The sequence below is a fragment of the Camellia sinensis genome, chromosome 2 (assembly GCF_055761805.1).
Source record: "Camellia sinensis isolate YWXY chromosome 2, ASM5576180v1, whole genome shotgun sequence".
NCBI lineage: Eukaryota > Viridiplantae > Streptophyta > Magnoliopsida > Ericales > Theaceae > Camellia > Camellia sinensis.
Genome location: NC_138962.1, coordinates 73,155,618 through 73,227,706, shown reverse-complemented (window position 1 = coordinate 73,227,706; position 72,089 = coordinate 73,155,618). Strand labels below are relative to the sequence as shown.

General features: G+C 36.8%; 3 protein-coding genes across 8 annotated transcripts; 2 read left to right on the top strand and 1 right to left on the bottom strand.

Annotated features, from left to right (window-relative positions):
* Positions 1-11,442: 11,442 nt before the first annotated feature.
* LOC114300156 (rhodanese-like domain protein) lies at positions 11,443-19,814 on the top strand. The gene is made up of 9 exons (XM_028245041.2): positions 11,443-11,724; positions 11,806-11,967; positions 13,135-13,240; positions 13,432-13,630; positions 14,742-14,823; positions 16,788-16,870; positions 17,404-17,536; positions 18,430-18,601; positions 18,804-19,814. Exons 1-9 carry the CDS (start codon positions 11,554-11,556, stop codon positions 19,550-19,552), a joined length of 1,857 nt encoding a protein of 618 aa, XP_028100842.2. The 5' UTR covers positions 11,443-11,553; the 3' UTR covers positions 19,553-19,814.
* A 12,917-nt stretch (positions 19,815-32,731) lies between these two features.
* LOC114300158 (Metallopeptidase M24 family protein) lies at positions 32,732-67,210 on the top strand. 6 transcript variants are annotated; one of them, XR_014351001.1, is made up of 15 exons: positions 32,732-33,018; positions 33,589-33,663; positions 33,765-34,028; positions 34,747-34,839; positions 43,634-43,840; positions 45,011-45,114; positions 45,344-45,410; positions 45,496-45,603; positions 54,106-54,198; positions 64,854-64,944; positions 65,138-65,203; positions 66,350-66,405; positions 66,670-66,730; positions 66,866-67,022; positions 67,135-67,210. XR_014351001.1 is itself a non-coding variant. In XM_082906337.1 (15 exons), exons 1-14 carry the CDS (start codon positions 32,971-32,973, stop codon positions 66,977-66,979), a joined length of 1,452 nt encoding a protein of 483 aa, XP_082762463.1. In that variant the 5' UTR covers positions 32,732-32,970; the 3' UTR covers positions 66,980-67,022; positions 67,135-67,210. The 6 variants fall into 6 exon arrangements, 3 of the variants coding, with proteins under 3 accessions (XP_082762463.1, XP_028100845.2, XP_028100846.2); XM_082906337.1 differs by having other exon boundaries at positions 65,138-65,208; XR_003642574.2 differs by lacking the exon at positions 67,135-67,210 and having other exon boundaries at positions 66,866-67,133.
* A 3,612-nt stretch (positions 67,211-70,822) lies between these two features.
* LOC114300160 (plant/protein (Protein of unknown function, DUF538)) lies at positions 70,823-71,808 on the bottom strand. Its single transcript, XM_028245046.2, has one exon. The coding sequence runs from the start codon at positions 71,567-71,569 to the stop codon at positions 71,066-71,068; it is 504 nt and encodes a 167-aa protein (XP_028100847.1). The 5' UTR covers positions 71,570-71,808; the 3' UTR covers positions 70,823-71,065.
* Positions 71,809-72,089: the final 281 nt, after the last annotated feature.

Below are 72,089 nucleotides of genomic sequence, written 5' to 3'. Positions count from 1 at the left end.
CCCTGCAGCATTTACATCGGCGACTCATTCCGGCTGTTTGTCGATGGGAGTTCAAACCAACAAGGAGCGGGGGAAGGAGTAGTACTAGTATCTCTAGATGGGCAGAAACTAGAACAGTCCATTCGTTTGGGGTTTAAGGCCTCAAACAATGAAGCAGAGTATGAAGCACTAATCGCAGGATTAAAGCTGGCAACAGCAATGGAAGTTGACGAGGTAATAGTCTTCTATGACTCCCAACTTATCGTCAACCAGACAGCAGACGAGTACGCAGCCCGAGATGAAAGGATGTCGGCCTATGTAAAGGAAGTGGACAGACTGATGGCATTGTTCCAAAATTGCCAACTACAATAAGTTGGCCGAGATGACAATAGCCATGCCGATGCCCTGGCCAACCTGGCCAGTGCAATGAAACCAGGAGAGGCAAGAACAATAATGGTTTATTACTTGCCAGGACCAAGTATAGAACCACTGAACACACAACATGAAGCAATGTGTGTAGAGATAGGACCAAGCTGGATGGATGCAATAAAAGTATTTCTTAAAGAAGGAAAACTGCCAGATGATTGAAAAGAGGTGCACAAGATCAGACTGAAATCGGCAAGATTCTGTTTGACAGCACAAGGACATCTCTACAGAAGATCTTTTACTGGACCCCTTCTGAAGTGTGTGCATCCTGCACAAGTTGAAGACTTTCTGTATGAGATACACGAAGGAGTATGTGGAAGCCATGCTGGGGGCAGGTCACTTGCTCATAGGGCCATTACTCAGGGGTACTGGTGGCTCTACATGTAGAAAGATACTGAAACCTATGTCAAGAAGTGTGAGAAGTGCCAAAGGTTTGCACCTTTGATACATCAACCAGCAGCAGACCTGAACCCGGTGTCCAGCCCTTGGCCATTTGCCCAATGGGGCATGGATATTGTTGGAAAACTGCCTCAAGCAACTGGACAAAGGAAGTACCTGCTGGTGGCAACAGATTACTTCACCAGGGGTAGAAGCTGAACCCCTTACCAAAATTCGGGACGTTGATGTGAAAAACCTCATATGGAGGAACATCATCACCAGGTTTGGGATTCCAAGGGAAATAATAGAAGACAATGGTACACAATTTGACAATAAGCTAATCAAGAACTTCTGTGCAAAATACAATATCAAGAATTACTATTCCACCCCAAGTTTTCCTTAAAGCAATAGGCAAGCAGAAGCATCCAACAAAGTTATCTTGGATGGGATTAAGAAGAGGCTGCAGGCAGCAAAAGAAAAGTAGGTTGATGAGTTGCCCAGTGTACTCTGGGCATATCAGACTACGCCAAGAAGATCAACTGGAGAATCCTCATTTGCCATTGCTTTTGGTGCAAAGGCAGTAATTCCACTGGAGATCGGCATCCCAGGGATCAGATCCCAGGGAGTAAATGGGACCAATGAGGCATTTATAACCCGAGATCTGGATCTTCTAGAGGAACGAAGGGAGAAAGCAACAATTCAGCTGGGGACATACCAGCAGCAGCTTGCCAGGGCCTATAATAAAAATGTCAACCCACGAGAGTTCCAAGTTGGTGACCCCGTCTTGAGAAAGGTCGTCGGCAATAAGAAGGATCCTAGAGAGGGCAAGCTTGGCCCGAATTGGGAAGGACCCTATAAAATCATCTCGGTCTTGGGCAACAGGGCATATCGGCTTGAGAATTGTGAAGGCACAGAACTGCCAAGACCCTGGAATACTTGCAATCTGAAGTTTTTATATCACTAGATTTCTTGTCTTTTAAAAGTTTTCTTTTGTTTTGTTATTAGCCGAAGTATTAATAAAGTTTTAGCTTGATTTTTAAACTTGTGTATTGTGACTAATCAGGTACTTGACGATGTTTCTAAATTGAAACATGACAAATAACTTAGACTTATTATATGACAGAGTTCCTACTTGCATATAATAGAGTTGAACTAAGTTTGCGATGTTTCTAATTGAAACATGATGAATAACTTAGACTTATTATATGGCAGAGTTCGTATGTGCATATAATAGATTTGAACTAAGTTTGCGATGTTTCTGATTGAAACATGACGAATAACTTAGACTTATTATATGGCAGAGTTCCTACTTGCATATAATAGAGTTAAACTAAGTTGAAACAACTCAAACTTGCCATGTCGGCAGAGTCAAACACAGATTGGAGCCAAGTGCATGTTAGTTAGATTAACAAAGAGACCGAGGTTGTTAACCTCGACCAGTCTTTGTTTGAATTTGACCTCGGCGACAAGGTCAAAGCCACATGCTTAATGAGAACCCAAGTGGAACTTAAGTTCACATTAGGGGGCAGAGAGCTGGAGAATGATGCTTGGGAATTGGAATTTACAAGCAAAAGATAGGTTAACACTTGTTAAAATTTTGAGAAAAATTTACAAGTTGAAGTTAAGCCGAGGTTATGTTAAAGGAAGATGGTTTAACACTTGTTGAAATTTTGAGAAAAATTTACAAGTTGAAATTAATCCAAGATTATGTTGCAATAATAGAAGACAGAGGTCTCGAGTGAAGTAGCAAGTTGTAAATAACACTTGTGAAAATAGTTTGAATATTTTCAAATGTTAGGACAGAGTCGAAATAAGCTGTTAGTAGGAATAGCCGAGGTATTCCACACCGAAAAGATTATATAGTTAAGATATATATTGAAAACATGGAAATTATTCTAAGTATAGAATCTTACAAGACAGTAAAAGAAAGACAAACATACAATCACATTGAAAGAAGAAAGTTATACTTGCATTCAGATAAGGAAGTTCAAATACAAAAAGGCACTTCGGCCTGATATTGGAGATTACTTGTTTAGAATAGACAAAGGCACATCAGCCAAATAAAAGCTTACATTTGTTCCAAAAGTGAAAGAAAATACAAGGTACAGAAAAAAGATAAAGACATCAAACTAGACTATTCGGCGTCTTTGGCTGGTTGGGACTGAAGTTCAGAAGACAGTTGGGAAGACATTTCGGCGGCCTTCTCAGCCGCGAGCTCAGCATCAATCTCTTGAAGACTCTAGTCGATGCTTTTCTTGGCGATAGGCACGCCCGATGTTATCTTCTCAGGAATGGCATCTTTGGAGACTTCACCATCCTCATCCTGAGACAAGTCCACGACTTGCTCATTCAGAGTAAGGGACTTGGCCCCAACAACTTCCTTCTTCTTCCTGACCAAAGCTTCCTCCTCGGACTCGAAATCGTCTTCGGATTGGCTTGGTGTAGGGGGGATGGCAGGATGAGGTTGCGGGCATCTTTGAGGGAGGAGTCGTCGGTGACATCTAGCTTTTTGAGGACAGCCTTCTAACCAAGGGTGAAACCCTTGTTGCATGCCTGCTTCACTTATTTTTTGTAGTCCTCCTTGACGTCGGCCGCCCCCTCGGCGTACGCCTTTTCATCGGCAGCCTTGATCTCGGCCACTTTTGTGGCCAAGGCATCTTGAAGCTCTTTTTGGGCCTCAATCATCTTTCCCTTGGCCTCTTTCTTTTTAGCTGCAAGGACCTTGGTAATGGCCTCTGCAGCGTCAGCCTTTTCCTCGGCCTCGTCCTGAGCTTTCTTGGCTGCCTCGGCCTGATCTGTCAAGCCTTTCCGTTTACCCTTAGCCTTGTTAAGGGCCCTCTGCAAGCTTGCAGCCTCCTTGGTTTTATTTGCTAACTCCTTCTTGATGGCAAAGGCCTATATCGCAAAGGAGTGACCATGCTGGATCGCCTAGAAGAAATGGAAAAAACAAGTTAGTAAAACTTCCTAAGTATGAAATAGCAGAAAATGAAAAGGTTCCAAGTGTTAGGAGCTTACTTGGACGGAGCGTTGCAACATCAGAGCAAAGTTCTCGTACTCGCTCATCTCGGCATTGCGATTGAGATCTGGGGAGAGGAGCAGTGGGGTAGAGAGGGCAACGCTGACTTCAATATCATTGGCGCTGTCACTAGCTCTAATCGGCTTGTCCTCAATTGTAATGGGAGGAGCCCAGGGGGCATTAGATTTCATAGAGCCTGAGGTTGTAGCCGATTCAGACCTCGGTCTCTTCGACCGAGTTGATTGGGATGGTTCTGCCTCGGCGGGTCTCTTCTCGGCAGCTAAAATGGTCTTCTCGCTCTCGGCCAATTTTGAAATTGGCAAGGTGTCCTCAGTATCAATCTGAGTCACCGTTGCCTTAGGCTGGGCCTTCTTCAGTCTTTTGAGCTTTGGCTTTGGCTGTGTTGGTTGAGCGTTGACAGTGTTGGGGATGTCGACCAGAAGGTCTTCTGCAACTGCTTTCTTGCAACCCATCTCAGCAGCGATTGCAGTTCGGCGTCGGCTTTTGCATTGAGATGAAGGGATCAGATATGGAGCCGAGGTTGATGGTTGCTCAGCTAGATCGTAAGTTGATCCCTGATCTGGCCAAGATAATGAAGTTACTGGTAGAGTTGTGGCGGAAGGAGGAGACTTGCTCTTCTTCTTCGGGATGTCGGGAAGAACCGACTTGTAAGTCGGGATGTAGTTGAGCAACAAAGGAGCTCTTCGCCTCTGAACTGGCAGATCCAACAGCTTCTTCAAGTCCTTGCTAGGGAAGAAGGACTTATGGAAGTCTTTTGCCGGCTGTGGAAGAGCTGCAAGACAAACAGACGTTAGAACATGTAGAAAGAACAAAGTATTAAAGACTTGAAGAATAATAAGTAAGTGTAACATTTGGCTCTTACCATTACCCTCTATGAAAATTGTTCGGCTAATAGGGTAAAGGTGAAGGTCCTCATCTGGAGCGAACTCCCAGTTACTCGAGACAATAAAGTAATCGTCCCCGGCTCCCTTGTTGGAGTTTGGGAGGTTGGCAACAAGTTTGTATTCGGTTTGAGGTAGTAGATGTAGCCTTTTTCTAATTTGAGGCCACACATGGTGTAGCAGTATTGGATGTCGGCTAAAGTTACCCTAGCGTTCTGTTTTTTGGCTAAGGCTATTATGCCGTTGATAACTCGGTAGGAGTTGATAGCGAGTTGCATTGGGTTCAATTTGTAGTAATGGAGGATTTCTCGGAAAAGGATGTCATATAGGAGCCTAAGTCCACACTCAATGAAAGCTACGACTGTGGGCATGATGGAATCATCCTCCCCAACCAACCTCAGATGGACGTTGGTCGGGATGGAAAACTCCTGTCTAAAGTATTCTAACTTAGTCGGGGTGTCTACCCTATACCTTCATATGCCCATGACGTCAGCTTGGGGGATGTCGCGACCCAAACCCGCCCTTATAAGTTTAACGTCGTAATCGGCCAGTAATCCTTAGATTACCGAAGGCCTCTTAACAGAATAACATATAATTAGGGGCTACGGAAGCAAATAGCAATTATACAACATCCATTGAGCTGTGCAGACTTATATGAGACAGAAAATTTTTAAACTTTATATACATACATATACACATCATCATATATATACATATATAAGCTAGACAAAAAGGAACTTAGCCCTATTTACAAAATACACAAAGACTTGTCTAGCTGAACAGGAAAATAGAACTTCAACTTATGCACTTAGCCATAATCACTAGACATGTATGGAACCTCCACGGGAGGCACAGTGGGTTGACTTGACGAAACTGAATTAGGCTGACGCCGCTAACTTTAATCCGGTGCCTGACCTCCTACATATATATAATAAATTGTGAGCTAAAGCCCAGTGAATAACATTAATGTAAAAGGGTTAGTGAACGAATTCCAAATACGATATCCATAAAACAAATCATATCACAATCAATCATATCGGTCTCATATCGGAACATAATGTAATGGTACATCTCACAGAACATATCACTTAACGTCTTCCGACTAGAGTAATCGGTTCCGGATACCGATTAAACACATATCACCACAATGAAGTGGCTAACGAGATCTCGAAAGCAATCATGTGTCATGGCCCCGTATTTACATGCCGTCCCTCATGACTTAGGACTATCTGTGGATGCAATAATATATTTGCAAATAGGACATTCGTTCACATGATCAAAATAACATTTAAGAACTTATCACTTAACGGTAACAGTTAAAACATAATTCATATCAACATATCTTTACAGAAATGTTACTCACAATGGGTTAAGTGGATATAAGGCCTCGGATGCCCACCTATATAAATCACATAACAAAAACACAATAGAAGCACCATTCAATATTCATTTCATTTTAATTCAATTCTCTTTATGTGTTTCTAGTTTATTCCATGACTATGAGAGTCCAATTGGTGCCTAAGAATACTTAGAATGTCATGAGGATGTAATTATGCATTTAAAAGAGTTAGTCAAAAATTGCTAAAAATAGGGTCCTCGCTCGAGCGCCACTTTGGTTGCTCGAGCGGACTGTAAAATTTTGAAACACTTCTGGGAGCTCAATTTTCACACTCGAGTGAAACTCTCCTCGCTCGAGCAGACAGTGTGAATTTCCATAATTGTAGTTGAAGTACAGATTTGATATTCAAAGCCTCAAAACATATATTTTTGATACACAAATATGGAGAACCAATATATAATTAGTAAATACTCTCAATTAGAAATCATTTATTCAAAATCATGCTCCAATTGTCCAAATTTAGATTTAATTTATTTTCTCCATATCAAACCCAAAGTAATTAATTTCCATAGATTTGAACCTAACTCCTTCGCATGGATTAAGTCTTCAATAAATCCTTGTTTGCATGTAATTTATGGAGCTTAATTTAACAATAACTTTCCAAATTAAACCCAAAATAATTAATTTCTAAGGTAACTTCATAAATTTGATCTTAACTCCAATTCTTCCTTTTTTGGCCAATTTCTTAGCAAACATTGAATATATGTAATTCAAATGAAACTAACTAATTCATTATATACCCAAATTTGTTTAGATTAAATAAAATCTTAAATTACATTACATGCATGGATTAAAGAAAATATCTAATTATAAACCAAAACTTTATCTAACTTTAGGATTAATTGCAAATTTTCATAATCTTGATTTTTATAAAACATTTCATTTTCTCTTCAAAATATGAATTTGAATGGTTCAATTTCTTCAAAATCCAAGATGCATGTAAATATGGACTCAAATACTCATAGAATTCCCTCATGCATGTAATGATAGAATTTAATTTCATGTAAGATTATAAAAATTAAACTCAAAATAATTAATCCCATAAATATGAACTTACCTTAATTTTGTTGGTAATTTCTTTCTAATTATATGAAGTTGAAGTATCAAACCTTTAGAAAATAATGATGCATGTAAAATTAGAGCTCAAATTCATCAAAGGTGACCAAAATCATACTCAAAAGATAAGCTTCTAAATCAATTCCTTAATTCTTGAACTTAATTTTCTTCATTCTTTTCCTTGATTCCATCATATCATATGTATTTAAACTTAATTACCTCATGAATTTAGGTGTAGAAAAGATTGTCTATAAATAAAAATTAGGTTAGAATTTCTTACCTATTAGTCTTCAAGATCTTCCTTTATCTTTAATTCTAAGCTTCCCATCAAATGCCTCCCAGCAAAGAAAATTGAATGGGCTTCATCTCTCTCTCTCTCTCTCACCCTCTCTCACGGTTTCTCTCTCATTTTCTCTAAGGCCAAGTTTGGCATAATTGAAAAAAGACAAAAAGTCAAAAAGTTACTATCCTATTTAAGTCACATCATCTTATTTAAGTCACATCACCTCTCTAACACATCACTTCAAACCCAATCCAAACCCAATCCATATTTCATAAAAAGTCAAAAAGTGCACTTATTTAGTCTTCCCAAACTAGGCCTAACTCTCTGTTTTCCATTTGAGAACTCATATATTAATACATTATATATATCATTTGTTGCCTTCCTCCTTACACGTACACATACACTTACAAATCATAACCAGATTTCTTAGTACACCCACTTAAATTTCTCAGTGCACCCACACCCACAATTCTAGTTTGTTCCATAAGGCAATTTATGCTTAAGATTAATTTTAATTAAGCAACACTTAGTCATAATAAATCTTGGTTAACACGTAAATAATTAATCATAACAAATCACAAATCCCACATAATTTAATTAGTCTAATTTGACTTCCATTAAAATTCAATTAATTTTTACTTAATTTTATTAATCTGAATCAGATTTTTAATCAAACTTTTAAAAGGCTCCAAATGTTAAATTAAACTTATTTTCATCTTCAATTCTGGTTCCTTAAATCATTTAAACCTTCAATTTCTGACCAGATTCAAAATTTTGTCAATAAATTACATATTCAAATTACGCACTTCAGAAATGAATTTAATCTGTAATCATCTTAATTCCCAATCTTCATAACTTATTCACTCCAATTCAAACCCAATTAATAAAATCACAATTTTACTGCACCAAATCGAATATTTAATTAAACTCTCAAATGGTCCGATATTCAAAATTAAAACAATTTAATTCACCATTTGTACTCTCTTGAGCCATTTAGGTTTTCAATTTTTAATTCCAAAATAAATTCTCAATAGAATCATATACAATTCAGTCTCCATAATTTTCATAAATCTCGGGTTAAATCAGAGTAATGGGCAATTAAATTCAAATCTCTTTGATTAATTAAATGCTAATTATTATACGTGGTGGGGTCGTTACAGGGGAAGATATTGGAACTCGGAAGAAAGTGTCCTGTGAAGGTTTTAAGGACCTTGGCCAAAACCTAAATGTGTGCAGGGTTAAGAATTTGTGAGGATCTAAGGGAAATTCGTTTCAGTTTTTCCTAAGGTTCGTGAATTCTATGACAAATCCCAAACCTAAATCTAGGCAAACAAAGATTGAAAGCCAGAATCTGGAAAAGACACAGAAAACAGAAACAAGCACAATGATTCAGAATCAAGAATAGCAATGAACTACCAAGAATACTGTGACAGAGTGTATAAAGGGTATGAGGACAAAAATAGTGGCAAAATGAGCAAGTGGGCAATCAGTGAGTGTTTATTCAAGAAATGTATTGGGCAACAGCAGAATCATAGGATAAACATGCCCTAATACATGATTGAAATCATGTGCACAGATTTGTAATCATGAAAACATGAATAAAGTCACAGTGACAGAGTATGAATGTAACAGAGTTCGAAGTGAACCAAGAACTGAAATAAGGGGGAACAGTGGCTTACCAGAGAATGTGAAGCCGGTGTGGGGTTCGCTAAAGTCAGACGACGATAGCAAAAGCGACGGAGCGGTGAAAATCTCGCCGAAAGAGGTGCACAGTGCAAGTTGTAGAGCTTAAGAGCTTGGAGCAATGGAGGATTTGGGAGGAGAGAGAGTTTGCACGAAGACAAAGGCACAAAAGTGAAATGACGGAGAGAGAGAAGTGGGTTTTGATCAAAACCACGAAATGGCGGCAAAATTGCAATCAATGTGCCTAGGGCGACGTGCTTGTCAAACGGCGCACACAGACGCAAGACGACTTAAAGGCGCATGTCAAGTACGATCCAATGAGGGAAAGACATGTGGCTAAAACAGTTGGGTTGCTATGCGTGATAGCTCATATGCATAATGAATCTCTTGAAGTGCTTGGTTTAACGAAGCAAAGACCTCGGCTATGAGGATGATCTCGACTAAATAATTTGAACCGACTTGATTATTTGTTCTAAGGCATTGGTGAAAACAGATTACAAATCTTGGTCATATAGGGCCAACGGGTGATGACCTCGAGAATGAAGGGTAAGGCGAGCTTAGCCGATGTGCTAAATAGAAGAAATGATATAGGTTCCATTACCTTAGGATGTCGAGGTAATAGAACTTATGGGGCAGTTGTGGGGACATAATTTTTGAATGACAACACGTGGCCGAGGTGGCACCGAAGTGTCAGCCGAGGTGCCACGTGTCCTGGTCATGACGCCGAGGAAATCTCGGCTAGGCCGAGGTTATCGGTGAGAATACCGGAATCCGGGATAAGCAGATAAGGGACAAGAATCTTAGATTGGGAGAGGACTTCAGTTTGGATAAAGATAAAACTCTTAGAGAGTTTATCCCACTCCTACTGGGAGTCCAATATTAGTAGTAATCCAAAGTCTATTGGAGCTAGGCTTCTATTAGGACTAAGTTTGTGTTGGCTATAAAAGGGAGGCACCTTCATGGGTCTAAGGTACGCTTTCTATATTCTGAATAGTGAGTTAAGCACTTTTGCTATCTTTGAGAGATAACTAACTTGATCGTCGGAGTGCCCTCGGGTGGATGAACCATCGCTGGAACCTCTTTTTTCTGTTACAGGTCATTCGGGTGTGATCTATTTTGGTAGTATGGTCAGAAATCAACTCACACAATTGTATTTTATTAATTTTTAAATATTTTCTTTGTTTTCTTATTTACTTCTTTATATTTTCATGTATTAAAAAAAAAAAAAGAAATCGTGCTAGAATTGCACCAGAAAAAATTCCATCGATAGTACAATTATTATTTAGGAGACTTACGTGTAGGTCATAGTAGGTAAATTTATTATCCAATAGATCCTGTGAGAATTAATGTCGTTTGTCATTAAATACTATTAAAAAAATGTCGTTAATTGTTAATTTTCAGCGATACTTTGAAAATCTTATCACAAAAAATGTACTAATTATAAGTTTTAGTGACAGTTTAAAAAAATTGTCACAAAAAAAGTCTGTAATTTTTATCTTTCGAAGATAGTTTGAAAAATTCGTTAAAAAGAAATGTCACTAATTATAAGTTTTACTGACAATTTATAAAAATCATGATAAAAAAGTCATTAATTACCAATTTTTAGAGACATATGCAAAAAAAATTGTCACAAAATATTATTTTTAGTGACAATTTTATCAAAATTTATTTTTAATAAAATTTAATAAGAATTAAATTCAACTATTAAGACCTATTGATAATTTCTCCTTATTTTCATACTATTTCACTGATTTGTGATTTCTCTTAGGCCCCGTTTGTTTGGGGTCATAGGGAGGAGATTGTGATTACTAATCCCTTAGTATTACTAATGAGGTGTTTGTTTTGAGAGATGGGAAGGAGACTATTAATCCTTTGGTATTAGTAATCCCCTTGGAAGGGGGATTGGTAAAGAAGAGATAGAGATGGTATTAGAAAAATAGTAAGGGGATTAAAAAAATTTATTTTTTATATATTGGAAATTTTTTTTAAAATATTAATATTTAATTTTTTATATTTTTTTATTTATTTTATTATTTTATATAAAAATAATTTAATAATTTCTCATTAATAATTTCTTTACTATTAATCCATTCATTATAAATCACATTCATCCTACCTTTAAAAACAAACGGTCTAAAGTCTTTTATTATCTCACGATCGAATGGCCGTTTGGGGAGTTGAGTTTTTAATTGAAAAGCCAAAAGTAACTACAAATTATGACATTTTTTACTATTTTACACGTTTTTTAAAAAAGAAAAAGAAAAAAAAATAAAATAAAAATAAACAATTAGAATAACTAATTCCCAAAAGGGAACAAGCGCAGAGAATAATCTCTCATCTCGCCAGTCCCCAATCAGACTAGGGTTTTGAATAACCTTCCTCCAACACCACGAACTTCGACGCTTCGCTCGAAGCTGAAGCTCTCTCAACAATGGCGGCCAATAACAAAGACGAAGAAGAAGCTGAATACGGTGTCCTACTATACTACAAGTACACTTCCATTCCTGACCTCGACAATCTCTTTACATTCTACGATTCCAACTGCCGCTCACTCTCCGTCCTCGGCCGCGTTCGCCTCTCTCCCAACGGCGTCAACGTCACTGTAATCTCAATATGCTCATTTCTATATATATATAGATATATATGAACTTGTACATGAATTGACAATTTGGTTTTTGATTAGGTTGGTGGGAGGCTAGCTTCATTGGAGAAGCACATTGATGCGGTCAGCTCGAAGAGTTTGTTCGAAGGAACTGACTTCAAGCTCGCGTCTTGCAATCAGCCTTCGAATGATAAGGTTGCTAGGGAATGTGGATTCACTTCTCTCTCTATCCGAATCGTCAAGGTTAGTAACCTGTTTATCCATTTAAGCTTATTCAAAATCAATTTACTGTTGTAGTGCAACTGTTTGTGTTTTTGTTTTAATTGCATTTGGAGCAATGGAGCATCTTCAATCCTTACTCTATTTTTCTTATCATATTTTAGTGAAATTTTGATTGAAAACTTGATCTGATATGGAACACTCCAATGCAATTTTTTTTTTTTTTTGAAAAATTCCAAACTTATCATCAAAATCAAGTTTAACATTTTTTATGAAAGAAAACCATCTCCAATCCTTATTCTTTTTAAAATTTCATCAAATTTGAGAAAAAAATATGACTATTAGAAATTTGGTGAAAGATTTGGTTCATCCTTGATTTGGTGAAAAAATTGTCTCTCCCTTGATTTGAAACAAATTTGGTAAAGTGGTTGGCTCACACTTTTAATCATTTTCTCATTAAATTTGAATTTGATGAAGGATTGGAGATGCTCTTAATGGTTGAATTCTAAAGCTAAATGGTATTTTTTTTTTTTTTTTTTTTTTGTAATTCTTAAACTTTTTGTGGATAATAGATATGAATTTGTTCTAAATGAGGAAATGTAGGCCTTTGCTGGGGGTTAATTTGTAGCATGCTAGTTCCCCCAATGTTTGATAGATGTTGCGAAGCCAAATTACTAGTTGTTAATCAGAAAGTATAGCACTGTGTCAAATGTATTTGCCGTCTGGACAAGTTGTGATTTCTTAACCCTATAATTTTGCAACCACTAGCTTGAGGGTAAGTGATGGTCATATCTTGTAATATTGCACTTGCACTGGTATTTTATTTTTGTCAACCGCTAGGAGAATATTTACAAAGAGTGAGATAATTACATTAAACTGGACAATAAAAGATCAACCATATAATAAAGTCCATCAAGACAAACTGCCAGCATAACACCAACAATCATTACAAGAAAGAACTCATCATAGGGAAGAAATAAACAACTAAACAAACATCCTTTTATATGATCTAGCTCAACTATTTCCAAACTTACACTTCAGCTTTAATTTTGTTTAATTTTGTCGACTTCTAATGTTTTTAGTAGTATTTTTCCTATTGGTTTTCTTGATTTCTGGCTTCTACAAGTCCACTGCATTTCATTACGGTGTTTTCTTGTTGCATTGATTATCTAACTTTCACCTTGTGTTTAGGAATTGGTTACGTTTGGTTCTCATCCTCTTTTGAAATCACCAGAAGTTTCCAAGGCCGGGAGACATCTATCTGCAGCTGAGTTCCATTCTGTCCTTCAGCATGCTGGTAAGTTATTGTTTTTTCCTTCTGAAGCTCTTTCTTTCCTGTCTGTCTGTCTTAAAAATGTTTGGTTAGTCCTGCAATTTGTCAAAATTTTGACTTGTCCTTATTTTGGTTTTTTATTGTTCCAACTCTATATTGCACCTTTCCATTGGAATTTTCTGTGGTCAGCCTTCTAATCCTGAATATGTTTCCAGGAAAATTTCTAGAAACAGAGAGTCCAGATGACAATAAAAGACTTGTTCTTTTGGATGCAAGGAATTTGTATGAGACAAGAATTGGAAAGTTCCAGTCTCCAAATGTTGAAACTTTGGATCCAGAAATTCGGCAGTATAGTGATCTCCACTCCTGGATAGATAATAATTCCGAGAAATTGCAAGGGAATCGTGTCCTCATGTGAGTACTCTTTTGAGAGAGTAGTCATATTCGGCTCTCCTGATCAATGTTTTAAAAGGCGTGCTTAGGCGCAAGCGCGCCTAAGCGCGAGGCTCAATGAGGCGCAGCCTTGCGCTTCGAACAGATCGAGGCGAGGCGCAACACGCAAGGCGCAGCTTAGGCGCTGAGGCGAGGGCTTTTTTTCGAGGCGCAAGGCGTGGGCTTCATGGGCTTTACCCATTTTTCTACTCCAATTGTTGATTAAGTGCTTTTTTTGTAAACATACCCACAGGGATTCAAAACTATTCAATATAAAATGACCAAATGTAGTCATAAGAGAACAAAAAGTGATAAAAGATTGAATGTTATACTTTATATCTTTTGTTGGATATTATATTTCTAATTTTTAAAAGATTGAATGTTATGTTTAGAGATTATTAAAGATGGTTATGATTTTTTAAATATTATATATATATATATTTGTTATGTTGAAAAATTTACCTATTTTATAATTTTGCTTTTCTTCTACTACTTGAGCTTCGCTTTGGTGAGGCGCGCGCTTCGCCTCGCGCCTCGCGCTTAGGCTATAGGAGACCTTATCGCCTCGGTGCGCTTAGAGCCTTTTAAAACACTGCTCCTGATATGTAATTTTTGTCTTTCATGCCAGAGAATCAGTATCATATGAGGGATTTATGATCTTAACTAGCACTTAAAGGATGATCTATACTATCACAGTATCTTCTTTCTGTTAATTTTTGTTATTCAATCACTCCGTTTAGTTGTAAATGATAGTCCCCCTGTCTTCTAACGATAGTCCCTCTTTCCTATTAAGTGTTCCATGGAGTCTTTTCTGTCAAACTCTTCTTGCTTAAAACGATGTGACTGGACTACTTGTCTGTAAAAACTCTTTGAGAACTATGATTAAGCACTTGCCTCAATGCTATGCACGCACACTCTTCTGGGTACAAGTCTCCTCCTAATGCACTTCTGTTGCTATTCCTTTTTCCACCAATTAATATTTGGTGCTCAATAGATGAAATGCATCCTGAACAATTTAGTTGAAAATCTTGCTAATTCAGAGATGCATGCTTAATATTGACTGCTATTCCATATTTATTGCTTTATGTTACAGGTATTGTACCGGTGGAATTAGGTGTGAGATGGCATCAGCCTATATTAGATCTAAAGGTGATGGCTTTGAGAATGTCTTTCAGGTGAGTTACTTTGAGACAGTGGGCTTTCTCTACTATTACACTAATTTGTTCCTATTTGTGTGGACCTTCTTAACTTACGATTTCTAAAGATAAAATATTCCTATGGTCCTTGAAGTATGCTTTCCATGTCACTTTGGTCCTCCAAGTTTTAATTTTGTTAATTTAGTCACTCAAATTGACCCACTTCAACCACCTTGTAGGCTCTTATCATTTCAAATTTAGTTGGTGGAGATTCACTTGCAAACATATCTGTTATTGAGTAAATTGCCCAATTCTGGCTGAGATTTGTGTGATCGCCTGTTGTTGGTCTCATCTCAATAGGCATGTTGCCCAGACTTTTTAAAATGATTTTGGTTCAAGTTACTCGCCATGTAAGGGCTAATTCACTAACAAGTATCAACCAAGTTGGACAATCTTAATGAAATACTCTAAAGCTGTAGACACTTCGGAAATTAGGACTTTAGCTTGGAATAGCAAAGAAAATACCCATGCACACTCTTAAAAAGAACAACTATGACACAAAGAAGGTCATGGAAGCAACTTGGAATAAGTATTACTATAATGCAAAGCTATTGGTGATGCCAAACAACACATACACGTTTCTTTTAAAATGCAAGACAGCATGGAAAGCAGGTTTTTTAATGTGAAGCATGAAAAACTTGACTGAAAAACCTAGGACGGCAAGTAGGTAGTTGATGTTCAAAAGATATATGCTGAGATATGTGACAGACAGTTTGATTCATCCTAAGCTATAATACCACATCAATGTAGCTCTATGTTCTTTTCCGAACTACTTGGAAAATATGGGCAGAGAACTTTATCAGAACAAGGTCAAACTTCCAACTTAAATTAACCTTGATACATTCTTCAACAATTAAAACACCAAAAGATTAATGCCGTAAACCTTATTAAAATCAAATAACATGGTGTTATGCTCTTCGTCTTTCTCCTAGAAGCTTTTTTTTTTTATTTATTATTTTTGGGTAAGTAATCTCCTAGAAGCCAAACAAAAGAAAAAGGCTTCTTTGATGATAGTTCATTTTGCTTTCCCTCTGATTTGCCTAAATGACCAAACAAAGAAAGAATTTTCTTTTCCTTTCTTTTCTTTTCTTTTTGCTTTTACATTTCCTTCCCCTCACTCTTTTGAGGGCCAGACAGAGCTTTAAGGTTTTGTTGTAGCTTACCTTTGCATAATTCTTTTCCACTGGTTCTATTGTGAACCTAATAGTGAATCTATGATCACATCATGTCATGTATGCATATATAACGAAAATAATTTCTTCTGTTGGAGTTTCTACATGGTCCATCTAGTTGAGCTTAACTTTGCCCACATTCCTGTTTCTAAAATTTTAAGATAGCTTTACTCAGCTGAGGATATTTACTACACTGCCTTGAGTGGACTAGAACATTAGTTTTCTATGTGAACTCATATTGGCCGTTCTCTATTGACATGATGAGTGAAGAAAGTGTTGCATTCAATGTTAAATTCTGCCTTGAAGGTTGCATATTGTTGTTGAGTAACTGAAGCTGTAGTAAGCGTTAAACTTGTCTGATCCGAAGAGCCCTTATTTCCCATATCATTTAAAAAATCAGTTTTTAAGAGTAAATTTGCTATTGGTTACACCTATCTAAAACTGCGGAATGTAGAGTACTCATAAAAAATAGGCTACAGTGGATGTAGAAAAATCTAAAGTAGACAAAAGAGTGGTGACCCACTTTGACATTGTGCTTTGATTTTGTCTGGCATGTTATAAGAAATGTGTCTGGTTTCTCAGAAAGAAATAGGATATGCCTTGATTGGAGACTACCAGAGAAGACCAGCCATTGTAACCATCAAGGATATATAATAGTTTTTATTTATTTATTTATTTATTTTAATTTGCACAACAGTATGGCTTAATGCAGTTGGGAAAGAGCATCGGTGATGATAATGATATTTACTGGTAGTGTTGGCTTTACTGCAGTTATTTGGTGGAATTCAGCGTTATTTGGAACAATATCCAGATGGTGGATTTTTTAAAGGAAAGAATTTTGTTTTTGACCACAGGTATGGTTTGTAAGCAACTCCTCAATCAACATGAGCTTTTTCGTTTGATTTCATGGATGATTGTTAGGATTTGGATGTTCATGACAGTTATCGGGTCTGCTGGAACCCCAACACGTTAACCATGACCAACACTAAAGCAGCCAATGTGACTGGTGCCCAAGGAGTCTTTTGTTATCATTTTTCCTCATTCCACCGTTGAAAAATAGTTATTAACCTTACTAAATGTTTGTTGATGCCATTTGGCCCTCTAGTATAACATGATAGACACCTTACTCAGGTTTCTGAAAATGATCTAGAGTAGATGCCACTGAATTTTTATCCCTTTTTCTGCAAATCAGTGCTAGTTTTTGTGTTTAGTAAATTACCCTCCAGTCCAGTAGTTGCTATAAGGCTGTTTGCTGATTGACATAAGGTTATTTATTTACATAAGGTTCTAGAATTAAAAATGAGTTGCTAGGAAAGCTGTGAAGATGCAATGGATGATTTTGTTTCTCTGGACGCACTAATTCCTTGCTTTTTCTATTGTTCTGCAGGGTTTCAGTTGGGAGCTCAGATGCAAAGATCTTGGGTGCCTGCCTTCTCTGTAGCTCTTCATTTGATGATTATTCTTCACGGAGTCGATGCACTTACTGTAGAATGCTTGTTTTAGTCTGCGACAGTTGCCAGGTATGCACTAAAAATGGTGTACCTAAATGCACACAGCGATCGACCATTTGATGTTACTATATATGATGTTGGTTGCCTATGTTTATCTTCCCATTGAATTACATCACAAGCCTCTTTGTTTTAAATACTTCATAGAATTATTAGATTGGATATTTTTTGTGTAAAAATATCTACCATCTGGTACACAATTTTGTTATTTTTCAATCTGTTGACTGGCAACATGTTTGTGAAATAACAAACTGAATCTTGCTTTATTCACAGCTGATGCTAGAAGCAAATGTAATAATGTCATTCATCTAGTCATCCTTCTAGTGTTTTTAAAGTATTCCCTATATGAGATATGTAGGCAATGTTTCAAACAATGTTTCTCGGACACTTAGCTTCACCCATTAGTACCTCTATCTACCCAACAAAACACGTGAAGACCCACCCATTAGTGCCGGTGACAACCTATTCACACAATATTGGAGCAATATCATTCCAAATTATTCTTATTCATCTGGCCAATCTTGCCATACTAATGCCACACAGGAAATTGGATGTATAGGCGAATATCAAAGCATGATTTGGAGCTTAGCTATCAAAGTTTCTAACCTTAGGAAGAGTCCATTTGGAGACTCCAATCATACTTAAATCAAGCCAACTCAAATGGTGGGCATAAGGCTATTTTTCAGTTCAGAGTTTGTTGATTTTTACGAAGTACTTGGAGCCTGAATGGCGTACTTCAGCTCATATTTAATTTTGATATAATATTTCTGCCTTCAATTTGCTGCTGTAGTTGACATTGAAACTTTGTTTAGCTAAGTTGAGACCTAATGCCTCTTGTTTTCAGTTATTATAGTTTTCTGAATTTCAAAATTTTTGCTTACGACTGTTCGTATTGTATTCTGTAGAAGAAAGGTTCCCAATACATTTGTGAGCTATGCCAAAAAAATGGTAAGACTGTCGGGTCCATACCATTAATAGAAAATGATGAATCGCAAGAATTGTCCATACCCATAGAAACCAAAGTGGTTCCCATCTCAAATCATGCTGCATTATCACCTCAGCTCCCTTGGAGGCATGGTAAGAGGTCTGTAATGTGCATCATTTTGATTGCCGCATAATCCTCGTACATTTGTTATTTTACTATTTTGTGCAATATGTTTTCAATATATTTTCTCATTGTTCACAGTTTGCCTTGTTTCTCAATATCTCCGCAACCAAAATTTATTGACTTTGTAAAACTATATTTGAAAATTTGACATATTAAACAACAACGCTGCAGGTACTGAGCCTTTAAGAAAACTCAGGATTCTGTGCTTGCATGGTTTCCGGCAGAATGCCTCCAGTTTTAAAGGAAGAACAGCATCATTAGCCAAGAAACTTAAAAACATTGCCGAGCTTGTTTTTGTCGATGCACCTCATGAGTTACCATTGATTTACCAACCTTGTTTGGCAGACCCAAATTACTGTGAATCATCTTCAGTGCCACAAAGTCCTCCGCCGCCACCGAAGAGTTGCAGTAAAAAATTTGCATGGTTTATTGCACCTAATTTCAGTGAGAAGAGTGACACTGATTGGAAAATGGCAGACAGTCCATTCGATCCTCTGCAATACCTGCAGCAAACCGATGGGTTTGATTCATCATTAGCATATTTAAAGAATGTATTTTCACAAGAAGGGCCTTTTGACGGGATGTTAGGATTTTCACAAGGAGCGGCAATGGTGGCTTCGGTTTGCACACGACAAAGATTGCTGAAGGGTCAAATGAATTTCAGATTTGTGATTTTGTGCTCTGGATTTGCACTTAAATTAGCAGATTACGAGCAGGGATCAATCAACTGCCCTTCCCTTCATATCTTTGGCAATGATGAAGGTAATGACAGGCAGATAGATAACCAGGCCAGCAGAGCGCTAGCTTCTTTATTCGATGACGGTTGCTCTGTGATTATTGAGCATGAGTTTGGTCATATAATTCCTACACGGTCACCATATATTGATGAGATCAGAGATTTTCTTCATCGGTTTCTGTAAGTTGGGATTTTCGGCCATGACTTCTTGGGTTCCATAAGCCCTCTTAGTCGTTACCGCATTGACACCATGTGAGATTTCACTTGGGTGTGCTCCTCTAATCAGATCCAACTCTACAAAGAAGCGTTCTTTTGTGATTCATGCCCAAGTAAAGAGACTTCATGGATGTAGCAAAGTTGTACTTTGCAACTGAATGTAATTTGCTTTCTGATTGATGTTGGATTCACTTTTTATATTATTATTATTATTATTTATTTAAACTTTATATTTTTCTTTTTCTTTTAATTAAAACATACATGAATTTATATGGAACTTGATTTTTGAAGGAGTAATAGAATTATAAGGATCACTCAGGTGCAATCATGTCTTTTATTTTTTAATTTTTTTGTGGGGGGTAAATTGCACTGATTTCTGGTGGGAGGAAATACAGTAAAGCCTCATCAGTTTGTTATAATTAGATTATGGTCGTTAAAATTTTAATAATAGTTAATCTTATTTTTATAAACAAATGATAATTTTATGCATGAAAAATATCAGCTTGTTTGGTTTTGGTTTTCAGAAAATAATTTTCAGAAAATTCTATTTTTTTATTTTTCGTATTTTAATGTTTTCAATGACTGTTTTTAATATTTTAAGTAATTTTTTTTTTTAATTTTTAGATACACCTAATATAAATATATTTTTAAAATATAATATTTGTAAAAAAAAATTTGAAAAAAAATTCACTAAATACCAACAAAAAAAAAAAAAAAATCAGTACATTTTTCATATTTTTGTATATTTATTGATTTTTTTAAAATATTTTTTCACAAATATTTTTTTTACTATTTAGATGCATCTAAATAAGGTAAATCTAAAAAAGTAAAAAAAATAGTTTAAAATTTTAAAAATATTCACTAAAAATAAAAAATAAAAACGAAAAATAAAAAACTCGATTTCTCAAAAATTGAATTCAAAAAATTGAAATAAAAAACGCTAAATATTTTAAAATAGATATTTCACCTTGTTCATTTTTTATGTCTTTATATCATTTGTATTTGTTCTATTCTTTTTAATAAGGATACCCTTACAAAAAGTACAAGATGTTAAAAGTGATTTGGTGCAAAAAAAAATAAATAAAATTGCTTCGGGCTCGAATACTTGGCTCAAATACTTGGCTCAAATGGCCCAAAAACATGGGCTCACGTGCATATCTTGCCCTCTCTCCTCATTTTTCTTCTCATACCCAAACTCTCAAACTCTCTCTCTATTGCTTTGTTTGTCATTGTCCTTCAGAATCATTCAAGTCTATCTCCTTCGAAACGACGCCAGAAAGTTGTTGTTTTGTCACCTCCTCTCTCCTCTCAAATGACGTCGGAAAGTTATGCTGTGGAAAGGACTGGCATTGTGCTCGGTGGTCAGCGGGATACTCCTCTCACAAATTCACTCTCACTCCCGATTCCCTCACTACTGAATTACTAACCAATCTCATTCGAATCTCAGGTAAACTCAAAACTAGGGTTTAATGATTGAGGGTTTGTATTTTGCCCCACACTTGTAGCTTGTGAAGTAAGTTTTATTTTTTATTTTTTTATTTGAGATGCATTTGTGAGAGGAACAATGGATATGCCGAATTGTATGGCTTGATGTTTGTAAAAAAAAAAAAAAAAAAAAAAATTTAGTTGTTCTGGAATCAGACCCTTGGTTAAACATCTTCCATTATATTGATGCATTCCAAGTGTTTGATAAAAGTTCCCAACTGATTTTCTTCTTCGGTATTCTATGTAATTTTTTTTTTTGGGGGTTGTTATGGAATCAAACCCCTATGTTAAACATCTTCCATTGTATTCATGCATTCCAATTGTTTGATAAAAGTCCACATAGAAATTATGCCTGATTTTATATTCTGAATTGAAATGTGATGGCTGTAAAAAAAAAAAAAAAAAAAAATTTGTGCTTATTCTGTAATGAGACTCTGTGGTAAACCTCTTCCATTAGATTAAACACATGAAGGAAATTTCTGAATATTTAACAAGGAAAAATCAATTTGTGAACGTTTAACAAGGAATTGAAAAAACAATTTCTGAATGTGTAACAAGGAAAAATCAGAAACATTTATTTTATTTGTGAATGTTTAACAAAGAAAATCAAGAAGCTAGAATTATGTTTAACATAGGTTTTATTTGTGAATGTTTAACAAGGAAAAATCAAGAAGCCAAAATTATGTTTAACATAGGTTTTATTTGTGAATGTTTAACAAGGAAAAATCAAGAAGCCATATTTCACAAAGTCTACATAGAAAAATTATGTTTGATTAAAGTCCACATAGAAATTGTGAATGGTGAACTTGTGAATGGTGTATTTGAAATTAAGAAGACATGAAGGGAATTGAAATGGGTTTTGTATTGTTTATGCAGATTGAAAATGGCTTTTTCTTCTACTAACAACAGCAACATTAGATTAAAACCAAGAATGTGTGATTGTGGGAGAACAGTTGCAATGTATATTGTACAAACCAACGAGAATGAAAATCAAGGGTGTCTCTTTTTGGTTTGCTCATCAAAATATGTAAGTATGTGTTATGAAATTGAACTTGCAGTCTGTTGGAAATTATTTGTGTAATTTGATTAATTGATTGTCATGTATTGTAAAGTAACAAAGAACACTGCAATTACTTCAAGTTTGCGAACGATGATGATGGGGACGTTACCTCCACAATCTATTCCAATACTGGACCTCATAAAGCTATCCTGTAGCTCGACTTTTGGTGCTCCTTTTGGATACGACTAGCCCTACAGTTCAGACTCCCGTAGTTCTAAATCTGATTCCACAAGTGTAATGTGAAATAGATAAATACCAAAGAGTCCAAATCCGGCAAATCTTTTAGAAAATCGATTTTAAATCAAAATGCCAAAAATAGACTGCTTTTCCAGATATAGAGTCGTCACCTAAATATTTTGAAAAATTTAGGAAACCCATGACTCATGCCAAAGGCCATCTGTCCGTCATCACCAAGACTGTCTCGGCTCGGGAACTTAGGTATGAGAAAGGAAGGTCATGAATTGAGCACTCCACTCGCCCGATCAAAGATCGGTCTCTACTAAGCATGATGTGATTCTTATTTACTTTATATGCCCTTGTTCCGGTTATTAGGCTAACATTACTATGTGATGCGTACACAAGTATAGACTAATTTGCAAAAATTGGAACACTTTGATTTCATGTTTGTTTTGAAAATTATTTCAAATATGTACCACTTAAAAAAGTGATCGTATATGTACATTACTCAAATTATTCCAATTCAAGCAATTAGCCTTCATCCACAGGCATTCAAGAGTTATATCACCTAAGCAATTAGCTTCATGGCAAGCATGTTAGTCATGGCAACAATCAGACGCATGTGATATGCTAAAGTACAAAAATGCTCACCTAGTACTCCGAGGCGAGCCAAAAGAAACAAAGCATTAGAAAACATATATGCCCCTAACTAATGCAACATGACTAATGTAACACATACAATCATGCAATTAATAGATTCAGCTACTAATTATGACATAAGAATCAATTTGATAGCATGCATTTTTAACACGTTTTCAACGAAGTATGTAAACGGCAATGCTTGTTAGAATGATGAACCAAACCGAACCTCGGTGCATGCAAGACAAGGGGATGTAAATCATGGAGTATGCTAAAAGAAACATGACATTCTAAACGATCCATCATAAGCAAATAAATAAAAGGGAAAAAGACGTGCGGTTGGAAGACATACATATTATTACAAGTTTTGCTCTCGTGTAGGAGGGTTCGAATGAATGTCCTAGCTATTTACCTAATTAACTAACTATTACAAACCGAATTAAACAAGCTAACTATGCTAACTAATTATTGCAACACCACAAATAATTAACTATTCTAGCTAATTATTACAAATTGGAACTAACTAATTAATTAATTACAAATTAACAACACGAATACAACCAACGAAATAACTAAGCTAAGTAATTAACTACTCTAACTAATCAGCCTCGGGAAGTGAGGAATGCATATGCATGCACGCGGATTTCCCCCCGAAAAAGCCCACTGTTTTGCTGCCAAAATGCCTCTGTTGCACAATTAGAAAATTGCACATGCTTTCCACCTCAACCTCTACACTGCTCTGCTGAAAAAAAGACACTACTTGCCTGGAAAAAATGGCCTGCAACCCAAAAGTAGTGGCCGGTAAGCCACTAATAGTGGGTTGCCGTCCAGTAAAAGTGGCCTGTCAACCACTGATTTTGGTTCTCCCCCTGCTGCAACAGAGGACAAACAGAGCACAAACTAGAGTATTTTCAAAGGATGTTTGTCCATCATGCCTCTCCTTATCAGCAAACAGGTCAAATGAGGGGTATGCTTGATTCGTAAATCATCGATCGACGCAATTTCATTGCATGATGACTTATGAATTAAGGGGCACAATTTCAATAAATGCATAACAAAAGACTAACAAAATCTCCTCCTTATCATGGATTGATCAAGGGAAGTGGTTAACCTTGGAAACTTGGACCATTTCATCACTAACAAGTATGAAATAGGCCAAGTCTCCACGTGTTTAGTTAACGTCCAAATGAACACAACATCTTTTATTATCTTATTCCATTTTAGTCCAAGTTAACACCTCTTTTAATTACCTTTCTATTCATTAACCAATTGAGTCCAATAATGAGCTTTAAGTCCACTAATGAAAAGAAGCACCAAACCAAGTGTTATTTTAGGCATGAGAGAAGTGTCATGTCGTGGGTAATGAACCCCCAAAAGGATTAAATCATTAAACACATTACCTCTATCTCAAGCTTAAACAAGCAATTAGTTTGAAATAACTTTCAACATAAAGAAAAAGCCAAGAAATAAGGGAGGTTGCAGAGATGATTAGAGGTTATCACACGTATGGAAAGCTTGAAATAAATACTATCAACTCAAATAGGTTGGTGTGTAATGCCTAAAACACTAAGCCTATGAGGACCATTACACTACAATCATACCATACAAAGCATGAATGAAGCCAACACATAAAAACAGTCCTAAAACAACCCAAAAAAGTGCTAGAATTAAGATAAAAATAACTGCAACAACTAACTAAAATATTGAGGAATTAAAACTAGCACACAAGCACAATGAGGGGAGGCAACCCCTCCACTTTTGGGACTTCAAAACATGATTTTTGCCTCTGAAAAAACCTCTGAAAATCAGTGGTAAAAAGCTTAAAAAAAGGTGATGAGAAGGTGGGAAACACAAGGGCAAAGGCCTTAGAAACAAGGTTAAAAGAAGGGTTATCAACCCCTCTACCTTTAATGGCCTTAAACCACAAATTTAAGCCCAAAAAAATAGGTAATAAACAACTCAAAAACAATAAGACATGATAGAGAACAAGTAGTAAAATGATAGTACAAAAAGCACTATAAGGTATACTTCTTGAAGATGAATGAAACCTTGAGTTACAAACCACCAATCTCACACTCTCAAGTGCCTCAAGAGCTAAAATTCAAGCCTAAATCACCTCAACAAGGAACTCTCTAGGTTTGGTTTAGAGTGTTTGAGCAAAGGCTATGTAAGTTGCAAGAGAGAGAATTTTGCTCTTTCAAAAATATTTTCTCACTCCTCAATTTTTCCAACCTTGAAACCAATTGGGGAGGTCATCTATCTATAGAAAACCATGTGCCTATCTCAAATATATATATATATATATATACAGTTGGAATGGTGCATGCACATGGGGGACAACTGGTATAAAATATTTGGTTTTTTACACTAGTGGTCGGTAGGCCACAAATAGTGGGGGGTAGGCCACATTAGTGGGCGGCAAGCCACACTAGTGAATGGTAGGTCACTGGAGGCACAGCCTGAAAAACTACTATTTTGGTCCAAAACAAGGCACAAGGTTTGAAAGTTCAAAACTGAGGTTTCCTTTTGATAAAGTCAAGCATTCGACAAGCGTACACATTCATCATTGAGTGATCAATCAGTGGCGCCCAAGTCTTAAGGGCTGTCAAAAATGAGATGTCTACATATCTAAACAGAAGAATTGAATGATGTAAGACCAAGGCTTTCTGATATGGAAAATGAAATTCGTGACCATGGTAGAAGGCTTCAAAGGATGGACAAGAATTTCAAGGCTATGATTTATATGATTGTAGTCTATATTATTTTGTACTTTATTATGTAAAACACTTGACTGTTAGTTTTTGGGAAATTTGATGAATGTAATTATGGATGTAATGGACATGTTGGATGTTAGCAATTTAATTGAATGGGGTGTTGTAGGAATTTAATTATGGATGTAATGTGCTATTAGTTTTCTTGTTTTGTTTTTGGCTAGTTATTTAAGTACATAATCTAACACAATAATTTCTCAAACAAACTGAAGGAATTCCTCAAACAAACTTTGCGATCATAGCTTGTCATTCTTCATCAAAATCATCTTTTGTAAAAGAATCATAAACTGCATTTTGTAAAGCAAACTTGATGGATTCATATTGGGCATATCCTCTCAATTTCTCTGAAATTTTCTTCATTATATGCCATAAGCACCAATGATGTCGAGCTTGTGGAAATACAACTTCAATGGCATTTTGCATAGCTCTACACTAGTCTGTTATTATAGCTTTTGGAGGAGCGTCTGACATGTAACTTAACCATTCTCTAAATAGCCACACAAATGTTTCAGTGCTTTCCTTACATAATAGCCCACAACCAAGCAAAATTGACTGCCCCATGGTGATCAACTCCTACAAACGAAGCAAATGACATATCATATTTGTTTGTGAGATAGGTTGTATCAAATGAAACCACATCCCCAAATGCTTTGTAAGTTGCCCTACTCTTTACATCAACCCAAAACAAGTTTCGCATGTGACAATCTTCATCGAAGTCAATTGCAGAATAAAAGTTCGAATTTTGTTGTTGAATCTTATGAAAATAAAGTACAATTGATTCGACATCTCCTACCCCAAGCCTCAATCTTCTTATACTCTTAATGTGATTCCTTGCAGAGTTCATCAAATGTTAATGCCTCGTACCCTCTACTTCAACAACTATAGAATGAAAATTTCGAGCCACCCCTATACCTATTTCATCGTTTATTTCTAGTCTTTTCTTCATAGGAGTAAGAATTCTCTTATTCATTGCAAAATGACGTGAATCACTAGGAATCAAGTCATGCGTATGTTCAAGCATAATTGTGGTTAACTTAAATCTTCCAATCTTTTGTAGAGTCACTCTAACCTTTTCTTTACATTAAATGAATGATGACAAAGATGGTTCGAGAGGGTGTACTTCTGATCGTTTTGTTCTCTTGCGTGCCCGAGTACATTCAATTCCAAAGTATTTTACTTCCCCATCTCGTCCAATATTTTGTGTTCTATAAGCTACAGCAAATCCGAGGTGTTTCGCATATATTGCATAAAACGCATATACTTCTTGCTTTGAGTTAAAACACATTCACTTCTTAGGTTCTTCAACTTCCCCAATCTCATTTACTAATGGATTGTTCTCCGCTTCTTCAACTTCATCAATCCCATTCAATGTAGGTGTTTGATAAGGCTTATAAACTGTTTATTTCAGCTTTTAGCTTAATTTAAGTTAAAAATTTGTGTTTGGTGCAACTCAGTTAACTAGCTTATAGCGTAAATGAAGCTAAATTTCAACTCTTTTGAAAGGCTGGTCAGGGGGTGCTTAAACTTTTCGACTTAAGCAAGCAGTTGGTGTGGAGGGGGTTAAATGACTTAAATGCCCCTCCCAAACTTCATTATTTATGAAACTGCCACTATATATACATTTTTGATCTCTCTTGACCTAAACACTCTCGCCTCTCACATCCTTCTATTCTCTTCTCCTCTCACACCCTTTGATCCTCTCAATCTCTCTTCCTTTGTTCAGATCCTCTCCTTCCATCACCTACGACTGTGCTTCATCACTGCCGTCAACTGCCATCTGCTTCCATCGCCATCGTTAGCGGCCAGCGATGACGTCAAGGTCGAGAACACAGATTAGGGCACAGATTTGACGGATCCAAATCGACGAAAATCTCACTGTGGGACTCGTAGGGTTGGGAAGGACTCGACGGCGGGGTAGAGGAATGAATTCAGAGCATGTTCTTCTCAATCAACAATGGAGGTTGTGGTGATCTCTAGAGACACAATCAAACCCTCTCTCCCAACCCCTCCCAATCTTCGCCATGTAAAACTCTCATTTCTCGATCAATTAAACTAGCAAATTTTCAGTCCATTCATCTACTTTTACACCTCTGATTCACCGTTCAACTTTGCGAGATTAAAGAAATCTTTATCGGGGATCAATTTTTTTGTGTGTGTGTGTGTGTGTGTGTGTGTGTGGAGGTTTTCAATGTTTTTTTAATAATGAAATAAATTTTATATTAAGTGATACTAATTAATAATTTTAGTATTAATTGATGTTAATTAAGCTATTAATTGACACTAATTAATTTATAATGAAAAAATGAAATAATTTTATACTAATTGATACTATTAATGAAAATAATAATTTTTGTAATACTAATTATATTAACTTTTATTTCACAATTATTGATATAAATTGCACAATTTAAATAAAGAAATAAATTGTACAATTTTATTTCAATTAAAAAAATATAATTTACTTCCACTAATGAAAAAATACAATTGTTATATTATTAATTGTAATGAAAAAAATTAATAAAAACAAAATCAATTTTTTTTTAAAAAAATTAAAATTGAAAAAACAATGAAATACAAAATGAAATAACTTATATTAAATGAAATAAAAAAATGAATATTATAACTTCTATTAAATAACTAATTGAAATTAATGTAAAGAAAAATAATATGTAATGACATCACAACATTAATATAAATACATGGATATTAATTGTAATGAATTAATAAATTAAATAAAATTAGCAAAAAGAAAGAAGAGAAGAAAAAAAAAAAGAAGAAAGAAATAAGAGAAAAGAAAATAAAGAGAAAATAAAATGTAGAAAAAGAAAAAAAAAGTATTGATGCTAATTAAACCATTAATTGACACTAATTAATTTATAATGAAAAAATGAAATAATTTTATACTAATTGATACTATTAATGAAAATAATAATTTTTGTAATACTAATTATATTAACTTTTATCAATGAAATAATTTTTTTAAAATTAAAGCCGAAAAAAATTGATAAAATAATCATTTTTATATTATATAAGGGCAAAAAAAATAATTACACAACAAAAAGTTATTTTACAGCTTATCAACCAAATACTACTCTGCTGCTTAAATTCATAATCCCAAAGCTTATGTTCACAGCAATAAGTTATAATTTGTTAAATTATAATCTATAATAACTTTTCCATAGCTCTGCCAAATAGGGCCAATGAAGGATTGTTTGAACCAATGTCCATTGAAGCGTGTAGCTTGAAACCAAAATTCAGAGAACATAACTAGTAACCAGACAGAACATAAAGTGTAAGTGAATGTAGTGAGATGATAATTTAATGCAAATCTTAACTTAATATTATCAGTAAGGTTCATGAACAAAATTTCAATTTTTCTATCCTAAAATCAGTACGGTTCTCCAACTTAATATTTTCATAACATTAAGGTTCTCCATACAGCACAGAACAAACATCAATTTATTTTAAAAATTGCTAATTTTAAAATTGCTTCTTTTAATTGCTTATTCTCCAACATAATTGCTAATTCTTCGTACAACATTCTCAATTTTGATATCCTAAAATCAGTAAGGTTCTTTTACAATTTGCTTATTCTCCATACAGAACAGAATACAATTTGTGAATGTTTCTTCTTTGTTAAACATAATACAATTTGCTTATTCTCTGTTAAACATAAAAATTGCCTATTCTCCAACATAATACAATTTTCCTAATAAGAACTTTAGGAAGTAAATGAAGAATAAATTCAGGCATAATTTCTCTATGGGGACTTTCATCAAACACTTGGAATGCATCAATATAATGGAAGATGTTTAACCGAGGTCTAATTCCAGAACAACCATTTTTTTTTTTTTTTTATAGACATCAAGTCACACAATTCGGCATATCCATTGTTCCTCTTACAAATGCATCTCAAATAAAATAATAATAATAATAAAAACAGAACAATAGCTTACTTTACAAGGTGCAAGTGTAGGAATGGAAAAGAGAAGTGGACGGTGGTCAGTGACGGTCTTCGGTCAACACTAAGTCGGTGGTTGTCGTGGTCATCAATGAACACCCAGGTCGTCGTTCTCGTCTTTGTCGTCGATGTCCCCCTGCTGGTTTCCTTCTCTCTCTCTCTTCTCTCATCTCTTTTCTGTTTTATTTTTCTTTTACTTGTTTGATCTCCAAACCAGCACATGTGGGCTCTACGTGCATCATATTTTCGGAGGGAAATTTTTTTTGAGCCATTCGAGCCATTGCCCATTCAGGCTCTGTAGCAGCTTTGAAAAATAAATAAAAATAACAGAAATGTTTTTTCCCCTGAATCCAACCCCCCCGAATCAGACAGAGAAGAGAGAAATAGAAGAGAGAGAAGAGGAGAAAGAGAGAGAGAGGGAGAAAGAGAGAGGAGATGAGAGAGGGAAAGAGAGGGAGAGAAGAGAGAAGAGGGAATGGAGACACACACACACACAGAGGCCCCTGCATTCCGGCCGATCGTCCCATCGTCGCAGCTTGCCCGATTGTCGCAGCTCCTCCGGCTCTGCCTGCGCCCGACCGCCGTCGCCTCCGCCTCGCCGCCGTCGCCTCCGCCTCCGCCTCTGCCTTATTCTCTTCTTCTTTCTTTCTTCTTCTTTCTTCGTCTTCTTTTTTCTGCTTCTGATTTTCTGATTGAAAAAAAAACAAAAAAATTAAAACGACGAAACGTCGTTTCGTCGTTTCGGGGGATTCGGGGGAGCTCGATTCGAGCTCTCAATCGGTTCTAAAAAAATAATCATCTTATTTGGTTATCTCTATTTTTTTTTTTCAAAAAGTTGAGTTTTTTTGTTTTATGTGTTTTTACTATTTTTTACTATTTTATATATTTTTTAGATACAGCTAATATAAATACACTTAAAAAATATAATATTTGTGAAAAATAAATTAAAAAAACTCATCAAATACAAAAAAAATAAAAATTCAATACATTTTCATATTTTGTTGTATTCAATGAATTTTTAAATTTTTTTTGTACAATTTAAGTATATCAAAATTAAATGGATCTACAAAGTTAAAAAAAATTAAAATATTTTTAAAAATCATTAAAGATATAAAAATACAAATTAAATGAAGTTTTAAAAATATTTTGTACAAATTTTATGTTTTTAAGTATATTAAGATTAAATAGATCTAAAAAAGTAAAAAAAAAAAATGATTAAAATATATTTAAAAAATTACTAAAAATACCAATATACAAATTAAAAAACTCATAAAATTATTTTTGAAAACTCCAGATAATGTTTGGACACAGGTGTTTTTAGTAAGGTTTTCAATAAAATTTTGGGTAAATTACAAATATACTCTTGAAATTTGCTTGAAATATAAATTGTCTCATGTGATTTTAAAAATTATATCATACTCCGAGAAATTTTTAATTTCATAATAAATGACCCCTTTTAATAATAATTTATCAAGTTAATTAACAGTCTTTAATGATGTTAGAAATATATTTCAATTAATAATTCAAGTAATTTTATTATTATATAGAAAAAAAAATTATTAATTTTATGAAAAATGTTAGAGATTCCAAATGTTTTATCAAATATTCTATCAAATGTCTCACATGGGTGTGAGACCCACATTATGTGAGTCTCATATGGGTTCCACACCCATGTGAGATATTTGGTAGAACATTTGTTAAAACATTTGGAATCCCTAGCATTACTCAAATTTTATTTTTTTTCAGTTAACTATGTTAAATAAGAAATTTTGACAAGAGAGTGTTTGTAATTTTTTAAACCACGCAAAATAATTTGTATTTTAAGCAAGGGTGTTTGATTACATCCCTTTTAAAGAAAATTTCCTTCATTTCATGTTTGTTGAAAATTTAGAAAATTTTCATTGAAATGTTATTATTTTCTCCGCACACCATTTATTTGATAGTCTATTTTTAATGTCTTGCTGAATGCTTAATTTCGCTTTTATGCCCCCAAACTACTATTTAGTGCGTTGGTTTCAGTTTTCTGAATTTAGTTTTTATTTTTTGTGTTTTTTATTTTATTTTTAGTGAATATTTTTAAAATTTTAAGTATTTATATTTTTTTAAATGCACCTTACCTAGATGTATCTAAAAAGTAAAATATTTGTGAAAAAATATTTTAAAAAATTAATAAACACACAAAAATATGAAAATATACTGAATTTGTTGTTATTGTTGTTGTTGTTTTTTTTTTTTGTGTTTTTGGTATTTGGTGAATTTTTAAAATATTTTTTTATGAAAATTATATCTTTTAAGTGTATTTATGTTAGGCGTGTCTAAAAATTTTAAAAATTACTTAAAATATTAAAAAAAATTCTATAAGAACCAAAAAATATGAAAAATAAAAAAGTGGGAATTAATGTATTTTCAAAAAACTAGAAACAAAGATCCAACTGATTAATTTCATTTATTTAGTTATTAAAGTTTGTAATTTTTATTCAAATGTTCTGATGTGATTATACAAATCAATAATCGTTGAAACATAATTTAAAAAAAAATATTATTTTAGAATTTGAACTACTTCAACCATAAAAAAAAATAAAATAAATTTTCTTACTATTTACAACAAACTGTACTCCATTTGCCAATTTAGTAGATGTTTAGTAGTTCAAATTATATAAATATCTTTCTACTTGTCAAATAAAGATCCAACTGATTTGCACAATTCTCTAATTGGACCATATAAATATAAGTAAAAATTTTAAAAAAATAAATGAGCAAGGATCCTCTAGAGTGATTTTTCCCTAAAATTTCCTAGAGTGCTACATTGTATGGTTGAGATTTACTCACATCAATTTTTCTGATGTGACTTGCCAGTAAATCTCAACCACACAATGTAACACTCTAAGAAATTTTAGGAAAAATTCATTCTAGAGGATCCTTGGTGAAAATGAATAAGCCAGTTTTTGTTTTTTTGTTTTGAGAATAGGATGAAATTGATAGTATAAGGACAAAATAGAAAAAATAATGATAATTTGAGAAATAAAAGTAAAATAAACCCTATAAATTGCTGTCATTTGTGTATTTCGAACTCTGCCCCCTGGTTTTTCTAACTACTGTAGAGAAGTGATTTGGGGTAAATACAAGGAGCGATTAAGCAAATTCAGAGATCCCAGGGGCCCAAAACCCTAACTATTTAGAATACTGCACAAGAACAAGGACAAGAACATAACCAGTAGATTTCTGCTACGTATATATATATATATACGTAGGAGCCAAGTTCACGAGATTCGTGGAGGGGCAAGGAGGTTACAATGCAGATTCTCCGAAGAAAGTTGCTTCAGAGGATACCATTTAATCGAGTTCGTACTTTCCTCTACCTCCAATCATGTGTATCTATATCTATATGTTTTGTTTTTCTGGGTGTGATTTCAAAATGTAAATTTTTGTGGGTTTTAATGGAAGATTGCTTTTTCTTTTTTTCCATTTCCTAACTTGTATGAGTGGATGTTGAGATGCTTGTTATTGTAGTCCATTAATCTTGCCAAACAAGTAGTGGGTTTCATTTGAATTGTGCAAATTTTGATTCAACTTTTTGAATCTTGATGTGAAAGTGTATAAAATTCGCTTGTGTTGTGCTTAGTGTTTAATCTGTTATATAGCTGGTCCCAAGTCCCGGATAAAGGAGTAGTTTTGTATGTTAAAAATCTGTGTCAAATTACTTATGAACATAATCCTAGTATGAATATGCAATTTATTTAATTTAACCTAGTATATAGCCTTGATAGAGCAGAATGACAAAAAAATGATTTATGTAGCTGACTCCACTTGGTTGGGACGCAAGGCTTGGTTTAGTTAGGTTTATGTAAAAGTTTATGTGTTCACTCATTCATGCTCATTTGATTTATATGTTTGGTGAATTGGATAAATAGGTAGCTAGACGTTGTCTGTACTCGACCAAGAATGTCCCTGACGTAGGGCAGCCTACTCCTGCTTCTCACCCTCAGGTATTGCTATTGCTACTCAACATCTATCATTCCAGTCTGGTTTGTTTAGTGAGGTCCATTTATCATTTACTTACTAGAATTGCCCTTTTCTACGATTATAGTTTCTCAAGGAAGGGGAAATCACACCTGGCATAACTAGTGAAGAATATATCTTGAGAAGGAAGAGATTACTGGAGATTCTACCGGATAAGAGTTTGGCTATAGTTGCAGCTGCCCCTGTAAAGATGATGACCGATGTTGTGCCTTACACATATCGACCGGATGCTGATTATTTATACATTACTGGCTGCCAACAGCCTGGTGGTGTAGCAGTCTTAGGTCATGAATTTGGTTTATGCATGTTTATGCCGGAAACAAGACCTCATGTATGGCCAGATTTCTATGATATGATTTTCTTGTCTTTTCTTTTGTTAGGTAATTGTATGATACAAGGATTTTTATTTATCCTTCATATACATATGCAATAAAATCTTTGCCTTTGGTTTGGGCCATATTTTGCAACTAATATTGTTCTTTAAGTATTTTGGTTTAACTATATTTTTCATTCTGGATTATATTGTTCTTTGTTTTTGTGAAATACTACATACTCTGATTTTGAATAATATATTGCTTACCTGGAAAAGTAGGAGTACTTAAGCACTAATGCTGTGTACAGAAAAAAATCACAGAAATGTGCATAGAGAATTCAATGTGTGGTCCAAATTCATTCCAGGTGTTGTGGAGAACACACTCAAAATGAATTTGGGCCACACATTGCATATATATATATATTTTTGGTGTACATAGAATTATTGATACTTAATAGGTTACTTCAATCAATGTTACTTCCTTAATAACATAACTTCTATTCAAACATTGAAAGGGCATTTTTAAAATTATTTTTTATTTCTCATCAAATTGTATTTTTTAAAATATATGACACAAGAGCTTGCACTTGTGATAATTCTACACCGCAAATGAAGGTTGTATTTCACTTAGAATCTACTGAAAAACGAGAAAAGATGTCTTTTCTCTGCCAATCATTATGTGAGTAATGAAAAGCAACAACTTGATATCTGACTAATCATTTATTGAATACTTTAGGATGTTATTTGGCAAGGACAAATTGCTGGAGTTGATGCAGCTTTAGACACATTCAAGGCTGAACAATCATATCCAATGAACAAATTACATGAGGTAAGTTTGTTATTTATTTTTAATTTGGTATGTTGAAGCTGGAAAATAATTGAGTTGTAACTTGCAACAATACTATGTTGACACAATGACTTCCATAGCTATAATTAGCACGAGGCAAAGGCAAAATATCTTTTACCTGGTTTAAGCTAGTTCATGGCAGAGAGGATGCAAGGCAAAAACTTCAAAATTCAAACTAATGTTGTTTACAATTATTTATTCATTTAAGCATTTTGAAGATGAAGAAAAATAAGGAAAAGTGTTGGATTGAATATGGTGAGGCTGAGCATTTGATGGTAATAAGTGCTGGACCCAAGGATGCAGCTTGCTGTAATTGGACTGCCATCTATGTAGTGCATTGGGTGTTTGAGTAGAGGTTGAGAAGCAGCTGAGGTTTAGGTCAAGAAAGAAGGGTTTTGCAAGATTGGGGGGCAAAAAGGTTGGTTGTGGTTTAAACAATAAGTACAAGAAGACAAGCACAAATGGTCAACTTAGGAGAAGAATTTTTATCTTCAATCAATTGAACTTAACTAAATTAACTTTCAACTTTTAATCTAATCCTGTTTGGCATGTAGGAGTTTGTTCGTTAGCTTTATAGAATTCTCTAGGCAAGTAAGATCCTTTGGAAACAAGACCAACCACCATGGTAACTGTAGGACCCAATTTCCTCAAATGTATAATGTTTTGAAATGAAATTACTACAAACTAGCCTGTAAAGCATTCATATATGAACTTATTTAGAAAGTGAAACTAATTAAAAGTATTAACTCTGAAGGGTGTCAAAACTTCTCGCTTGTGAATCTTCTTGTAAAGATGACTTTTAAATCCTAAACATAGATCAATAATTTCCGGAAATTATAAGCCTTCATGCTTTTCTGGGAATTGTATTGGAACCTGAATCCCACTTTGCTTTCTAAAATTTCAAGTTGATATTGGACTCACAAAATAGTCGCTTTTAATTGATATGAGTTAATTAATATTCTCATTGTTGGTTTTTGGAATGATATTGCTAAATTTTCATGTTTTGAAAAGTTTGTTATTTAGGAATAAAATTTAAGGTTTTGTTTGTTACCATATAGGGTGCAATGAGTTCTAGACTAAGAATTAAGGTAGGGTGTATATGTAGAGTGCTTCTGGTATCTTTCATGATCTACACATGCCCATGAGATTAAAAGGAAATGCTATAAGGTGGCTATAAGACCATCTGTGCTTATGTTATAAAATGTTAAACAATCAATAAATCACAAAATGAGTGTAGTGGAAATGAGGGTGTTGAAGTGGATGTATGGATAAACTAGAAAAGATAGGATTAGGAATGAACGAAATTCTGAGATGGTAGAGGTAGCACTGGTTGAAAATAAAATGAGACATTGATTAAGATAGTTTGGTCATGTATAACAAAGACTGTAGTCACTGCACCATTTAGCAAGAGTAACATTGTCCATTTTCCAGGTAAGGTTAGGAGATGAGAGGAAACAAAATTAACGTGGGTTGAGAAAATAAAGAAAGACAAGAGAGCTTGTGGTTTAACTAAAAGTATGACCCATTATTGAGTGGAATGAAAAACTGGATTCATGTAGCCAAGCCCGAGTAGTTGGGACAAACACATGACTTTATCAAATTGTTTTGAGCAGAACATAACTTTTTTGACATTTGCTTGTGTGTTTGGTAAAGGACAGATATCTAGTTAGAGGGATGAGAGTATGTTTGCTCTTTTGGTGCCTAAACTGGCCAGGAGCCAATGACTCACTAGTTGTATCACGGTACTAGAATGATACAATACAAGAGCGACATGGAGTCATTAACATCTTATTACTTCACAATATTGTATGGATGCTGGAAAAGTGTGCTTCATTCTTGACTTAGACTTGGATCGGCTATTTATTTGAACAATGAGTTTAAGATGGCACCAGACCCCCTCATTCTTAAGGTTTCGTTCTGAAAATGTTATCCTGGTGGAGTGAAATACCTGCCACTTGGGGAATATCGCATTCCCAGTGGAATGAAATTTCTTTTGTTAATAGCACATACAGTGCACTAAGACTATGGAAATGCTCTTAAGAAATTACAGAGAATATATGTCCTATAAAAGGTCCTCTAGTTAATCATGTTAGCATTGCTAAAAAAACGAGAAGATAAAGAATTATCAAATGTCCTAAAGAAGGTACTAGCATTGCTAAATCAATTAGGAAATGAAGAATAATAAATCAAATGCAACGCTATAGCATGCTACTTAATTAAAATCCCTAGAGGACACGGCGTAGGTCACTTTTCTCATATGAAGAGACTCAAATTTGACAAACTCTTTAGCTTACACATATATATATATATATATATATATAAAATGTTAATTAAATCCTTAAATTACTATTCAACTAAGCATGCTACTTATTATAATGTTAATAGTTTCTTAACATCATAGCTTTTTCTTAGCATGTATTCCAATTATAGAAATGTAGAATCAAATGGAAGAGTTCGATTGAGGGAGAAATAATGAGTGAACATGCTTGCTTTGATAGATATTATCATGCCTGTTGGCATATACTGGCATAGGGATAATCTATTATTGTAGGCAAATAAACGTAATGGAGTACCACATGTCAAGTCATGTGGAAAGTAAGGATCTAAAAGGAAGTAAGAAAGAATGTAAGCTCACAAAAAAGTGCTATAGAAACAAGAGAATAATGCATATAGGGCTATGGAGTTGTCTGTCTGGAATGGTGCCATGTGTGAACACAATCTTCGGATTTCAAATCTAATAGGGTTAGCATGAGATATATGAGAGCAAGGATAGAACAAAGAAGTTCCCACATGTCAGTCATGTGGAAAGTAAGGATCTAACAGGAAGTAAGAAAGAATGTAAGCTCACAAAAAAATGCTACAGAAACAAGAGAATAATGCATATAGGGCTATGGAGTCGACTGTCTGGAATGGTGCCATGTGTGAACACAACAAATCGAAGATCCTCGGATTTAAAATCTAATGGGGTTAGACTTAGAAAATATGAGGAAGAAGAACTCCGAAAATATGAGGAAGAAGGAATATATTTCTGTTATATTCAAAACTTCTTATCTTACAAGACCAAATGACACTCCTTATATAGGAGATATTACAAACATCATTATAACCCATTATATGCCACTTACCTATTATATATTACCACTATCTACCACTATCATATTATATACATGCCACTATCTTCCACCAACACCACTATCATATTCTATACATGTCACTATATGCCACCAACACCACTATCATATTATATACATGCCACTATCTTCCACCAACACCACTATCATATTCTATACATGCCACTATATGCCACCAACACCACTATCATATGCCACTATCTTATTAACACAAATTTCCAGCACTCCCCCTCAAGCTGGTTTTAAGATATCTTCCATAGCCAGCTTGCTAGTCAGCTTATCAAATTGCTTCTTGTGTAGTCCCTTCGTTAGCACATCAGCTAATTGTTCACCTGTTGGAAGGTAGGTCATACAGATTATGCCAGCATTGATTTTCTCCTTGATGAAATGTTTATCCACTTTTATATGTTTTGTGCGATCATGTAGAACTGGATTATGAGCTATAGATATAGCTGCTTTGTTGTCACAATAGACCTTCATAGGTGTCGGGTGAGAAAGCTTTAATTCTTCAAGAATTCTTTTAATCCACATTACTTCACAGATTCCATGGGCAACAGCTCTGAACTCTGCTTCTGCACTACTTCTAGCTACCACATTCTGTTTTTTACTCCGCCATGTAACTAGGTTCCCACCTACAAAGGAGCAGTATCCGGATGTTGATCTCCTGTCTGTAACACTTCCTGCCCAGTCTGCATCTGTGTATACTTCAACTTGAAGATGTCCATGTTTCTTGAACAGTAAGCCTCTCCCTGGAGTTCCTTTCAAATATCTTAAGATCTTATAAACGGCCTCAAAGTGCTCTGCCCCTGGTGAGTGCATGAACTGACTTACCATGCTGACTGCAAAGGTAATATCAGGCCGCGTATGAGACAAGTAAATCAATTTCCCTACAAGTCGCTGATATTGTTCCCTCTCTTTGACTTCTTCAGCCTTAGCAGCTTGTAACTTCAAGTTAGGCTCGATCGGAGTCTCCACCATCTTACAACCAAGCATACCTGTTTCTCCAAGGAGATCAAGAACATATTTTCTCTGATTAACGAATATACCTTCCTTGGATCTTGCAAATTCCATTCTGAGGAAATACTTGAGGGCTCCCAGATCCTTAATGTGAAATTCTTTTGCGAGTTTCTTTTTGAGGCCTGCTAACTCTGCTTCATCATTACCAGTTAAAATGATGTCATCAACATAAACAATCAAAATTGCAATTTTACTGTTTTTTGAATGTTTATAAAATATTGTGTGATCTGCTTGACTCTGCGAGAAGCCACAACTGATAACTGCCTTCCCAAAGCGTTCAAACCACGCTCTTGGTGATTGTTTGAGTCCGTATAATGACTTGTTCAATCTGCATACTCTGTCGCTTCCAAGTCTCTGCTCAAATCCCGGCGGTAGGCTCATGAACACCTCCTCTTCAAGATCACCATTGAGAAATGCATTTTTAATGTCAAGTTGATGTAGAGGCCAATCTGAATTTACTGCAAGAGATAACAGTACTCTGATGGAATTTATTTTAGCAACAGGAGCAAACGTCTCTTGATAGTCGATCCCATAAGTTTGAGTGAAGCCTTTAGCCACCAGTCTCGCCTTGTATCTCTCAACGCTTCCATCTGCGTTACATTTTATCGTAAACACCCATTTACACCCAACTGTTTTCTTGTCTTTGGGTAGATCAACTATCTCCCAAGTACCACTTCTCCTTAAAGCATTCATCTCCTCCATGACTGCTAATTTCCAATTCGGATCATCCAATGCTTCCTGTATATTCCTTGGAACAAACAAGTGTGAAATCCTAGATGTGAAAGCTCTATGGTTTTTAGACAGTCTTTGATAGGAGAGGTAATTTGCAATAGGATGTTTAATGCAATTTCGGACACCTTTCCTAATTGCTATAGGAACATCAAGGTCGGAAATAGAAGGAATAGGATTACCTAAAATTTCGATGCCAGAACTCGGGTGGACATTCGGGTCATTAGGATGAACATTCGGGTCATTATTCCTCAGATGAAATCGTTTCCTAGTATAAACCTGAAGCTCAGGATTTAGATCATGTTGTAGTACTTCTCCCCCTAAACAAGAATCTTCTTGACTAGGCACCATAGAACTTGGTTCTCCTAAGTGATCATTATCAGACAGATGTGGTTTTTGTGTAGGATAAATGACATTGGGGAGCGGGATAGAAATATCCCAAAAACGGTCTTCTACTCCACTTGTCTCCCCCTGAAGAGAAGTGTTGGGGAAATAGGATTTTGTTTCCACAAATGACACATCCATACTCACATGAAATTTCTTGGTTTGAGGATCGAAACACTTATACCCCTTTTTGTTTGAGGAATAACCCAAAAAAACACATTTTATAGCACGGGGGTCAAGTTTTGAACGAAATTGACTGGGAACATGAACATAGGCAATACATCCAAAAACTTTGGCAGGTAAATCAGAAAACAACCTCGTGTCAGGAAAAAAAGTTTTGAGACAATCAAAAGGTGTTTTGTATGTTAACACCTTTGTAGGCATCCTGTTTATCAAATAAGAGGCTGTTAAAATTGCTTCACCCCATAAATATTTAAGAACATGCGTGTAAAACATTATAGCACGTGCTACTTCAAGTAGATGTTTATTTTTTCGTTCTGCAATGCCATTTTGTTGAGGGGAATCCCGACATGTAGATTGATGAAAAATCTCTTTTTTTTTCAAAAACTCACCCAACTGCTCATTGAAATATTCTGTTCCATTATCAGAATGTAAAATACCAATTTTGGTTTGAAATTGGTTTTCAATCATATTGTAAAAATTTGTGAATAAATTTTTCACGTCAGATTTTTTATTCATCAAATAAATCCAACATAAGCGGGTATGGTCATCAATAAATGTAACAAACCATTTTTTACCAGAAAGAGTAGTGATTTTAGAAGGGCCCCAAACATCACTATGAATCAAATAAAAAGGTTTGGAAGCCTGGTAAGGTTTTGACAAATAAGTAGAGCGATGAAATTTTGCAAAAATGCAACTTTCACAATGAAAAGAAGAACAATCAATCCCTTTAAATAATGCTGGAAATAAATGTTTCAGATAAAGAAAACTAGGATGCCCTAGCCTATAGTGCCATAGCATTATTTTTTCTTGAACAGAGATTGAACTAGTACTATTAAAGCTCTGAGCTTTTTTATTACTAACAGGTACTTCATCAAAGTAGTAAAGACCTTCAAGCATCCTAGCACGCCCAATCATCATCCCCGAGTTCTGGTCCTGAAATTCACAATGGGATTCAAAAAATGTAACACGACAATTAGAATCCTTAGATAGTTTACTGACAGACAAAAGGTTACAGGCTAAGTTGGGGACGTGAAGAACAACATTGAGATTAATTTTCTCAGTTAGTTTAATAAATCCTTTTCCTGCAATAGGTGAAAAACTACCATCGGCTATTCTGATTTTGTCATGACCAGAACAAGGGAAATAGGTACTAAATAAATGGGAAAAACTAGTCATGTGATCGGAGGCACCGGAATCTATGATCCACGGAGAGAAGTTTAGGCAAGAGAAGGCTTTAGGATTTCTACCTGTTTGTGCTAACAAAACACTAGGAGTACCGGATGAGGAGTTGGATTTTATCAGCTTTAAGAGTTGATCAATCTGCTCTTTGTTGAAGGGACCTGAATCGGCTTCATTAGCGGTAGGAAAGCCACGATTCTTCTCTCCTTGTTTGCTGCTTTTCCAGTTGACAGGTTTGCCATGGATCTTCCAACACGTTTCGCGTGTATGGCGAGGCTTGTTGCAAAAATCACACCAGACCCGTGGCTTATCATCAAACCTGCGCTGGTAATTTGCAGCCTTGTTGGCCGCAGCATCGCTAATTAAAGCAGAAATTTCAATTGATTCACCAGTACCTTTTTTCTTAAGCATGACGCTCCTTCGGCTCTCTTCCCTTCTGACTTCGGCAAATACTTCGCCAATGGATGGGAGAGGAGGTCTGCCAATAATTCTTCCTCGCACTTCATCGAACTCAATGTTGAGGCCGGCAAGAAACTTGTAAATACGGCTGTCTTCCACAGTTTTCTTGTGGTGGTTGCAATCGTCAACCGATTTCCATTCGTATGTGTTGAAGATGTCAAGATCCTGCCACAACCTTTTCAACGAATTGAAATATTTGGTGACGGAATCATCTCCTTGACGAATCTCTCCCAACTTCAAAGTTAATTCGAAAACTTGAGATTGATTTCCTAGGTCAGAATACATCTGACTAACATTATCCCACAATTCTTGTGTAGTAGTATAGCACATGTAATTAGAGCTTATATCCTCCTCCATGGAATTGACCAACCATGTCATAACCATGGAGTTTTCAGCGTCCCAACTGTCGAACAGCGGATCATTAACAGCAGGAGCCTTCTTGTCACCAGTGATGTAACCGATCTTTCCTTGCCCACGGATATACATCCGGACAGATTGTGACCAGCGGAGAAAATTATCACCATTTAGGCGGATGGTGGTGATTTGGACAGAGTGAGAGTTGGACGTTTTCACCGGAATGACTTCCGACATGGCTATGACGGTTTTAGGGCTGCTGTGTTTTTTGTTGCTCTGATACCAACTTAGAAAATATGAGGAAGAAGAACTCCGAAAATATGAGGAAGAAGGAATATATTTCTGTTATATTCAAAACTTCTTATCTTACAAGACCAAATGACACTCCTTATATAGGAGATATTACAAACATCATTATAACCCATTATATGCCACTTACCTATTATATATTACCACTATCTACCACTATCATATTATATACATGCCACTATCTTCCACCAACACCACTATCATATTCTATACATGCCACTATATGCCACTAACACCACTATCATATTATATACATGCCACTATCTTCCACCAACACCACTATCATATTCTATACATGCCACTATATGCCACCAACACCACTATCATATGCCACTATCTTATTAACACAAATTTCCAGCAGTTAGCATGAGATATATGAGAGCAAGGATGGAACAGAGAAGTTCCCAAACATCATCTCACACATCAAAACTAGAATTGAAAGTTGGAAGAGTGAATCATGTACAAAACGCAGTTTCATGCCATAAGAAACTACTTACATGGCAGCTTTGGAAAAGAAAGAAATTCCAGAATTTAGAAATTTTATCTTGAGGAAGGCACATGTAAGGCTTCAGATTCTTGAAGGGGAGGTTGAAACTTCAGAAACTTGTTAGCGTAGCTTTCTCGGTTTCTACCATAAAATAGTTTACTCTCAACCCTCATTTGAAATCCTTCTTTGGGCCAACACCATTATCCTTTTAGTAATACCTTAGTAGAGCATCAGCATATTAATCATTAGGTTGAACGTGTGTACACAGATAACTATACTGTTTGATTGACATTTTCAATGTTTAGGTATTTAATAGAGATTGCAGTGGACACCACATTGACACCGGGTGTCACTGCTAAACACACCAACTTTAGCCCGGTCTTTCCATTGGGTTAAACAAATGGTGATACAATCTGTTGAGTATAAATCCTTTGCACCCATATTTCTGTAAAAATTCCAAATATTGTGATCTTTGGAGGGTTTGCTCTACACTAGATACTCTTGTACCTTTATTTAATTTCTATTCATTTATTGGTGGCTGCAGATCCTTCCAGATATGATAAGAAGTTCCTCCAAATTGTTTCATAATAAGCAAACAGCCTTGCCTACTTATATGGACTTAGAGGCCTTCCAAAAAGCTGCTTCCATTGGCATAGTGAAAGATCTCTCTGTTTACACCCATGAAGCCCGATTGATAAAATCACCGGCCGAGCTTGGGTTAATGAGAGATTCTGCATCAATAGCTTGCCAGGTACGTACACATTTTACTGTTTCCGGTTATAATTAATGCATCCGAGTCAAATTTCCCCCCCTGATTTTCTTATATTTCAATAAATTCTTTTAGGCCTTGTGAATTGTGATAAGGGGATTTACTATGATGCACTTAAATGGATGTTTATTTTCCTAATTGCTGATATTTCAATAATTTTTTCTAGGCCTTGTAATAAGGTGCGTGTGACGGAGGGAGGGAGGGAGATCTTTATTTTTGCTTTTGTATTCCTTTTTCTTCTTTGGTGCATGCATGGGGCAGGGGGATTATGTCTACTATCACTGTTACAGTTGAGTTATAAACTCCAATAAACTTGATTCTTTCTCCCTCAAATGGACTATAAATCAAATTACTCTGAGCAAAAAAAAAAAAAAAAGAAGCAAAGAACTATAAAATCAGTCACTTTCTAAGTTTCTATGTTATGCATGAGAAAACTTTTGATGGCAAATTTGATAGCCTTATCTTGGATTTGTGTGTGAGAGAGTAAGTATCTGGCATACTCCTCCCCCAATATCCACAACCCCAAACACACACATCCACACACAAATTTAAAAAAAAAAACCTTGCATAGGACATATAATGATATATGCACCAATCTACAAATTAATTGTCCTATATAATTCTATCTTTGAGCTTGAAAGAACTCATGTAAAATTCTATCTTAGTAGTTTACTTGTCAAGAAACTAAAATAAAAAACAAGAAAAGAAGGAAAACCACTCTTCATAATTTGTTAAACTCTCAAACAATTTGAAGGCAAGCTTTGCTCCAACTTCAAAGTAACATAAAACGTCTATTTACATGATTTTTCCTTAAAAATTGAAAGATGAAGGATCTCTTGAAATTTCTTGTAGATTCACTTTTGTAGCAGCATTCTTTTCATTTTAGAATAGGATCCATGTTCCTTAACCATTCTCTCTTAGGATCACAATTCCCAAGATTATATGAAAAAAAAAATCAGACGTTCAATGCTTAAAATGTTTCCGTTATCACTAACTTCATGGAGATGAGCCATCAAATTTTTTTGTGCACTGAATTTTAGGATATGTTAGCTCTTCTTCTTTGTTTTGTTTTAACAGAATGGATTTATGTGAATTTAATTGGATAATTTGTTGTTGAATACTTACTGATATATTTTTCTTTGTCTTGGATAGGCTCTTTTACAAACAATGTTGCATTCCAAGACATTTCCTTGTGAGGCTAGGCTGTCAGCTAAAGTTGAATATGAATGTAAAATGAGAGGTGCCCAAAGAATGGCGTAAGCCTTTCTCCTTAAATAGATCTTTTCAAACTTTGAAAGGCAGAGATAGGATTTGTGCACCCTTTCAGCATTGTTGTTGCCCTCTTCCACCCATTTCTTGTGTCTTATTGTTTTACTTCAAGATGTTGGCATGAATGAAATAAAGTTCCACTGATTTCTGCTTTGCCATTGTATTGTAAGCAAGGACTATACTTCTGATTTACAAACTTCATTTTCCTTCTGACAGATTCAATCCTGTGGTTGGTGGTGGGCCTAATGGTAGTGTTATACATTATTCTCGAAATGACCAGAAAGTAAGTTTGTTGATTGTAAGCGGCAAATGTTTTCTTGTATAAACGCAATCTTTTTTAGAGATAATTTTGTGATTTGTTTTGACAGGTCCAAGACGGGGACCTTGTTTTGATGGACATTGGATGTGAATTGCATGGTTATGTTAGTGACCTCACTCGTACATGGCCGCCATGTGGAAGGTTTTCTCCTGTTCATGTCTGTACTTGATTCTCTCTCTCTCTCTCTCTCTCTCTCTCTCTCTCATATAATCAAAATCTTAGTTCTGATTAAAAAAAATAGTCTATTCACAGTGGTGGATGACTGGTCCCTGTGAATTGAAGGTGCTATGAGGAATGGACTGAGACATGTCTAACTTTTGGCATTTTTGCACAAAGTAACTGGTCTTAGACTTGAACCTGTGCTCTCTCACACTAAGCATTGCACTAAGCAATGGCCTCTAATGGCAAAATAGAAGTAAATTTATATATAATTTGTAAGATTTTATTATTATTATTATAAGCCCAAGTACACGTGAGTTAGACAGGTTAGGTAAGATAACAAAATAACAGAAGTTGCAAAAGTAAGACCATGCAATTGCCCAAAGCCGTTGCCTACATAGATGAAATTTTATAGCACTCTGTTGTAACTTGAAAACCAGAAGTTTCCTATCCTTGAAAATCCTCTTGTTTCCACTTATCAGGAAAAAAAAGAAAAAAAAAAAGAAATCCTTTTGTTTCCTCCTTCCAATGCACCATAGAATGCAAGAGGTGCCAATTTCCAATGAAGCTTACTACTGCTACTTCTATTAATTGACCAACCTGAAAATTTCCATAATGTTATTGGCATCACCGAAGAAATGGCAAACTGAAGAAAAAAATCTTCCACATATATAGCAGCTGGGAAACTGATTCAGCATCTCTCTTTCACATAATGCAGTTATTTGGAAGTTTTTTTTGGTGATAAATACAGTTATTTGGAAGTTCAAATATAGCTAGTTATCCATAGGAGAACATTATATCTTTCCCCGCAGTCCAAGAAAAGGATAGCAACTTTGGAGCGAATGGAATGATGCCACATAAGCTCAGCCTGCAAACAACAGTAGCCTTCGGGAAAATAGCTTCTGGTATAACTATTTAATGCAGAACAAGCTGTTTGAAATTCTTGAAATTCTTTTCCAGTTAGTTATGCCATTACTCCCCTTTGTATCTCAACAAATAAGGCCTCTGTAAAACAACCATGCTATATAGTTACTCAAAATTCCTGATTAAATTGGAACCTATAGCAACGTCGCTCCATGCTGCACCAGAATGTCATGCAGGAAGTGGGCAATTTTCATTGACAGCAGGGCTCCTATTCTAGGCATCTTACTGAAAGTATGCCGTCTAGCTGGAACCAACTTTTGGTTTACCGAATTTCTGTTAAAATTGATGTATTATTGATTGATTATCAAATATGTTTACAATGATTCCTATATATAGAAGAGAATAGTAGGTAGGTAGGTAGTAGGTGGAGTAGGTGGTAGTGGTAGGTGTGTAGTATGTGGTAGTAGGTGGTAGTAGGTGGTAGTGGTAGGTTTTAACAGCCCCCCGCAAACTCAAGGGCGATAGGAACTAACCAACGTGAGTTTGGAGAGAGGAACAAAATAAGAAAATAGACTAATACATAAAATAAAAGAGGACAGGAGACACTGTATGGTCGTGTCAGACCGTTGGTGAAGACACTGGATGGTTGTGTCATAACGTTGTAGAGGACATTAGATGGTTGTGTCATAACGTTGTAGAGGACATTGGATGGTTGTGGCAGACCGTTGTAAAAGCTAACCGGAATCAAATGTCGGGAGCAGTTTATGGGGTCATGTCGGACCGTTGGAGAAGCTAACCGGAATCAATGTCGGGACAGTTTATGGGGTCATGTCGGACCGTTGGAAAAGTCGCACCCTCAAAAGGTGTGCCCAAGCTTTCAAAAGGCGTGCCATCAAAAGGCGTGCCCAATCCATAAAAAGGTGTGCCATCAAAAGGCGTGCCATCAAAAGGCGCGCCCATGTTGTCGTCGAGCGCCGAGCGGCGCATGATGCGCGTGGCTGCCTTGGCTATTTAACCAAGACGGAGGCTGAGGCTGAGGCTGAGGCGAAGACAAAAAACTTGCGAAAAAAACCTCTGAAGAGCTCTGCATTTTCTGAGAGAGAAACTCTATAACACTCTGTTGCCCAGAAAATGGCCTCTTCTTCCCGTGGTCTGCTCACTCTCTTTCCAGACCTCAACGAGTCCACAAGAGAAATAACTGGTGCGGTGGCCCTGGAACCTCAACCAAGCGCCTCTGGGTTTGCTCCGTTGAACTTTCCGATGCTGTCTGTGGAGCAAAAAATGGCGGTGCAAACTGATATTGAGGCCAATCAGTATACTTTGAAGTCATGTGTGGAGACCATAACTGCGGTCACAAACTTGTCGCACCGGCTTCAGAGTAGGACAAATGAGGTGCAGCAGTTAAACGCCCAATTGGCTCTGCTCCAACGCATGTATAAGGATGCGCGAGCAGAGATAAGTGTGCTAAAGGCGGAAAATAAGGAGCTGAAGCGGAAGGCCACCGTGATGTTCCGATTTGGAGGTCCGCCGTATGCTGCAGTGGAGGAGTATGGGGGAGTGAACGTGCTCGGTGGCGTGGAAAACACGGAGGCAGCACCGTCAAGGGCCGCTCAGGACGGAGGCAAGAAGAAGAGACCGGCGGCAGAGTAGAGAAGAAAAATCCCGCCGGTGGATGTGGTTGTTTTGTTGTTGGTTGTTTGTTTGTTTTTTTTGTTTTTTTTTTTTTTTTGTGTGTGTGTGTAAAATTGTGATCGGGGTTGATCCCTGAGATGAATAAAAGATGGTTTGGTGTGCAAAGCTAGATGGTATGAATGGAATTTGAAAAAGATTAAAAATAATGTGAAAGAAAATTAAAGAAAGAAATAATAAGAATATACTTGAAATCAAAATAAAAGATGGGGGAAATAAGGAAAGTGGTTCACGTGGTTTCTTGTCCCACTGTTTTGTGAAAATCGGCAATGGTGTTCGGTATTTTTTTTTTTTTTTTTTTGGGTTTAATAATAATAATAATATATTAAGGAGGAAAGCATGTGCGCTGGTGGGTTGAAAAGTGAAAAAAAAATGAGAGAGAGAGAGTGGGGTACATGATGATGATGATAAAAGGAATAAAAAAAAAAAGTGGTTGTGTGTAAGGCGGTGGCTTTAGTCAAAAAAGTGAAAACTTTCCATTGAGATAGCATCTGAGCAAGCTAAGATAAACCCATTTGAGTGGAGTACTTGGAGCTTTGAGTAAAATATTATAAAAAAAACATATATATATATATTAAAATAAAAGAAAGTGCTCTGGATTATGGCTCCAACGCACGGTGTGCTGTGTGGGTTATTATGGCAGTAATTCTGCAATGGGAACCGTGAAATGGTGGGAGAAGAAAAGTAAAAGCTGAGGATCAGTGTGGCTATTTTCCCTTTTTTTATTTATTTTTATTTTTATTTTTATTTTTATTTTGTACTTAACTCTGTTTCTCACCTCCAACCCGAGAGAGAGAGAGAGAGCACATGCAGCTGGTGTATTTCTGGGTGTGTTCATTTGTGTCAAATGCTCTACATAGAATCGCTCCATGCTCAACAAGAGAGATGGTTGCAGAAGCACTTGGAGTTCCATTGATGCCCAATAAGAGATGCTGTGTGTATTGAAAACTCCAGCGGGCAGCGAAGGCAATGTTGCCGGACGGAGTAGCTGGTGATAGAGGAGCCGGAGGTGGAGTGGGGTGGTGGAGCTGAAACCGGTGGAGCGGACACCACAGGAGGTGTGGCCAGAGATTGACCTCCAACGCCGGCGACGACAATGCAGATAAAAGCTACAACATAGACGGACCTGTGATCCATATCCACGGTGTAGAAAATTTAATGTATAAAGAGAAATAGAGAATTGTATTATTGATAGATGCTTTGATGTATTACAAGATTGATTGATATTGTGTTATGTATTACAACTCCTATATATAGAAGAGAAGGTGGTAGTAGGTGTAGTGTAGTGGAGGTGGTAGGTGAAGTGGGTGCTAGTGGAGATGGTAGGTGGAGGAGCAAATTGGTAAATTCTAACAGCCCCCCGCAAACTCAAGGAGGATAGAAACTAACCAACTTGAGTTTGGAGAGAGGAACAAAAACAAGAAAATATGGTGGTGCCAGACCGTTGGTGAAGACACTGTATGGTCGTGTCAGACCGTTGGTGAAGACACTGAAAGGTGGTGCCATAATGTTGTAGAGGACACTGGATGGTTGTGTCAGACCGATGTAGAAGACAGTTTATGGGGTCATGTCGGACCGTTGTAGAAGACAGTTTATGGGGTCATGTCGGACCGTTTATAGAAGACAGTTTATGGGGTCATGTCGGACCGTTGTAGAAGACAGTTTATGGGGTCATGTCGGACCGTTGTAGCAGACAATGTTGGGACAGTTGTTGTGACAGTTTACGGAGTCTTGCTGGACCCTTATAGAAACTAACCGGAATCAATGTCGGGACAGTTTACAGAGTCTTGTCGGACCCTTGTAGAAACTAACCGGAATCTATGTCGGGACAGTTTACAGAGTCTTGTCGGACCCATAAAGGAGCTAACCGGAATCAATGTCGGGACAGTTTACAGAGTCTTGTCGGACCCATAAAGGAGCTAACCGGAATCAATGTCGGGACAGTTTACAGAGTCTTGTCGGACCCATTAAAAAATCGCATCCTCAAAAGGTGCGCTCAATTTTGTAAAAAGGCGTGCCATCAAAAGGCGTGCCCAATCCATAAAAAGGCGTGCCATCAAAAGGCGTGCCCAATTCATCAAAAGGTGTGCCGGACATGATGGCGAGGCACGTGGGCGCCTTGGCTTGCGTGCCCGTTTGTCGGCTAGTGGCAAGAGGCGCGCGATGCGCGTGGCTGGCCCTGGCTATTTAAAAACAAGGTTGAGGCGAAGGCTGTGCATACGAGTCTGAAACCTCTGAACGCTCGGAGAGCTTGTCTCTGCAAATCTTGAAACACCCGGAAACCAACCCTTCTCTGAAACACTTAGCAACTCAAAAACATGGCCTCTTCTTCCCGTCCAGTTACCCAGAACCTGCTCACGCTCTTTCCAGAACTGAACGAGCCCACAAGAGAAATAACGGGTGCGCTGGCCAGTGAACCGCAACCAAACACCTCTGGTTTTGCTCCATTGAACTTTCCGATGCGGTCGGTGGAGCAAAAAATGGCGATGCAAACTGATATTGAGGCTAATCAGTATACTCTGAAGTCATGCGTGGAAACCATGACGGCGGTCACAAATTTGTCGAACCGGCTGCAGAGTAGGACAAATGAGGTGCAGCATTTAAACTCCCAGCTGGCTCTACTCCAACGCATGTATAAGGATGCGCGAGCAGAGATAAGCGTGCTAAGGGCAGAAAACAAGGAGCTGAAGCGGAAGGCCACCGTGATGTTCCGATTTGGAGGTCCACCATATGCTGTAGTGGAGGAGCAGGGAGGAGGAAACTTGCTTGGTGGTCTAGGAAGCACGGAGGCAGCACCGTCAAGGACTGCCCAGGACGGAGGCAAGAAGAAGAGACCGGCGGCAGAGTAGAGAAGAAAAATCCCGCCTGTGGAGGTGGTTTTTTTTTTTTTTTTTTTTTTTTTTTTTTATTTATTTATTTATGGTGATCGGGGTGAGCCCCAACATGAATAAAATGAGGTTGAGTTTGGTGTGCAGTTCATCTGCTTCATTATTATTATTATTATTTATTTATTTATTTATTTATTTATTTATTTTTTTGTTTTTTTTTTTTTTTTTAAGAAATAATAATGAAAAAAAAAAAGATTAATAATAAGAATAATAATAATAAGTAAAATGAAGTGTGGGATAAAGGTGAAGAAAAAATTTCGGAAGGTTAAAGTAATAAAAAATAAAAAACAAAAAAGAAAAAAAAAAGGGGAGATTCAAAGGTGTTGGGGCGGGTCCTACCACTAAGGGAAAAAGAAGATGATGGGTGTGCAAAACAGTGTGTGGTTCGTGTCCTTGTCAAAAAGAGGAGTAAAATAATAAAAAAAAAAATATGAGTGGGGAACAAGAGTGCCTGGAAAGAAGGAGAAAAAGTATGGGTTGGAGTAGCATCATTTAGTGGAGGGTAACTCCAGCTTTCTGACATATCCTCAAGACCAGTAAATGGACGAACCAAACCTCTTTCCCTCAGAGATTTATGGGTGCTGAATCTGAACAACAAACACGTTGTCAGACGCTAATCTCTTTATGTCACTTGCAACGGATACTGTGTCTCGGCCAGATGCAACCACCAGTAAAGGGCCATCCTTCTCAAATGTCTCACGAGCCATGGCAACAATCTTCTTTACATCTGCTTCTAAAATGGAGGCTAAGCCTCTACTGCCACCATTTTCTGTATGCAAAGATACAAGTTTCTTCCCTCTACCGACTAACAGAATTTGCGTGTAACCATAAATCTGCCTGAGGATGCAATCTAACTTTTTGTGGAGAGAAACTGGGAGCCAGTGAAGCCATTCATTGACTCCTCCTCTTGGTCTTGTAACCCGATATAAAGTTTGCTTCTCGGAAAGACCGAGGGCGCGAACCAGTCCGATGCTTTGGTTCTCGGAGGCCGGAAAACCATTTCCGATGACGAGGGCTCGCCGGATAACGCCGTAAACGCCGCCTTCGAAGATGTCCGGCACGCCCATGGGGGCGCTGCTGGGAGGTTCGGGAAGCTTGATTGGCCTCATCTACTACTTCACTGTCAAAGCAAAACCCTTGAACCAAAAAACACAAGTTCTGAATCGAATCGAATCGAATCCAATTCGACAGTTGGAAAGGTTTCTGTGAAAGAATGAGCACTGTTGTGTGGCAGCGCGAGAGAGAGTAATGGCTTATGCACATGCACACCAGTTACTGAAAAGCAATCCCAAATCAGCTCCAACATGGGCAATGGACATCCGATCTGGTGGGTTTCCCTGGTGGTGGAAAAGGTTGGTATTTATACGGATGTGGTGGTGGTAAGTGGTGCACTGGTGGTGAAGCAGAGTGAAGGTATGTGTAGCAAAATTCTAGCAGACTAGGTTGAGGCCCGGCGGGCGGCTAAGGTGAGGTTGCCGCCCGCCGGGGAAGCGAAAATACTAGGTTCTAAACCTGCTCTGATACCATGTAGAAAATTTAATGTATAAAGAGAAATAGAGAATTGTATTATTGATAGATGCTTTGATGTATTACAAGATTGATTGATATTGTGTTATGTATTACAACTCCTATATATAGAAGAGAAGGTGGTAGTAGGTGTAGTGTAGTGGAGGTGGTAGGTGAAGTGGGTGCTAGTGGAGATGGTAGGTGGAGGAGCAAATTGGTAAATTCTAACACACGGCCTCACTGGTGTGAAGGTGTTGATTATTCCCTCAGAGAGACAAGAGTGCAATTCAGTTATGGAATTTGTGGCAGCGGAGTGAAGGTATGTGTAGAAAATTCTAGCGGATTAGGTTGAGGTCCGGCGGGCGGCCAAGGCGAGGTTGCCGCCCGCCGGTGAAGCGAAAAATACTAAGTGCTTAACCTTCTGATACCATGTTAAAATTGATGTATTATTGATTGATGATCAAATATGTTTACAATGATTCCTATATATAGAAGAGAATAGTAGGTAGGTAGGTAGTAGGTGGAGTAGGTGGTATTAGGTGGTAGTCGTAGGTGTGTAGTAGGTGGTAGTGGTAGGTTTTAACAATTTCGTTGACAGCGTGGCTCCTATTCTAGGCATCTTACCGAAAATATGCTCTCCTGCTGGAACCAACTTTTGGTTTCACTCAGCAAATCTATGAGACTTCTTACTTTTGCTTTCCAAGGACCTAACCTTGAAAGACCACCAATTATTACTTAGGCATGTTTTGAAACCAGGACCTTCCTTCATAAGCTCCTATGCACACTTTCTTCAAAGTTGACCTTCAGAATTACTTGCCTGCAAGAGAGAGAAGAGAGCTGCATAATTCCCTGCTTTTCTGCCTCTTTAGGCAGATAAACAGGATCCTAGTCCTGAGGAAGGAATATAATCTTATTCTAGTAAAATTTGGTGTAAATGAGCTGTTAAAACTGAAACAGATAATTAAGGCTTAACATTTTGGTTAATTTGGACTGATCACAGAGTTAGAAAATGGAAGTATAGAATTTCTTTTAGGATGTTGTGATTGAGGTTGTTTCATTAAATTTAAAGATTTTTTTTATTATTTATTTTTAATTTTTTTATAAGATTCTACAATTAACCGGGCATTGCAGTATAAAATGCTGGCAGTCAAAACTTGTCTTGTAATGGACTATTCTGATATATGTCAAAAAATTTATTAGTCATTATTCTTAAAAATACATGACATATAAGGATCGGTTTTACTCAATTTGAACTGTAGTTCTAACACGACATGACATATTTAAAAAAATTTATTTGTCATTGTTCTTCAATATCTATACCTAAGGTTTTATTCTCTAACTTGCATTGTAGGCTATAGAAATTATAAGTTGAAAAAGTGCCCATTTTTACTCCTTTTAATTGTTTACATGTGCTGAAATTTTCAAGAGTATTCTGCAGAAAAACTTCTCCAATCATTTTGTTTTTGTTTTTTATTTGTCTTGATATATTCTTTTCTCCTACTGACAAATGGAATTACTAAATGAGGTGTACAATTGCAATATGTACATTTTAGGAAGAACTTTATGATCTTATTCTAGAGACAAACAAGGAATGTCTGGACCTTTGCAAGCCTGGCACGAGCATTCGGCAAATTCACAACTATTCGGTATGATTTAAATTTTACAATCGGTATTTTTCTTTCATTTCTTGTTTTACTTTGCAATCAGGCTCTTGGAAAAAAGAAACTAGATGACGGGAGTTTTTCATTTTTTTTTTCTTCCTTATCTTTTTCTTCATTCTCTTTTCTTTTGCTTCTTGAATTGGATTTATCTCCAACTAGGAATGCCATTGTTGTTGGCTTTTTTTTTTTTTTTCATAAATAAATAATTTTATTTGAAAAGCATCAAGACGATGCAAAGAATACAAGGAAAAAAAGCAACCTATCACAGCCGCAAAGCTCACTATCTAAGCAAATCCTCTACAAAATGTACAAAAATCAACACATTAGGATCAATTGAACCTGTCATTCAACTATGTAACACCAAAAGAAGCCGACTTTCTAACCAAAGATATGAATGAGACGTGTTATGAAAAACACGTTGATTGCGCTCCATGATCCATCCAAACCAACCACACAAAGCAATGGGAAGCAAGTAACCAAGCCTTCTGTCGCCTCTTACCCACCCTAGCCCCACCCCAACTAAGCAACACATCTAACAGCGACCTCAGTTGCACCCAAACCAAACCAAAAAGAGCAACAACTATACACCAAAGGCGAGACACCACTGGACACTGCACCAGTAAATGATCTATCGTTTTTGCATCTCTACATCACAAACAACACCAATTGACCAACACATGTTGTCGCCGAATCAAATTATCAATGGTAAGAATATGACCCAAAACAACAGTCCAGACAAAAAAAGCTACCTTGAAAGGAGATCCCACTGCCCAAATACACTTTCAAGGAAACACACCACCAGCACCCCTGCAAGCACCCTATAAAATGAAGACACGGAGATAACTCCTTTAGAACTCCGAACATCCCATACCAAAGCATCCACCCCAGTCCCCCCACTTTGCAACCCATACAAAAAGCCTAGAAGATCCACCAATTGGTCAAACTCCCAATCCTGTACATCACGCCGAAGACGAACATTCCAAATAGCTAATTGCCCTTGCTTCACCATAACTGAAGCAACCAACTCCTCCCCATCAGTGGCAATAGCATAAATCAAAGGGAACATAGCTACCAAAGACAACCCACCACACCACCGATCCTGTCAAAAACGAACCCTATCGCCTACCCCCACATTAAATCGAGCCCTCTCCCAAAAAACCTCCCTCCCTGACCAAATCCCCTTCCACAACAAACGACCATGAGGTTGAGCCACCGGCTTCGAACATGACCTCCCCTCTCCTCCCTGTACTTCGCCACCACCAGCCTCCTCCAGAGCCGCTCCAGTTTCCACACGAAACGCCATAACCACTTTCCCTATAGAGCTCGATTAAAGATCATCAATTTCCGCACACCCAAACCCCCCCTCTCCTTCAAAGTACAAACCCTCTCCCAATCCACCAAATAATAATGAAAACCCTCCCCACCCCCACTCCACAAAAAATCCCGTTGCAACCTCTCCAATCTCTTTGCCACCTCCGCAGGCAACACATGTATAGACATAAAGTACATCGGAATATTGGAGAGAATACTTTTGATCAAAGTAATCTGCCCCCTTTTCGGCAAATAGTAGTGCTTTCATCTTGCCAACCTCCGTTGAACCCTGTCCATCACCCCATCCCACAAGCATGTCTCCTTAAAGGAAACCCTCAAAGGAAGTCCCAAATAGGAAACTGGTAACCGTGCCACCTTACAGCCTAGAATGGCCGGTAGACAAACCACCTCACCTACTAGTATCAATTATGATTTTGCCAAATTAACCCGCAAACCCGACACCGCCTCAAAACATAACAAAACACACCTCAAATGGCCAACCTAAGTAGCATTTGCATCACAAAAAATCAAAGCATCATCAGCACAGAGAAGGTGAGAAACCACCAGAGAGGCAGACCCAACCCCCACCTCAAAGCTCGATAAAAAACCTCCCTAGACCGCCCTAGAAATCAACCGACTCAACGCCTCTATAACCAGAATAAACAATAAAGGGGACAAAGGGTCTCCCTGCCGTAATCCTCTCCGAGGAGGGAAGAAACCCGCCGATGTCCCATTAACCAGAACAAACATTCGAACAGTAGAAATACAAAAATGTATCCACCTCCTCTACCGCTCCCCAAAACCTTACTGCCCTAACATGTACAGCAAAAACTTCCAATTTACATTATCATAAGCCTTCTCAATATCTAGTTTACAAATTATTCCCACTGTTCCCTGCCGAAGCTGTGAATCCACACATGTTAGCCACCAGAACAGCATCCAAAATCTGTTGACCGCCCACGAAAGCATTCTGTGATTCTGACACCACTCCCTCTAGCACACCCCGAAGCTTATTAGCCAAAACCTTGGCCAATAAGCATACCTAGAAGATTGATAGGCTGAAAGTCTCCGACATCCTCCGCTGTCCCTTTTTTAGGGATCAAAGCTAGAAATGTTGCATTCAGACTCTCAAACTGTCCAGTTTGATGAAACTGCTCAAACATAGCCAACACCTCCCCTTTCATCACCCCCTAACAGTGCTGGAAAAAAGCAATGGAGAAGCCATCCGGGCCCGGTGCCTTATCCCCAGGCAAACTCCTCAACGCACCCAAAACCTCCTCCTCAGTAAAAGATCTCTCCAACAACAGCCCATCTGTCTCAGAAATAGAGTCAAACACCACACCATCCAACCTCGACCTCCACATATCTCCCTCATCACGGAAAAGATGCTGATAGAAGCCTACTATATCAGCCCTAACATCCTCTTCTGACGATAGTTACACCCCATTCACCTGCATTCGCCCTATTTGATTCACCCGCTAATGAGCGTTGGCCATGCGATGGAAAAACTTTGTATTACGATCCCTATCCTTCAACCATAAGCATCGAGATTTCTGCCAAAAACTAATCTCTTCCATCCTCGCATAGTTTCCACGAGCCACTTCCCTATTTGCCACATCCTTCTCAGAGAAATTCCCTTGAATTTCCTTCTCATCCAACCCTTGTAAGACTGATAGAATAGTTGCTTTCTGAACCTCCAAACGACCAAAAACCTCTATATTTCACCTCTTCAAATCAGACTTAAGAAGTTTCAGTTTTTGAGCCAGTCTGTAGCTGGGTGATCCTTTCACATTATAGCTCCCCCACCAGCCACCCATCTTCTCAGCAAAGCCAACTGCTTGTAATTACATGTTCTCAAAACGAAACGGCGAGGGACCACCCTGAACTCCTCCACTATCCAACAAGACTAGCCAATGATCAAAAATCGGACATGGCAGCCTACACTGAAGCATCTGAGAAAAGTGCTCTTCCTAATCCCCAGAAACCAAAAATCTATCCAGCCGAGAACTCGCCCGGCTACCTGACCAGGTATAACCTCCCCCTTGTAATGGCAGATCCACCAGCTCCATCTCATCAATAAAAGAAGCAAAATCCCGCATAGTCCTCCCCACCTGACTCCCACTAGTTCGTTCCATCGAGCTCCTCACAGCATTAAAATCACCCCCAACGCACCAAGGCATTCCCCATCTAAATGCAACATGCTGTAACTCCTCCCAAAAGACTGCCCTTTTCGACTCCCGAACCGGACCATAGACCCCAGTGAACACCCACCGAAAATCATCCTCAAGGCAATGGAACAAACAGGATAGGGAAAAACCCCCTATTTCTTCCTTTTCCTTCATCACCACCCTACTATCCCAACACATGAGAACACCCCTAGCCACCTCTATAGCTGGTTGGAACGCCCATTCCACATGCCTCCCACCCTATAATTCTCGCACAAACTCCGACTCAACAACCTCCGTTTTCGTCTCCTAGAGACACACCACATCTGCCCTAGCATTCTTCAATAAGGACTTAACCACCGTTTGTTTACCTCGATCATTTAACCCCCACACATTCCAAGTCAAAAGTTTCAAACGCATGGCAACAAAAAGGGACCACCCCGCTCCTTTCTTAATCGTCGGTCTTCGCCTCGCTTGTTTCGATCATAATTTATTGAACACTCTAGTCTCCGCAACTCCCGAACCCTTTTATCTTTCTGACCAGCAAACTACACTTCCTGACCACCCACACCTTCCCCTGTCCATGATGCTTCAATAGCTGAAAATAACTTCAAAGCCTCATCCTCATGACCCTCAAAGGATACTCCTAGAAATTTACTAACCTCGGATAAACGATTGAGCACCCAGTCGGATACCTCTTCAGACGATGGCGGTTGATCCATATCAAAATCTCCACGTAGCTCCATCTCAAACTCTGGGTCCAAGTATGGCGACCCAGAACCCCCAGCTTCTAACACCACTGGTCGAAGCACCAAGGTTATCATCGGAATCTGCCCCATCTCTCCATCGTCGTAGCCACAGACGACCTTTGCGCCCCTGAGTTGACTTGCTCCTCCCCGCGAATCTCCTCTCCCAATGACCGAATTGGCGAAGTGTGCCCTGGATCCTCCATCGGCAATTTCCTGGACTATGCACCCCAAATTCCTCGGACACCAACTGCCCAAGGTCGAGGCTCGCTATCGGCCTACTGGGCGCCTCCGGTGAAGCTCGCGCTACCACTCGCCTGTCTGCAACTCACCTCCACTAAGATTTTGGCGACTTGACCCAACTCCGTCACGCAACGATCTAAAAATCTGATCAACAGACGGATTAATCTGTGCCCCAATCTCTATCGTTGGGCTAGCAATCCTCCCCTTTGGATAAGGGCCTGATCTGGTAGGCCCCAGCCTACCACTCCCATTGCCAAACCTCCTCAAATCCTTTCTGATATAACCCACTGGGGCTTGGGCTCTTATGTTGCTCCTACGGTCCACCTTCTCATTCGGAATTGGGCCCAACTTGGTCGAGGCGCAACCTCCCTTCCGCAAATCATTGTATTTGCCCCGAGGCCCAAACCCTTGGATAACTTTCCCAAATCGGCGATCAGAACCCTCAAATCCCTCAGCCCCAAATCTCTGCCTATCATCACGCCATCAAATTGACCCCTTTCTTCGACCAGATTCCATCACCCAACTCTACCACTGGCTGGACCGCCTCGATCGTTGGCCTAACTTCCGGCCACAAAGGTAGGACATATAGCCATGACTCTTACCAGAGCGAAACCCTAGTTGGAATGCTGTCACCATTGCGGATTTGCAATATGACCACAAAAAGGTTTGCCGAAAGCTCGTCGACATCCATCAAACCCCCACACTTCTCTCCCATGGCCCTATATGTCTCGACCCCTCGAAGATGTATCGATAACCCCACCACCCTCACCTAGGGGTGCAACTCGGGCGGGTTCGATCGGGTTGAGAGGTTGTCCAAGCCCAGCACAAGTTGTGTTGAGACTTGCCCAAGCCCATCCAAGCCCGAATTGTAATCCGAGATTGTCTGCCCAAGCCCAACCCGAGCTAAACCCGAATTGCCCGAGTTGCCAGAATTGTAAATGAATTTCAGTTTTTTATTTTTTATTTTTTATTTTTTAATTATAGAAAATCATTAATACCATCAAAACAAATAATTTATACAATGTAAGATAGATGCCACTATAGTAGTCCTTACAATTTATGAGTGAAAATAAAAAGAAAAAAAGTAAGATTTTATGTTATTTGTATATATAATATATATTCAATATGATTTAATAATATAAATTACTTTAATATCATGTAATGACTAATAATTTTTATTTATATTTAATATTTTTATATATCTATATATGTATAATTCGGGCTTCAGGTTGCTCGGGTTGTTTGACATCTTTGCCCAAGCCCGCCTAAATTTAATTTGAGCTTCTGAATTTTTGTCCAAGCCCGTACCGAATTTGAAAATATTTTGTCCAAGTCCTAAAAAAAATCGGGCTGGGCTCGGGTTGCTCGGGTTGAGCCCTCCCAAGTTGCACCTCTACCCTCACCTATACCATCGATGCCGACCCAGATTCTTTTTCCTTCGCACATAGAACTGGCGTTGACCACCAGTGTAGTCTTAAATCACACCCTTCAATGACCCACCGATGCCATAATACATCCCTAGCTTCTCGCCGTGAAGGGAACACGAAGAGAGAATCTTGACCCCCAACTGGTCAAATCTCCACTATCCCTGACATCTGCCACCATTGGCCTACGTACTCCGTCATAGTCGAAAACCCCACACCTGGCCCACTTTACGCACCAAAACCCGATTCAACAAACCAAACCACCCCTCCACAGTCGGAATCGGTTGACCACTATTGCCTGGAGGGACCATAGCTCTTACCCTCACTGGAGCACCCCTTGGCACCACTGCCGCACCTTTCACCTTTCGCCTTTCATGTTACCCCTCTTCGAAATCCAACCCTCTCCCTTGGCAAAACTCTTAATGACCAGAGCCACTCCCTCCCATCCATCCCCAAACTCCGAAGCAGGAAGAAAAGTCTGAAATTGTTTGTCATCAGTCGGGATCACAATCTAAAACGAGACCCCTCCATCCTCCTCACCTCGAGTCCAAACTGCCACGCTCTGTCGTTTCCTATCCAAACGACCCAGGAAAGAGTGAGTCCCTGTTTTTCGCGACGCCACTCACAACTTCTGAACAATCCAGCCCACTTCAAAATCGATCAAAATCACTGCTCGCCGTAATCTTGAGCCACGCTCCACAATCCCCAACTGGCGATGGCCCTGTTGATCTGCTGGCTCCTCCTGGAACTCAAAGGATCAACCTGTAAGGAAGAGGATCCTCCGTTGTGGCCCAGTCTCAACCCCTGCTGGAAGCATCGCAGGTATTTATGTCATCTCGCCATAAATCGGTTATATTTTAGGAATGTTTTGAGAGAATTTTCAAGGCATACTTATTTTTTCTTCTCGTTGGCTTCTTTTGAATGGTTTTATTTTATTTTTCTTGTCTCCAACTAGAAATAATACCAAAGAAAATGCAAACTAGAAAGTGTTTAATTACTAGTAGAATGAGCTAGAAGTAAAATGAAAATGAATATAGGTGAAGCCAATAGTGGAGTTCGTCATCATCTCATGTGAGTGATCACTAGAATGATTAGAAATTATACTGGGAAATTTTTCCCGAATCTTTTATAAAACATGAAACTTTATTTATAGCTATTATAACTTATAATCCACATACATAAGGGGTGTTTGATAATCTGATTCAGTACTAAAAACTGAATGTATTAAGTGATAACCAATTAAGCCCATTTGATAACTACAATTGATATCACTTAAAAATTTAAGTGTCTTTTAAAATGTAAGTTAAAATTAAGTCATATGAAACTTTCTTAATTTTAACTGAATTTATAAATACTAAATATGAGTATCGATATATACTATTATAAACTCAGTACCACCACCACCACAGTTACCACTACCACCATCATGCCATCGCCATTGCCGCCGCCGTCGCCGCTGCCGCCGCCACCGCCGCCACTACTAGTTTCATCACTATTCTCATTGTTGCTATAAGTACCACCGTCATTTTACTACCACTACCTTTGCTACAGCTACCAGCTTTGCCGCCGCCACCACTGCCACCACCACCACTATCAATGCTACCATGCTGCCGCCGCAGCCACCACCACCACCATCGCCGCCGCCAACGCTACCACCACCACGCCACAATCACCACTACCGCCACCATCAACATCATACTACTACCATCACAATATAAAAATTGAAATATACAATTTGAAAATAATGAATTTCAAATTTGATCTTATACATATCAAACAACTTGTTGTACTTAAATTTTTATCAAATAACTTTTCTGCTTAAAAAATTTAGGATTTATTTTTCAATACTTAATTTTTAGTTTTCAGTTTTAAGTTTTTAGCTTTATAAAATACCACCATAGTTGTCATATACACTATCCTTTGTCTTTTTGGGTGAAAGTTAAGTTGTGCAATCATGTGTCTTTATATTTCTTCACAAGCCTAACAACTTTGATGGATGGTTCATTGGTAAGGATGGAAATTTTTGAGACGACACATTTACACTATACGAATTGTACATGAGGTTAGTGGATGACACGATAACATGAAGGGGGGGGGGGGGGGGGGACACACACACACACACACACACAGAGATCAGGTTTGTGTCAAAATTGCATAACACAAAATTGACTCGGATAACTTATTTAATGGAGGATCAGTTACACATTTTAATGTTATTTCTACTAAGAGGTGTCATGACATCTTTAGTTAAATAAAAAAAATGTAAAATATGATTTGTTTCATGTTTGCGATAATATGATATTTTTGTTTGTTATAAAAAATCTTTAATGTTTTCATGCACTTTGTTTTTTATTTTTTATTTTATAACTAAGGCGGAACCTTTTTAACATGACATATTAACACGACACAAACCCACAAATGACATGGCACAATAAAAAAATAAGCGGGTAAGGTTAGTGTCGAGGGGATTTTATGCGAACCCCAGATGACATGATACGTTACACATCCCTACTCCTTGGCTTGCTAATCATAGCTCAACATGAAGGCATTGCTTTCATGCTTTGGGCATTCATTATCATTATTGCTCTAGTTGCCGAGATTTCTCAGTATTTTGTTTATTTTACAATTTTTTTATTAAAATGTTGAGATATAATTGTTCCATTGTTGGTCAATAAGTTATTCCTATTGATTTAGTGTTAGGCTTGGTGCTCCCTGAAAGTCTCAACTGGTCCCTCTGTGCACTTTCATTTGTAGCTAAAGCTTTGAAAGTTTGCACAGTAGGATATTATTTTCTTGCTCTTTGACATGCAGTCATTTGGCCCACTGCAATGGTGGTGTTATTTGTGGAATTTCATCATTCCTAAATTTTGATCCATATGGCTTTTGGTGTGAATGATTGATATTTTTGTACATGCAGTGACTTTTAATATGGACAACACGATAATAAAAGATTTAATTGTTTGGTTGTTTTCAGAGTAGTTGGTCTTGGTAATTTCATTGCATTCCGTTGTTGCCAAAGGACTTTCCCTTGCTTTTAATTCCCTTTTCAGTTGGTTGGAAATTTATAATTATTGAGTAGTCACTTGCAATAATGCAACTCCTGGTCTGTATCACTTGTTAATGATGTGATGTTGCTTAGTTGACTTCCCAACAGCTAGTTGGACAAGAGGGCCATCTTCTGTGCTTGCACATGCATCATGTTAACAATTCCTTCTACCAATTCCATTATATGTGATTCAAACCTTTAACTTTCCCAATTTCTTTTCACTTTAATCAATAGCCAGTAGTGGGGGACATGTCACTCATCTCATAAATCTTGGCAAAATATTTGGTTGTTCATTTTAGTCCTTGTATTCTAATGTATCAAACAAATATTTTGTTTTGCTTCCCCTTCTCTACTTGAATTAATTAAAGCTTGATCTCTATAACTAAACATTGGTTGAGGAAGTCATAATCAAAATTCGAAGTTTAAACCTGATTTCCCCAAACTATTTGGTTTTAAGATTGCCCAATTTTTAATCTAGGATTGATGTTTCGGTTTCTCAAACAATAGATTTCACAGGAACTCCAACTTATATATTTGATATAAAGAGAACCAAAGAAGTCAAGCTTTGAGGTGATCCTCTGTTAAATTGACTGCAACTAGAACATGCACCAATGCCATTACTAGGTGTATTGGTGAGCTCATTCATAGATTTCTCATATGATACTATTCTCCATATGCCTTTCCCTACTTGTCATACTAAATTTCTATTCATCAGTTTGTTCCATATTTCATAAATTTAACATATAGTCTCAGTAGGGATTTCCATAGAGTGATTCTAAGTTGGTAATTTTCTGTCATTTTTTTCTTTGATCCCTTATTTTTGACAACTAGCTTTAATAATTGTAGTAGTAGTGGTAGCAGCTTTTGTGTTATTATATTATTGTTCATAGCTTTTGCAGGATTTTTACCTTGTTACTCGTAAGTTTGACCCCTTATTTTGTTGTTGCAGTTTCTCATATCTTCTTCATCCTTGTTAATGGGCACATGTCTTTTTTGTTTGATCAGTGAAATTCCTTCAGTGTGCAAAATTATTTTGTTTTATTTTAATATTATTAATAATATCACTTCTGAAATACATCAGAACCTCCAGTTCGGGAAATTTCTGATAATTGTGTACAACTTGTGCTTTCATAAAACCTATTGGTGCCATCCAATGGGGTTGCAAGGACTGTTTTGTACTCAACCAATAATTGTGGTTACATAGTTGTATGTACCATCATTCAGCAACCCACTGCTCCACAGAATTTAAAACCAATCTACTCATCTAGCTGATGTGTCTGGGATTGGCATTTTTGTTGTCACTTTATTTATTTATTTATTTTAACTTTTAACTTTAAAAAAAAATTCAAAATGTTTCAGATTAAGGTTCTACCCAAATTTCATTTTTTTATTATTTTTTTTAACTTGTTAGAACCTTTTATACTAGACAAACTTGAAACAAAAAAAGTTAGGAAAAAATGTGGCTTTTTTTTTTGCTGATCCCAAATTCACTAGACCTATTGTGCTACATTTGATTTTCGCGATTTTTTAAGCATGGGAATCACCTAGTTGGACAGATAATTTTCCTTTCTATAGATGCGCATTTGTTCTACTCTGATTTGCCTGATACCTGATTAATCAATCAGGAAGCAGCTTGCAGCTGCAAAGATTGTTCAGCTAATCATCAATAAAAATGTATTAATCCTAATGGTGCTACATGGCATAGGCTGATAAGATGCGCAAAGGCTTGAAGGAGATTGGAATTTTGAAAGATGATCGACATCATAGTTACAATCAGCTGAACCCAACTAATATAGGTTTCTCTTACCATCCCTTGATCTTCTAGTCCTGTTTTGTTACATATTTAAGGCATATTGCAAGTTTTCAATTCACAGTTTGTATTAGCATTTTTCAAGTTATCATTGCTAAATAAAAATGCATCTTGCATACCAAAGTAGTCACTGATTTTATTTATTTATTTATTTTTTTCTGGGTTCTCTGTGGTTCCAGGTCACTATCTAGGAATGGATGTACATGACTGTTCTACAATCAGCTATGACCGTCCTTTGAAGCCAGGTGTTGTAAGTTGTCTCTCTCACTGATGAACAACTTGACTCTTTCAACCTTATATTCTATTTTGTTTTATTAATCAAGAGACTTGATGCTTTACCTTCTCTGCAACTGCCATGCTATTTTCTACACGCTAATTGAGTTATTATTTCTCTATGTTTCTGCATAGATTATAGAAGTAAGGTCCAGTCATGCATACAGATATTTTTTACATCGGCCAATCCTGTTGTCTTGCTCTGTCCAGCCAATTGAGGCCTGAGAGCCAACAGATCAGTGTTATCAGAAAACGTTGATACCTTAGCAAATTATGTTTTGGAATGTATGTTCTGAAATGTAGTACACTTCATTCCAAAACGATAAATTTTGGCAATCCAAAGTGATCTCAAAAGTTTGTTTCAAAATATTTTTTTAAGGTTTCCTAGGGAGTAAAAAAATCAAATATAATGAACTAAAATTTAAGGTAAGTGAAATTTTAACGTGACTCAAAATGAGTCATAATATTATTGGATGTCTAATTATTAAAAAATAAATTAAAATCTCTAGACGTTTAAGAGCATGTGGCGTGCCACATCCTCGTTTCCATGTCCATTTCCGTTCCCGTTCCCGTTCCCTGTATCGGAACGATCTACGTTCCAGGTAACATAGCATCGGATATATCCACATTTCTGCTGTCTTTTTAAAATTTTATATGTGTTGAATAGCGCTGGGTACAGATGGTTGGATCCATTATGAATTGGTGGCAAAGGTACATTTTACATTATTTTTTGAAAAAGGAAGAAGTTATTCTATCATGAGAGTACATTTTATACGTTTGATGCTATGAATAACAAATGGTACTACAGAAATTTATTTTTGTATATGTATTAATGCTTGGAGTTGAAGGAAACAAGCAAATTAAACATAAAAATATATAAATGAATATTATTTTCTTAAAGTTGATCATTTCTTTGGCATTAGGACAGACTTTTTTAGGGATAGAATTAGTGGCCAAACCAGAGGTTGTTGGTTGCATGTTCACATTTTAATTGATCTGTCTGTAGACATATATGCTTGACTTGGCCAAGAAGATTTGCAGCTTGGATATAAATGACCTGTTTTTTTTGTTTTTTTACTATCATTATTAACTAATCCTCCAAAAAATTTGTATGGCAGGTGATAACAATCGAACCTGGTGTTTACATTCCAGTTGGTTTTAGTTGTCCTGATAGGTACGTTTCATTGCTTCATCAAGTTTTGTTGTTATATTTTGAAGAGTTTTCAAATCTGAATCAACATGACCGCAAGCCCAGGTTGTGCTTGCCATCTTGGACAATGAGAGAAAAATTAGATGGGAATGAGTTTTTAACTTTTGACGAAATTTTCTAAATTAGTTCGCCTTTGAATTGTTATATTTTGTGCCATCAAAATGCTAGGTACTTCAGGATGTTTCATGTAGGTTAAATTGCAACTCACATTAAGGATGTCTAATGCAGGTATCAAGGCATTGGGATAAGGATTGAGGATGAAGTCCTTATCACGGAATCAGGTTACGAGGTATAAACTCAAAGTTAATGATGAGTAACTGGTGTTACTATTGTACTCTGACAACTAGAGAAAATGTGATAGTTTAGCCTGTGTGAGACTTCAAGAGCTAATACTACAATATGATCTTTTGGGTGCTTGAAATAGGTTCTTACTGGTTCTTTACCGAAAGAAATTAAACACATCGAGTCTTTGGTTAACAACTACGGGCATGCAATGGGGATAGATACTCATAATGTTGTGAGAGTTGCATCCAGTTAGCAATGCACTCGGAAATGTCAAGAGAAAACTGCTTGCTAGGAAGGTATTTCTCAACCCATTTGATTTATTTCCATAAATGTCTTAGCGTAATTATTTTTAAGAACTGTACACTATCACTAATTATATATAGAATGAAAAAGAAAATTATTTTTCAGGTGTTGCTTAAATGATGAATAATTTTCTGTTTGGTGAGTGATTACTAGATATCTTCGTGCTTTTTTGGAAAATCAATCATTGTCTGCCCACTTGTATTAGCCTTTCTTATATTTTTGTCTTGTTGGAGCAGTGATTTTATGTTACTGTCGGATAACTATATCATATTCAGTTCATTTCACGTTACTTGTGTCGTGATACGATGCTTAACAAAGATTTGCAAGCCATATGAAACTTTTTCTCAGGAAAATCCCCATTTTGAAAGATTATCTTCTTTTCCTAGTCCACCAATTAAAGGTTGTCACAACGTCAGAAACAAAGTGTTCTTTCAGTTGGATGATAATGCATTTGGATTTAGATACCTGACGAGTTGGGATAATATTTGAACTTATGTCGAGTTTCTCCAAAATTCTAAATTTTTTCTATGCTCTATTTGGACTTAAAACAAGCGTTTCAGTGACACCTTTTTTTTATTATTTTTATATAGACCTTATTTACTTCTATTGCTTGACTTATTTTGGAGAAACTTCATGTACTAAGGGGTTGTTTGGGGTGTCCTAAATAAGTATATTTTTTATCTTTTTAAACTAAAAAGTTGAGGTTGAAAATATGAATGTTTGGGTTAATTTTTTTGACTTTTTATAAAAAAATGTGTATTAAAAAATTGTATAAATTAATGTGTAGGGAAAAATTAGTATTGGGAGTTGTGCAGTCGTAATTGTTGACTTTGGTAAATAGTGATAACTTTTTAACTTTTTAAGTAACTTTTTGACTTTTTAATTTTTTTTGAGACTTCTCAAACTTGGCCTAACATTTTAGCACGCCATGGTAGGAAATAGGAAGCAAAGGGAATATGTTATTTTAATTATTTCTTTATTTTTTACGAAAAGACGTATAGAGAAATAGAAAGAATGAAGTGATTGAGTGTTTTGGTTTATTAGCTATTTTAATCCCAACTCAACTTGCAAAACGGGGTATACAGTGCTTGCTTGGCTGTTGGCATTGCAGTGCAGCGGTTAGTTCTGGGCTTAACCTGCTCAGTTGTTCTCACACTAGTCCGCATTTTGTTTCGATTAGGGTTTTTTTTTTTTCAGCATTTTGTTTAGGTTGGAGAGACTTAAAAAGCATTAAAAGCTGTTATTGGTGGTGGCTGGTTTTGTCAATGCCCTGGACAAGGAGGAAAAGTTTTTCGGCAACCACATGAGATTTGTCCTAATAAATTATGATCGGTCAAATAACAAATAAATAGATAAAAACTTGAAATTATATTTTTACGCTATTTTATGAGATGGTGGGTATTGATATAGTGATGTGAGTTTTCACCATTTTGGGAGAGCTAAGAACGTTAGTGCTTTACCTCTTTTTTTTCATTGAATTTGAATTTGATGGAAAAAAATTAAATTTTGGTGCTTCAGTTATAACATCAAACCAATATCAATTGAGGATGTCTTAAATTTTTTATTAAATTGAGAATGTTTGGAGCATTTTATCAAAGTTTTAGGTGACCATTGGGCCGAACGTCCTCCTAAACAATCTCTTGCAAAATTGTCCTACCGGTTGTGGTCAATTTATACCAACCGGTCGACTGGCTGGACATTTGCCCGATCGTCCTTTTGGTCGATCGATGCTTTGATGAAAATTTAAAATTTTTCGTTGGAACTCGCGATATCATATGAACTTTTTATTCAAATTTGATGATAAAAAAAAGAAAAAGAGTAACTGTTGTAGATGCTCTGATGGATGTGATTTTAGCTGCAAGCCAAATTATGCTAGTAGTTTTTTTACTTTGTCCATGTTATTATTGATTCAATTTTTATATTTAATTTATAAATTTATTTTAATTCGGTCTAATTGATTATAATTATTAGTGGGTATTATTTTATGAAAAATAAATACATAAGTGGTAAGTGTCATACTTTTAGAAATAAAATTATAAATTTATTCAACTCAGTAAGTTAATCTTAACTAATTCAGGGATTGTTTTTCATTAAAAATTCTAATGACGTTAAGAATTAAAATTGAGTCAATTAAAAATAAAAAGATTAAAATGATATAATGGGCATAGTTTAGAGATTTTTGATAAAATTTGTTGGAAGTAAATGAAGGGGGGGAGAGAGAGAGGACATTAGACCACATTAACCCCTTGTGGGTGGTGGTTGTGTGGGTGGTAGGAACTTAATTAGGAGTGACGCATCCACTTAGACAGAGAGTAGTAGTCTAGTAGATAAAGACGTGGAGAATAGGCTAAACCAACCTTTGTTTGCCTACCACCACTTTCGTATTTGAATATACATACACCTCACATCCTATACTTGGTTTAGTAAAAAAAGTGGGCAATGGAAGGACAAAATAAGAGGGGAGCAAATCTCTCCGGAGTTCCTTTGCACACTACTAAATTTTCTCAATACACATTGAACTTCAAAATCTATGTCGGTGTGAATTAAGTAATAGTATATTGAAATAAATTGCGATGTATAAATTTAAAATTTTAATTTTTATGCACATTGTATTTTTTGAATAATTTTTAAAAATATTTTATTCGGATACCACCTAACATTTCTATATGCAGAATTATTCCACACAAGTCCTAGATCTTCTTAATTTTTGAATTAATACCAAAATGTAGGTTTGCTTGAAGAAATGTCATTTTCCCATATCAATAATTAGCCAATGGACGAATGATAACAATAACCAAAGTCATAAACTGATAAACTGATATTTTTAAAGCTTGCACGTGATAAGTATTAGGTGAGCGTTGGAAACATTAATTTTAGCCCTGTAAATTTTAAGAGTCATCACGAATCAGCTTGGCCTGCCATCTGTTTAAAATCCGCATCTCTCTATTGATTTGGTGGATGCAGATTGATCAGACTATACGGATTGACATATGGATGCAATTTGTTTGACGGTTTAAATTTTATAAATTTTGGGTATTTTTTGAATTATAATTCATAATTTTTACAATTTTTTAATAACGAGTAATTTGAAAAAATATGTATTATTTATCTATAGTACGATATGGCACCACACATGCATATTTTTAAGGTATTGTTTATCATTTTCACAAAAAATATGTATTATTTGTCTATAATAGACTATGACACAACACATGCATATCTTTTGAACTTTATTTACAAGCAAATCGGATTCATGCGGATGAGGGGTGGTTGATCCGCCATCTGAATTGTATCCGCGGATTTTATAATATTTCATCGCATCCGTTCGCTGAAAGACACGTACTCGCCCAAAATCAATCGGGTTGGGTCGGTTTGGTTAGGTTGAACGGGTTGAGCAGATCCATGATTATCCCTAATAAATTAGGGGCATTCAATGAAAAAAATGGATTAAAATAGAATATTAAATTGCTTGTTTTGTCCTGTAGATGAGGTACCAGTGATAAAATAATTGACAAAAACTTAACCCAAAAATTTACATAGAAATGTGATTCTTCATTTGAATTTAATTCTTGTATTGTAAAATTTACGCTTAAAATAAATTTAAATTGCATATTATTCTTTTATATATATATATATATTTTGTGGGAGGGGCTCTCACATTGTTTTATTGCTGATATTGTGCCTTGATTTGGTGATTCTAAATTGCTATCTTTATTCACAACAGAATGATGATCTGCATATACTAACAACCAACCAACAAAACATGATCTAGTCATGGCATGAACACACATAATAATCATCTAAATTCTAAATTGATCTTTATTAGCATCATCACCACCACCACCAACAGTTTTCCATGATCAGCAAAATGGACATACTTACCCACTTTTTTTTTTTTTGATTTGATCCTTCATCCACCTTTAAAACAAAATGGACATACTTACCCACATTTTTTTTTTTGATTTGACCCTTCATCCACCTTTTAAAACAACTTTATACTAAACATAGCATAAATAAATATACCTTTTAAATTGCCTCAAACTTCCTTCACTTGAGCAGCAACAGCAGCAGCAGTAACACTTACATTTCCACCACCAACCTCCGCCTTCGCCGGCCCCTCTTCCACCTCGAAAGCCGACACGGGAAAAGTCCTGGACAGCCCAGCCGGAATCTGAAAAGTGATCTTCCCGGTCGGCGGATCATCGACATATATATCACTGAGAGTGATCCAAAGCAAGAGCTCCTTAGTCTTGACACCGGTCAGCTTCTTGATCTTATTTGGCTCGACATAGGCAGTGACCTCGGTCGCATACGACACGAGTTTGCCAATCTTCTCGAACTTGTGCTCGGTCTTCCTCTTCTGTTTAAGCCACACAAAACCGGTTTCTCTGACATAGCCACACTCTTCCATGTCCTCCAATGGGAGGAGACCGTTGGGCAAACCCAATTCTTTGAGCAAGACCTTTGATTTCTCTTGGCATAGGTCGTTTCCTTGGTAGAACTCTGCTTTTGCTTTGGCCTCTTCTGTGATCAGAGACATGTTTTTGTTTTTGTGTTTGTGTTTTTGGGTTTTTTGTGTTTTTGCTTTTTGTTGTGCTGAGTTTTTAAGCTGGTGATGATGTAGTGGTGGGAGTGGTGTGCTATCTAATAATATAGGTGGGGAGATGTGTAATTCACCTTTGAGTTTGGGGATTCAACCAAAATGCCATTGGGGAGCATCTGCTACTAATTAATACTAAACTCTAAGTCGGTGAGTAATTATTTATAGAAAAATGCTTCAAACCACTAATTGCGTGGCACTGTGTGGACTCATTAATGTAATAGTTTGACTTTTTTTTTTTTTTTTTTGCACTACCAGCTCATTAGAGCTGACATAAGTGCTACCAAATTAGAGTACTGAATCAGTGCTGTTATTTATAATTTTCAGAGTAAAGTATTTTATAATTTACCTTTTTTACAAAAAGGTAAATATTATAATTATTAATAATTAAAATTATAAGATTTTTCATAAATTTGTTATAATTTTTACAAAATACTTCTGAATAGTAATTGTCTCTATT

Excerpts from the sequence above, each read along its gene's own strand:
- LOC114300156 (XM_028245041.2), top strand. The coding sequence starts at position 11,554 with ATGGCGGCCAATAACAAAGACGAAGAAGAAGCTGAATACGGTGTCCTA. Across the intron at positions 14,824-16,787 it reads GCTTTGAGAATGTCTTTCAG|TTATTTGGTGGAATTCAGCG; the intron begins GTGAGTTACTTT and ends GCTTTACTGCAG. Across the intron at positions 17,537-18,429 it reads TAGTCTGCGACAGTTGCCAG|AAGAAAGGTTCCCAATACAT; the intron begins GTATGCACTAAA and ends TGTATTCTGTAG.
- LOC114300158 (XM_082906337.1), top strand. The coding sequence starts at position 32,971 with ATGCAGATTCTCCGAAGAAAGTTGCTTCAGAGGATACCATTTAATCGA. Across the intron at positions 54,199-64,853 it reads GGCAAATTCACAACTATTCG|GCTGATAAGATGCGCAAAGG; the intron begins GTATGATTTAAA and ends TACATGGCATAG. Across the intron at positions 65,209-66,349 it reads GTCCTTTGAAGCCAGGTGTT|GTGATAACAATCGAACCTGG; the intron begins GTAAGTTGTCTC and ends TTTGTATGGCAG.
- LOC114300160 (XM_028245046.2), bottom strand. The coding sequence starts at position 71,569 with ATGTCTCTGATCACAGAAGAGGCCAAAGCAAAAGCAGAGTTCTACCAA.